We start from the raw sequence: 52765 nt of genomic DNA on the forward strand, positions 1-52765 counted from the left end.
GCAAAACACATCACGCGCCCCACCGAGAGCAAACCACATTATATGAGGAGGTTACCCCATGTGACTCTACCTTCCCTAGCAACCGGGCCAATTTGGTTGCTTAGGAGACCTGGCTGGAGTCACTCAGCATGCCCTGGATTCGAACTCATGACTCCAGGGGTGGTAGTCAGTGACTTTACTCGCTGAGCTATCCAGGCCCCCTCTTTTTAGCACTTTTAACAGTTTTTCTTCTCACTTTAGGTGGTGGGTCATAAGAAGGGTCTGGATGTGATGGAGCGTGCAGACCCTCTATTTCTGCTCATGGGTTTGCCCACCATCCCTGTCATGCTGGTACTGGGAAAAATGATTCGCTGGGAGGATTACATGGTGCGGCTCTGGCAGCGACACTCCTCCAAGCTCCAGGTCCTCGGTGGGCTTGTCCCTGGTATGTAGATAAGAGGGTTGAACCTAATCTTTTAAGAGAAATCTATTGAACATAATGGATTTCATTGCATACACAGTTGGGTGCTTTTTCAACTCTGAGTACTTGTAGCACTGTGGAGTATAGAAAGTAAACTTGCACACTCTCAATATTTTATTTTATTTGTCTACTAACAATCTCTTAACAGTGTATGTTCATGCATCACATGAAATTTATGTAAAAAATTTATATAAATAAAAAAATCTTCATTTGTGTGCTGGAAGTGACAGTGATGGAATTTTTATTTTTTATAAAATGGCCAACTCTTTTGTATAAGGCTAATTCTATAGCTAACATTTTATGTATACTAAAAACATACAATTAAATCTTATTTTCATACTTTTTGCATACTTTGGCAAAATTACAGCTGTATTAGAAATAATGACCAATATAAATATTCTGCTCACAAGTGACATTCACCTTGTAAACATCATTTGTCTCATATTTCATCTCAAGCATGCTCTTCACTGACACATTTGTCGACATGGTTAACAAGTACACGAACTTTAGAAAACTTTATTTGGGGCCAAATTGTTTAATGAGGTGGAAATCACGCCACAGCTGTGAGATGTAATTTTTTACATTATTTTCACATAATAAATATTGAAATTATTTAGATGATCATAGTTTTAAACATTTAATATTTTGTTTTTTTATAATGGACTTTTATAGTTTAATAATGAAAGTCTGGGACAAGGCTAAAAACAGTAAAATCTATACATAAAAGGCATTTGAAAAGTACCGAAAATAAATTAAGGCTTGGTAAAAAAAATTTTTTTTTAATTAAATTAAATTCAGTTTTCATGAGAACTTCATATAACAAAAAGTTGAAATCTGATCATTTTTAATTAAAATTAACCCCTGGGACATGAAATTGCCAAAAGGTTGAAAAAACACCCAGTTATTATAACCCTGTATGTAATATTACTTAAAATGTAAATAGTATATCGTAACACCTCTATTACCCATGTAGTTAATATAACCTCTATATGAACATTTTATGTACTGTACATTTGGTAATAAACTAGTTGATCTTGGGCACCGTGTTTGTTAAAACATTTCAGGTTGACTGACATGTTGTTCCCTTTATGAGTCATACAGTAAACATGTATTAAAGGGATAGTTCACCCAAAAATGAAAATTCTCTAATCATTTACTTTCCCTTATGCCATCCCAGATGTGTTTGACTTTCTGTCTTCTGCTGAACACATGCAAAGATTTTTAGAAGAATATTTCAGCTCTGTAGGTCCTCACAATGCAGTTCAACAGGGTCCAGAACTTTGAAGCTCCTAAAAGCACATAAAGGCAGTATAAAAGTAATCCATAAGACTCTGGTGGTTAAATCTATGTCTACAGAAGCAATATGATAAGTGTGGATGAGAACAGAATATATAAGTCTTTTTTACTATAAATTCTCCTCCCTGCCCAGTAGGTGGCGATATGCACAAAGAATATGAATCGGCAAGGAGAGACTTGCGCTTAGAAGGGCTGTTTGAAAGTGAAATTTGATAGTAAAAAAATGACTTAAATATTGATCTCTTTCTCACCCACACTTATATCACTTCTGAAGATATGGATTTAACCACTGGAGTCTAATGGATTACTTCTATGCTGCCTTTATGAGCTTTTTGAGCTTCAAAGTTTTGTACCCTGTTGACTTGCATTGTGAGGATCTACAGAGCTGAGATATTCTTCCAAAAATCTTCGTTTGTGTTCAGCAGAAGAAAGAAAGTCATACACATCTGGGATGACATGAGGGTGAGTAAATGATAGGAGAATTTTCATTTTTGGGTGAACTATAATAACAGTAATAAGCTTCACTTCTAAAGCAGCTTTAACACAGTTAGTGTATAGCATCGCTCAAAGTGTCTTATGTGTTTTTTGCAGGAATGGGCCGTCCTCTGCCCCGGGCCCCAGCAGAGGGCGGTTATGGAGGAGACCATCTCTCCGTGTCTCGCACCCTGTGTGGTGCTCTTGTCTTCCCCTCTATAGCCAACCTGGTGGGTCGTCTCCTGTTCCGCAGAGTCACTTCCAACCTTCAGCGCACCATTCTGGTGAGTCAAGGTAGCTGTGCATCTACCATGCAATCTGGTGTTACGTTAGCCTAACCGGGTTTTCCTTTTTTAGGGTGGCATTGCCTTCGTGGTGATCAAGGGAGTGTTGAAAGTGTATTTCAAACAGCAACAGTACCTCATCCAGGCCAACAGACACATACTGAATTACCCTGAACCAGAGGCAAGAGCAGAGGGCGTTATTGAGGATGGCAATGAAGACAGTGGCAATGAATGAACACAATGCACTTGGGGCAGTCTCAACAAATGCACTATAGTATTGGATTCTCTATTGGTTCAGAATAAAAGTACATAATTACAGATGTTTTAAAGATTGAATCATTATTTTGTTTCACATGGCCCTAGTTGAGTATTTTTTTTTAAACACAGACCAGGAATTCACTTTGCTACATATTCTTTATTTAATTCAAGGATGGCTCAGAAATGTTCTCATCTGTGAGAAACTTGTCAGTGGTTGGGGTGTAAAAGTGCCTGTAGTAGCAAAATGAACCATTAGATGGCGCCAAATGTAGAGCTATAAACACTGCACTGTGCTCTATGTCTCTTGTGAGAAAAAAAAAAATCACATTTTAATTTAGATTGCTATTTAGACATAGGCCTGTACCAGCAAAGTAATCTTGCAAAGTTATTTTGCGAGTCAATTGAATTATTCTATATGAAGGTAACTCTCACTGTATCTTTAAAGGCAATGACAAATAAAAGACAATAAACTCAAAAACTCTTAAGACTTTGATCATGAATTTGACTATGTAATTGTACTATATTAAGGAGTTTCATGGGGGAATCTCACAAATCCTTTTAAGAACATGTCCAGGTGACATTTCACAGCAAAGCATTAAAGCACAACAACAAACTATCATGAAATGTGAAATATTTGACCATTTTAATAGCTTGTAATAATATAAATGTCAAAACGTAAATAATTAGCACTTCACACATTGGAAAAGTTTGTAAGAACGCCAGTAAATTTGTTTATGCATAGTGAATGATGACCAAAAAATTGGAAGCTTACAATTCCAGTGGTTTAATCCATGTCTTCTGAAGCGATCTAATCAGTTTTGGGTGAGAACAGACCAAAATATGAACTCCTTTTTCATTGTACATCTTGCCATTGCAGTCTCTAGACATGATCGTGATTTCAAGCTTGATTAAACGTCCAAGTGATTCACGCATGCACATAGCGCTAGGTGGCGCTAGGAAGTGTAATTCAGCTTGAAATCATGATCGCCAAGGAGACTGCTGATGTCAAGATTTATAGTAAAAAAGAAGTTACATTTTGGTCTGTTCTCAGCCCAAACTGATTGGATCTCTTCAGAAGACATGGATTAAATCACTGGAGGTTTATGAATTATTTTTATGTTGGCTTTATATTCTTTTTTGAGCTTCAAAGTTTTGGTACCCATAACTTGCGTTGTATGGACCTACAGAGCTGAGATAGTCTTCTAAAAATCTTCATTTGTGTTCTGCAGAAGACTGAAAGTCACACACATCCGGGATGGCATGAGGGTGAGTATGATGAGAGAATTTTCTTTTTTGGGTGAACAATTCTATTAATGTGTATTCTGTACATGACCTTAAATGTTGTCAGCTTATTAAGGATAATTGGTTTAAGATCTTGCATGTAAACATGCTCAATGCAAAAAAATCTGAATGATCCTATATACAGTATATATTGTACAGTGTATATAAACTGTATATAGATGTATTTTATATATTATTTATTTGATTTTAGAAATGGCCATCATTTAACATTATGACATCAGAGAGCGATAGAGACAGTTTTGATCTCATGTGTATTAAAAGAAACAAGTCTCTAAAAAGCAGGCAAATGATTAGTTGATCTTAAAAAGAACTGTTAGTTATCTAGTAGTAAGGGGAGAGGTGACAGGCAGAATTTTTCCACCTCCCCAGCCACAACGTTTGACAGAGCCCCTCATTACTCTGTGTGCACTTCAGAACGCCATTTGAAGGAATGGCAAAGAAAAAGCAGAGGAGAGACACCCCATAAATGAACTGGCCTGATCTGATCTTTTATTTCAAGAAGGGGGAAAAAAACGGTATGATTTATGCAAAAGTTTGCAGATGGTACACCGCTGGCTGAGAGAGAGAGAAGACAGCAGAGAGAGTGCAATCGGCTCACCCAAGATGACTTCATTTGGGTTTAAAAATACACCTCCGCTCACACAGCCGTAGAACTGGAACACTGCTGAACTTAATTTACACACAGGGTTTAAAATAGTCCCTTGGGATTGTTGCCACCCCCTTTTAAGCATCTCTGGCAAATATAACTATGGCAGACAGGCTTTGTTGAAGCCGCCAGACATATAGTGGTACATAATAATGTTTGTGAAAAGGCTATGTTGACAGATTGTCAAGGAACTTGTAAATCCCCCCATGAATCTGTTGCATTTGAAACTAGTAGCACTTACCAGCCGTATAGCCTATGTAAGATGCAACACAAAGATGCAAAATGGTAAATACATTCAATTAAAGGGATAGTTCACCCAAAAATGAAAATTCTGTCATTGTTTACTCATCCTCTCGTTGTTCCAAACCTGTGTCACTTTTTTCATGGAACACAATAGGAAATGTATAAGGCAGAATTTTAGCCATGGTTGCCATTCACTTCCATTGTATCTCTTTCCCATAAAAAGAAAGTGAATGCATACTGAGGCTAAGTAACATTTTGTATATCACTACATTGGAGAAAGAAAGTTATATGGGTTTGAAACAACATGAGGGTGAGTAAATGATGACAGAATTCAAATGTCTGGGTGAACTAACACAAGTATTTAAAATTAGTGTTTCAACTTATTATAAAATGCTTTCCCACACTTTTTCATTTTTCAAGGCATTTTGACCATATGTGAATCGAAGGATGCAGTTACATATAAATGGTATCCTAGATTAATGTCACAGTCTCGAAGCAGAAGTTCACCAACCCATTTTATTTTGAACATTTTTCTCTGTGATCTTTCTTGATACAGAAATGAAAAGAAATGAACTCTGAAATATTATGATACTGGAAACTAATGAATAAAGGAACACAAAAAGCAACACTCCATTTGCAAGAATATCATAAAATCATTATTTAATTTCCAGTAGCAACGTAAAAAGTTAAATGGGCAATTCTGTTATATATATAATGACCCTATTGGTCTTATGTCTCAATAAGTGAAAAATTGCAATCATAAATGGGAGATGTAGATGTTATTATTTTAAGAGCATGGCAGTAAAATTTTAGTTCAGCATGTCCATGGAAGCATCTCAGCTAAGAGCAAGAGAAAAAAGTGCATTATCTAACAATGGCTCATTATAACGCATAAGTGGGTCATTCCAAATATGCAGTATATTTTGAACCGTGTAAAAAAAAAAAAAAAAAAAAAAAAAAACATTTAAAAGTTGATATGCTTGTGTTGTAATTTAAAGCATTTCTATTTAAAAAAAAAAAAAAAGTATACCAGACCTTTAGAAATATGCTCTGGTCAAGCTCAGGCCTTTACACTTGATTAATTATAACTTGATTATCTATTATTATTATTAAAAGATAAAGTTAGCAAAATGAGGGATTGAGAGTTAGCCTGCATGACGGTGTCAACTTGAAGTTAAATTGTCTCTTTCTTTTTTTTTACCATCTTTTTAAATTATTTTCAAGCAGGATGGAAGGTTTTAGAGTGCCATGAACCAACTAACACAAACATCACAGAATTCATGAAATCCATTGCTAATACAGATGTTTTTTGCTGTTGTTTTCCCACCAAACATTATGTAACTTCCTGTGGGATGATGTAATTGAGAAACTGGCTTTTGATAGATAACAGGATATGACAAAAGAGGGTCAAAAGTGATTTTGAGGACAAAGTCAAAAACAATAAATTAATTGCCAATAAAAACTAATTAATTGCCAATTTATTTTAATTATTATTATTATTAGAGAAAGGGAAAACTGGGGGGGGTGGGGGGACTTGAAATGTTTCTTAAAGGAATAGTTCACCCAAAAATGAACATTTTGCCATTCCAAACCTGTATGACTTTCTTCTGTAGAAAAATATATTGTTATCAATATACTGAACGTGAATGGATTTTGTGGCTGTCAAGCTCCAAAATTACATAAAAGCTTCATAAAATTATAATTAAAGTAACCCATACGACTAGCACTTAATTATAAATCAAAGTAGTTAATTTCTTTATAATTCACCCTTATGACTTAATCGTAATAAAAGAAAACAGCTAATATAATTTCCATCTTTAAAATTATCTAAATATTTTATCCAATTGGCCTATATTAAGACATAAGATGGGAACATTACTGTATATTGCATAGTAGGAATGACCTTTGACTTCAAACATCAGAGGGTCTGAAAATGTGCTGCGTTTGCAAGTAAATGTGAGGCTAATGATTGCAGGAAGACTATAAGGGAATTTCTGTCATATCAAGCAGTACACATCAAAGCTGCTTGGCTTCTTTAGATGGCGTTGGAAATAAATGTTCCGCAAGAGGGGCTCGTTTCCTATTAGAGCATTGCAGATAATCCATGCTGGCGAGCCAAAAAACAGCAATGATGAGAATTATAAATAAGAAGCGAGATTCAAATCGCAATCCCCCTGGACAAACGATGATTATCTGCTTCTATAATCTCAAAGCTGTCTGTTGATGGTATGTCCCCTGAGGATTCTGCCTACACGAAAATGTACCGAACCAGCATCTTCAAACACTTCACTTTCGAGTATTGTTAGTGACGCATCAGAAATCAATTGCAATTTAAAAGAAGTGCATTTTATCGAGACTGAGAAAACAAGGTTAGCTAAAATCAGAGGGGAGAGAGCAAAGCTTTTATCTGTGTGCTACATGTTTCATCTTCTCTAATGAGAAATCGGCGCCGCAATAAAAGAGCGGGAACAGCCAGGCAACAAGTGAAGTGACCCGAGATTAGTAACCTCTCGAGAAGCTGGTCTACTTGACCTGAACACCTTTCACAGAAGAGTGGCTGTGATTTTATCAAATGAAAGTCACGGAGAGCACTTGAGTGTGGCACAATTTGGCAAAATGTCATAAATATGTAGAACTCAGTGAAACAAGACCTGAAAATAAAGTGTTGGATAGGAGGCTAGGTAAAATGTGATGCCTGTCTGTATAGAACTGTTCAGGTTGTAGTCCAAAATCTGGGAAGAGAATTACCATTTTCGAGCCATGGGTTCCCTCAAGAATTTAGTAAAATAAGATCTGTGGTAAACATTACTTGAAGATACTTGGACATTTTGTTCCACAACATTTGTTGCTAACAAGTTGCTAGATAAGAACTACTATGGTTTTCCTTTTTGCCAGGCATGTTCACTCACAAGCTTGTGGTATTTTTACAGTAGCTTGTTAGCAACATACATTTTTCCAAACATGGCGGCTTCAAAATTCACGTTTGAGGTATGACTGTGTGTAATTTATGTTGCAGGACAAAACAAAACCTTATTATAAAAACCCAATGGAAATTCCACCGGGAACGCTTGGTGAATTAGCCTTCCGGGTTTGTCTACGAATTGACATGATGGCTGTATCGATTTGAAATTCTGTCTGTTGATTGGTTGGTCTGTGAAATAAAAGTTGTACCTTTTCGTAAGACCAAAGTCGCACAATATCTTACCATTTTCCATCTCGTTATGAGTTGGTCTACTAAGGGATTCCCATACATTTTGACCAATACATTTACTAAACTTTTACGCAATTATTCCAGTGGGTTAATATTTCAAAGTTTTCTATGCCTGTGGGAACCCTATAAAACATTTTAACTTCAGTATATGTGTTGAGAGTGCTATTGTGTTATGTTTTTCCAAACCACAAGGCAGGCAAATAGCCTCTCAGGCAATTAAGGAATTTGTTTCCAAAGCGACAAACTTGACTAAACTGACTAGTGCCTTGACGAACATCAAAAGGATGATGCCTTAGGTGGAGACAGCTGCACAACTCTTTCAGTAAATGTGCACTAAGTGGCTCATACATTGTGATTACAGACACCTGTTGTATATGCAAATGGATTCATCCTCAGTAATGAGTGCAATGTAATTACCAGTAATGCTGCAGCAGAACAACAGAAGATAAGCGTAACAAACAAGTGACAGAGAACTGCATGGATGTCATGTTTCCAAATTTATTTGCGCTTTCGAAACAACCATTTATAAGGCAACAATACTGTAAACACCAAATAGAACAAATTAGAAGTTTTAATTTGCTTGATCAGCCTTCATATAAACATGATCAAGAAAATATTTTAAACTAAACTAGCATTGGCACAGTCATGTTTCTATCACAATAGAGCACAACATTCTGGTTCTGGAAGTAAAAATCCCATTAATTTTCTCCATAGACTAATTGATCAAGCAAAGTTCAGCATTGTTCAAAATGCATGGGAAAATCCTTCTAGAACAAAGATGGCTGAAAAAGTGACCTGGCGCTGTTGTCCTCTATTAAAGATGGGAGTGTTGCTAAGCTAACACCAATGCTCAAACGTCAAAAATGTTTTCCAACATTATAGAGGCACAATTCAAAGTTAAAATGCAGCTTAAGCAGTCCCATCAAAGCAACACAATAAATAGTAACAGTTACAATTCGCTGAATAAACAACAACGGCAACAATTTAAAAAACAAAACAGCGGTATCAGACATAAACTAAAGATATACTTTGGTGAAGGTTTTGAACATAACTGCTACATTGATTTTAACAAAGAACACACATTGCAGATGAAAAGAACTTTCATTATAACGACAGCTTCCTGCTTGATTGCGGCGCTGGATCCGTTTAATGTTTTGAAGCATTTGCCACAGTCATTGGAGACACTTATGTGCAATGATGATTAAGTCTCATTAATAATTTGTTTCATAATGCAACAGCTTGAAAGTGTTAGTGTCAGAGGAATAATCACATTCTTAATGAAATATTCATCCCTTTGTCGTACATCAAGATGCCTGACTATCCTACATATGTCCAGAGTTGTCGTAAACAAAATGTCGCGCAGTGTTCTTGTAGGATCATGAATTGACTTGAACCCCAAAACACTGAAACAGTGGGTAGAGGTTGTTTTTAGATCTCATGGGTATGAACTGATGCAGGAACCCATATAGCAATTCCACATCTCCATGGAAACAGTGCCAGCTCATCCTCAAACCCTCCCCTCTAATCTCTCATTCTATTCTCCTTCCTGCCCTCTCTCTTTAGCAGTGAGCGCACTGTTCTGATCTGATCAAGGAGCCACGTTGCATGGAGGAAACCTTGGTGACATCGGTGGCAACCGTTGAGAGCGGGAAGCTCTCGTAAGTCTCTGGTACCCCCCAGCCACAATGGCAGCGTTGAAGCGTCGCATTCAGTTCCTTCTGGAAGTTAGTGTTGAGAAAGCCGTACACCACCGGGTTGACACAGGTGGAGGCCATAGCTGTCAGATGGCATGCAGAGAATATGACATCGTGCTGGCAAGAAGGAAGGGCTTGGTGGTACCAGTCAAAAATGGTGTTGAAGAGGTTGAGCGGCAGCCAGCATAGCGCAAAAGCGACCACAATCACTATCAACATGGCGTTGATGCGTTGAGCGCCTCGTGTTTTCCTTTGTCGTGCTTCGATGGCTTGTTCCACCATGTCTCGCCGTCTGTGCAGACGCAGAAATATGCGCAGGTAGCAGAGTAGAATGAGCAGCAGGGGTAGGCAGTACTGGAAAAGCAAAAGCGAGGTGGTGTAGGCCAATCGGTTGCGTTCTGACGGCCAGAGCTCCATGCAGATGACGTGGTCACTGAACGGGTTGAAGGGCAGGCTGAGATTCTGGAACGGTGCATTGGTAAGGATGTTAAAGGAGAGGAAGGGTAGGGAAATGAAGCAGGCCACCATCCAAGTGACCGCTACAGCCAGATATGAATGCCCAGCAGCTGGGGTCCAACCAGTTGGGTGGATGATCAATTGATGCCGCTCCAAAGCGATGAGAACCAACGAGAAGATGGAAACCGTCACGGACATGCACTGCACGAACGGTGTGACCTTACACAACGTCTCACCCAAGATCCAGCGGTCCATCAACGTGTAAATAACTGTGACAGGGAGGCACACCACACACATGAGGATATCCGAGCAGGAGAGGTTGGCGATAAGGATGTTGGTGACGTTCCTCACCTCCTTCTGTCTGGATATGATGAAGACCAAACAGGTGTTGCCCACTAAGCCAATAGCTATGACAGTGCTATAAGCCACTATCAGAAGTGTTGTGCCGCTCACAGAAGGAGGGCATATATTGGACTCCACCCATGTCGTCTGGCCCAACTCAGCTGAACTGTTGCTGATGTTGTCAGGCGTAGGTGACGAAGAGACATCCATAAGTGCTGGAGTTGATTGAAGAGCAGTTAGAGACACCAATGGCGTTGTTTACAAAAGTGGCTCTTCAAACAGGTGAAGAAATTCGACTCATTGTTTAGGTTTTGGCACTTATTCACAGACGGCCAGTTAGTTGTTTGACCTAGGGGAAAAGGACCACGTAAAGACTGTTAGCTGGCATTAAAATGGACAATATGTTGAGAGGGATTTAATAGGGAGGTAATGGATTTAACTCTGGGAGAGGTTAAGCTCCTTCAATCCAACAGCTGTTTCAAATATGAGAACAGAAACACGTTTAAAGAGAAAAAAATGGTGTATATCTCTTTTTAGAGTTTTTTGCGCAATAATTTTATAAACCAACCAATTAGTTCATGCACATGTCGCTGCAAACACATGATTTGTTCTGCTCTAATAACTGCATGGACTCGACTAATACTCTTTGCAAAAAGTCCCACGGGATGTTGACAGGTCATTCTGTCTGTTAAGCTGACAGATAGAGAATTCTCCACAGAATTCACTCTTTATCCCTTTTTATCTCTAAGTTCTCTTATCTTTGGCATGTGGCTTTCAAGTCATGAAGCAATGAAAAAAATTATTCATATCGCAATAAACTGCCAATGTAAATTTATTAACACAATTTTATACAGTATTGATAGGCTTATCATGTTTGAACGACAGTCAGTCTGTAAGGTTGTACAGAGAGACAGATAGACAGACATATAGATAGATAGACAGATAGATAGATAGATAGATAGATAGATAGATAGATAGATAGATAATTTTACAAATTACAAACATCAGATTTAAAGAATCGTTAAATTCCTTACAATTCCTATCCCAGTCAATTTATCGCTCCATATACTTGAATAAGCTTTACATTTCGCCCTTGGGCAATCGAAAAGTTTACTTGCCTCCTGTAATGCATACAGATTGGTAATTGCATTGAACATTTTTCTCCTGCAACCTCTTGGCTTATGTACTGTATTCCTCGCACCAGGCCACGCTGAGTCTCTGGATTGAGTAAATGTCTTAATAAAGCCACTCTTAATATACTCTCTCTCCTCCAAACCAACTGTCTGGAGTTTCACACCAGCTTATTACGTCATTCATCTCACATGGAGTGGCAAACTGATTCAGGAAATGCCTTAGTGAGATTATATACTCCAAAGTTTCAAGCCTTCATGGCTCTAAAGAGTATAATTTATCACACTTAATTTTTTCAGAAGGCACACTACAAAGTATATTTGCATTTTCTGCAGGAAATAGCTGTGCTTGAAATTAACCAAATTGTAATTGGAAAAGGTGTTAACACAAATACTGACATGGAGTGGGAGAGAGAGACTGAATTAAACTCCCTAAAATTGGTTCACTTTTATTAATAAACCAACATGATCACATGGAATATCAACGTGTTGCTTCCGAAAGTTCCATGTACCCTGAAATCAACCCCATATAGTGACATCCCCCATCAGACATTTTTGCATGAATTCAAATGTGAACAGATTTCGTGTTGTGCTAGCAGCCTCCAAAACAAGGGTTCTGGTCCCATGAGAACCAGGAAGTAATCGTGTTCACATAAATAATGGTAAGCTTACTTTGGAAGTAGCATTTTCGCTGACAGATAGGTTTAGGTTTGGAGTTTGGTTTAAGGGTACAGTTAATAAAATATGCATCCTGTTGATTGTATTACATTATTTACAACTAAAAATACAACTTGCTTTTGGCGCCACCCTATGGACATTTCACCCGGAGACTGGAGCTCACAAATGCCCATATGATTAACAACAATGAAGCTTCAGCAACTGGGGGCAGTATTTCAAATTTCGGTAAGCACATACTGATGCTGATACTGTTGCCGATTTGTCAATATTTTTGATCTGTTTGATTTTTGGTCAGTATGTTTGGTTTGATATATATGTATATCTGCAAAAAGTTTATTTGTCTGATTTAGGAGGACACAAGTAAATACAACAGATGGCATCAAAGCTCATTGACAGGGACTAAAAGCCACAAAACTCTAATTCTGATTTCATGGGGTTTGAAGTGTCTAAATTTAGACGTTTTCAAAATATAAACTTAAGAACAAACAAATATACACAGCAGCACACCATAGGCTGGAATTATCTTCAAAACAAAGTTGAAATGGTCTATTAATGCAATTGGAGCAGAACTGCAGAAAATTGTGCAGAAGATGGCAGAAAAAGATGCTTGCCTTACAAGCACTGTAATTAAAGACAATCTAAGGATATTCTCAGATTGAGGTCAGATATGAGAATATCTGATATCTGTTATTCTCTGACATAAGTGCCCTTTACCATAGTATACAAAGTATCATATTACCACAGCATTGGCTTGCTCTCTATCAGATATATAATGGCATAAAATGGCATATATCACAGGCAAATGCACTAGAAATTGAGGTTTCTGTGTGTGAAGAGTGACTCAAGATTTTAAGGGAGTGTGTGAAATTACATAAGGCCGTACTAAATTAATCATCTAATTTTCATATTACACAGACAAGCCTGAGTGACATGCTTTCATAACTGCTCGCAGAGACTCTGCAAATGATACTGCAAATCAAAAGCTCATTGTCGTTTGAGATATGAAGAATTAAGGAAATGAACGAAATCAAAAAGATAAAAATGAAGGAAGACGAGGTGCAAAGAAATGACTGAATGTATCTATAAGCTGGGAATGGAGAAAGTATTTTAACAATAAAAAAAATAAAATAATGCGCATTACCTTACATTAAAAAAGCTTATGTAAAACTAACCTCAAAGATAGCCAGGTTCTGAGTCCATCCACAGAGTCAGATCCAATAGATTGAAAAAACAAAACAGTGCTCATTCTATTCTCCAGTGCATAATACATACAGTCATATTATCATTTCTGACCACGCTCCTCTTACTTTCTTGCTAAATTTAAAATAAAGGCTTAGCTAGACTCTGTCTGATAGGGCTGAAGCCCCGGATCTTTTGTTAATAGCCCTGAATGTTTTTTTGTGATGAGAAAAAAGAAGAAAAAAGTAAGGCTTAATGTTAGTTACATTGGGGTACAAAAGCAACAAGGCAGGCTTCAATTCTTGCTCCAAATGTAAATTAATTCCGATCAGTGAGCCCAAATTGCATTAATTGACAGTTCGCACTTTGACTTTTACCTGCTGTTCGTGCTCAAGTTCATCAGACGAAACGTTACAAATGCCTCGTGTGGGAGCTTTCTATTTTCTCTTCACAGGGGTGCAGCTTTTCTGTATCAGAGGCACTGAGGTTTTATTATGCAAGCCTTATTTCTAAATATATCATCTATAAGCCTAATTTCTAATCTTCATTTGTTTTTAACAATCCACACACCAAGCAGATTTTAATGCATGTGACAGTCATCTTGTTCGGTTATTCGGGTTTAGTCGGGAGTCGGTACGAGGGAGTAAAAATGTTTATTGCAATGGAATTTCCTCAAACGCAACATAAATAGCAGGACAGTGAGCTATAAGCCTAAATAGCACAATACATATAGGTCTTAAAATGATAAAATCTCACAATAAAGTCAAACAAAAATGACTGCCTGTACTGTATATGCGCTCTGCCCGTGCTGGTTCACATTTCCATGTCATCAGAATAAAAACGAGCTTTATTGCCAAGTGTTCTCACATACGCAAGGAATTTTTTTTTTTTTTTGGTGATAGGAGAAACAAGTGCACACAGATCATTAGACATATTCTAACTCCACGCACATGACATAGTCGTTTAACAAGTGCTGAAACTTAGCTTTTTTAAAAACAAACTGGAATCATGTTTAATAGACTAACAGTCATGAAACCCAAAGCAGGTGTTTCGAGATGCGTTTATAAAATTGTAAGTTATTTTTAACTTTATTCTGTGATCCCACAATGGCGTTCTATTGCCACGTTAAATAAAAAATAAAAAAAATGTAAAAAAATTATAAAGATTTCAATAATAAAGTCGTTTAATTTTGTGAATAAAGTAAAAATTATGAGAATAAATTTGTAGCATTATTATATTAAAGTCGTAATAGTTTAAGAATAAAGTCGTAACATTATGATATTAAATTTCGTATGAGAACAAAGTCAAAATTATTCGAATAAAGTCATAGCATTTTGAGATTATAGTCATTATATTTTGAGAATAAAGTAAAAATTATTAGAATAAAGTTTTAGCATTGTGAGAATAAAGTAGTATATTGTGTGAAAAAATAAAATCTCAATATTAGGCTAAACAGAGCATCATCACAACGACAGAACGGACGCCGAGCCAGCAGCTTCATTAATGCAAGAGATGGATGTAGAGGACGTAGTTAAATCATACTTTAAGATAGGATTTTGCAATAAAGAAATCCTTGGCACAGTTATTAGTATATAGGAAATTGTATTTATTCAGGAGAAAGAACCAGAGAAAGAACAGATTCCCACTGTGCGTTGTTATTGGGTTTTCCTCTCTAAACAATAAAGTAACTGAGGGGATGTTATCTTGATATGGACTTAAATAATTCACAGCAGTTCCAATTATTTTTCGCTTCACTTGAGAGAGACCCTATATCTCGCGCCTCCCTTGACAGTCGCCCACATGTTGAAAACTCCTGTACTAATGCACACCTCATTCATGAACAGAGAGCTTGCAAAAACTTCCCACAAATTCAGCTCAGTTGCATTGCCAAGTTCTCTCCATGGTTAGTGATGTTGTATGTAACGACTCAGACGCTCCACTTTGTTGTTGTCCACCACATCACATTGCTGTTACTTTCCTTTCAATTTATTCTCCAAATATTATGACTTTAATCTCATAATGCTTCAACTTTCTTCTCATTATTTTTACTTTATTCTCAAAATATTATGATAAATGACAATTGCAAATTTAAATGGTTACATGATTTTGATTTTATTGTTAGCATTAATTTCTGCACAATGAACAATGAGCAAACACGCTGTAATTCTTACTTTTATCCTCCATAATTTAAATTAAAACTTGTTTTATCTGTTTATTGTTTGCCTGACATTTGCTTATATAAAGTTCTGAACCGGTGTCAGTGTTATGCTTAATATAATTATTTGACAGGTAGGGTGGTCATTTTTTAAGTCATGGAAGGAAGGATTATTCTTATTTTTATATTATAACATGGCCTGTGGGCTAAGCCCACTTTTCAATGACCCGGTATTTTGCACTAATCTTGAGACCCAAACCAAAATATTTTTTTAGATGAATGATAATCCTGAAACCTCCTCAAATCTACTATGGGATACTCTTAAGGCATATCTGAGGGGCCACATAATTTCATTTGAAGCACATGTGCACTGGAAGCTTCTGTCACCAAGACAAATTCCTTGTATGTGTAAGCATACTTGGCAATAAAGCTCATTCTGATTTTGATCTGATAAAAATAAAATGAAGAGGAAAGAGATGCGTGATTTAGAAAAACAGATTGAATTGTTGGACAAATAAAATGCCACACACCCTTCTATGGATACATACAAACAAATATTGGCCATAAAATATAAATGAAATAAAATTATCTCTTCTAATAGAATTATTTTTGAGCTTAAAACAGCAATTTTTTTCACTCTGTGAGAAGCCTCACAAACTGTTCGAGATAGCTACATAAATTAGATAGTGACCAGACTATACATAGTATTAAAGATAAAAATAGAATTCTCTTATTCAATCCGGAAGACATTAATAATAGATTTTATGAGTTTTATAAGGTTTTATATATGTCCAGAACTACTGCAGACTCAGGGCCCATGGATGAGTCCTTACAGAAATGCTGTTTACCCCATTTGGATCAGAAGGACTTGGAGTCTCTGAATATGTATTTGTCTGTAGAGGAAATTAAAGCAGTGATTAGTACCCTAAAGAATGGTAAGGCCCCCGGTCCCGATGGCTTTACGGCTGAATTTCTATAAGCATATGTCCAGTGTTGTTTCCCCATGCCTACATAGTGTGTTTACCCACTCACTGGAAACAGGATTGCTACCAGAGACTATGTATGAAGCGGTTATCACGGTTATACCAAAGAAGGGGCCAATTTCTCTTCAAAATTTTGATGTTAAAATTGAGCAAAAACGCTCGCCACTGAACTAAACCAGATCATTGGCAGGCTGATCCATCCAGATCAGACTGGGTTTATCCCTAATAGAAATTATTTTTCTAATGTGTGACGTTTACTTAATATTATGCACTCTTCCCACTTTCCAGATGACGACCTGGTCATCGCCTCCTTGGATGCTGATCAGGTCGAATGGAACCATCTCTTCGCTGTACTTAAAAAGATGGACTTTGGAGAACACTTTTTGTCCTGGATTAAAATACTGTATAAAGAAGCCATGGCATGTCTTCTTACAAATCATAACCTGTCTGAAAAATTTCCACTCTGTAGAGGTACACAGCAGGGCTGTCCTTTAAGCCCATTGATGTTTGCTTTAGTCACTGAACCCCTGACTGAGACTTTTCAGGCAGACCCTGTGATATGTGGCTACGATATGGACAGAACGTGCAATAGAATTTCTCTTTATGCGGATGATATTCTGCTGTACATTCGAAAACCTGAAATCAGTATTCCTTGCATTCTAGATTTGGTAGCCACTTTTGCCACCTTTTCTGGATACAGAATAAATTGGACGAAAAGCGAACTTATGCCTATTAGACTTCGAGACCCGAAGGTTTTAGAAGAGCTACATTTAAGGTGTTTGTTATCTGGGTATTCAGATAACTAGAAAATTTAGTGATCTTTTTAAGGCCAATTTCCCACCACTTATTTAAAAAATACAGTCAAATATTCATTATTGGCAAACATCGCCACTCTCCATAGTTGGGAGAATAAATCCTATAAAAATGATATGTCTACCTCAGCTACTTTACTTGTTCCAAAATATTCCTGTATTTATTCCAAAATCCTTTTTCGGGCAGCTTGATTCTATGATAGGCACATTTCTTTGGAACAAAAAAACAACATAGGATTAAGAAATCTCATCTGTAAACCAAATACAGAAGGAGGTTTTGGCCTTCCCCACTTTATCTTCTATTATTGGGCAGCAGATATGCGCATGTTGACTAGATATGGAAAAAGAAGAATGCTCGTATGCACTTGGGACATTATTTTTAGCGTCCTCTGTTTTGAACAAATCGGACTATGGTGAAAATGTCATTATACATTCATCAATCTGTATCTGGAAGCAATTATGCAGACATTTGAAATTGCCTACTCCTTTTTTCTGATGCCTGTTACTGGAAACCCAGACATTTCCCCTTCTGTCATCGATACTTCTTCCAAAATTTGGGAAAATCTGGGCATCTTAAAGATTAAAGATCTTTATATAAAAAAGATTTTCGCATCATTTGATGATTTGGTAATGAAATTTAAGCCTCCTAGGACCCACTTTTTTAAGTACCTTCAAATTCGAGATTATATGCGTAAAATAAACGAACTCTCAATATCACAGGATACTCACCCCTTTATAAGATTCTTATGCTTCCCCCACATACAGAACATTTTATTTCCCTTATATAGTACAGTGCATTACAGAGGTGCAGCCCATGTTACTCTTGTTAAAATAAAGGAAGCATGGGAAAGAGATGTGGGTAGTGTCATTACAGATGAACAGTGGAAATGGGCACTGGAGCACATCACAACTGTCCTATAAATGCCAGACACCGCTCCTCAGTGAAATTGCATAGTGTATACCCACAGGTCTCTCCTAGATGTGTGACGTGTTTATCAGAAGATGGAACATTAATTCACAGCTATGTGTTTTGCCCAAAAATACAGACTTATTGGGAGAGTGTCTTTTTTGTCATTACTCAAATTCTTGATTACTCCTTAAAGCCAGAGGTTTTACTGATATTATTTGGTATATCTGATTCTGTGAGTAGACTACCTCGACCAATGCAGCGCTTCATACATTACTGTCTAATTATTGCAAAAAACAACAGTTTCCCACTCATGATGTCGTTTACACAGACAACGATTACACATTTCAACAACCATACCTGCACTTGTGTGATTCTGGTCAGATTCAAGAAATTATAGCTCTCTCTCTCTCTCTCTCTGTTTGGAACGGACTCTCTCTTGACCTTCCATAACAGGACAATGACGTGTAATACAGCAGCTGAAAAATAGTGTTAAGGAGGCAGGTTTATGGTCGAGAAGCATCTATGATATGGGGAAAGAGAGCCTGGAACTGCATGGTATAGGAGATTTACATTAGTGCTGAGGCACACTGTGGAGTTTCCATAAATGTGAGTCTCCCTATCGGATGGTGGAGGGGTCATTCCCTACATAGGGATCGTAATCGAGGTCACAGCCCTGTAATATCTCAAAGTGGCTCGAGGCAGGGTGGTTCAAATGCATCTGGGCAGGCCAACTACACAGAGAAAAGTCAATTTATTGGAAAATCAAGCTTGTAGAACAGCTGCTGTATGGCTCCAGTAGAGTCTATTATATTTGGGAGGGCATGAAAATAGCAGGAAATAAAGTATTGAGCTATGTGAAAATGAAAACATTAGAATTCCTTAAAGGAATAGTTACCACCAAAATAAGAATTCTTTCATCATTTACTTGCCCAAATTGTCGTGACTTTCATTGTTCTGTAGACCACAAACAGGGATGTTGAGCTGGATGTTCACACTGCTGTTGTTCAATAAATGAAAGTGAATGGTGACCATGCACCGTCAAACTCCAAAAATGACAAAAAGCACCATATAATATAGTCCACTGTGCCATACAACTCATGTGCTATATTTCAAGCCATATATTAGCTTCATGTGAGGGAAAGACCAAAATGTAAGTCATTATTCATGGAAAATCTTTCCCTCTACTATAACTCTTAGCATCATAATCTTTATGGTGATTTTTGTATTTTCTGGAGTTTGACTGCCTCTGGTCACGGTTTCCTTTCATTGTATGGAAAAGAGCAGCACCAGGGCCAATGATGTGACATTCATTTTTTGTCCAGATCTATTAAATGATTTAAATATATATATATATATATATATATATATATATAAAATGAAGTTCACACAAAACAGTTACTTGAACACACCTCTTCACAGTTTAACATGTTTTTAACTTCTAAGTTCAAAGTCAATTCGATGTTTTTCTTCAGGGGCATTAAGTCAAAAATGTTATGTGGTTTAACCATCCAGAGAAAAAAAAATCAAAGACTCATTAAAAGCTGAAATTCTTGAATAAAGTAATATTGGCAAAAGTAGTGGAGAATAATCTTTTCTTAATATTTCTTTAAAAAATAAGCAGTGAAACAAACTGATTTTATCAAAATTTGATTATTATTTGAATAACTTTTGTCCACCAAATCAAAGTCACTTGGTGTCACTAACATAGGTTGCCATTTTGTTGTTTATGTTAACAAAAACGTAAAACAGAGAGGACCCTGTTAGACTCTCATGACTGTTTGTGGAAAATAAAAATCTCGATTGATTTATTTAATTTTTCATTTTTATTAAAAGGCACATTTTGTTCAGGTCGTATGGAGTAACCCTGAGAAAACTTGTATGATATTTATGATATTTGTAAAATATATTTTTACCTCTAAAAATGTGTTTGAAAATGTTTTTAAAATCAATGATTAAGTTGTGTACACTCTCATGTAGGCCTATTCATGGTGCAAGAAAAGAACTTTAATACTTTTTACTTGATGGTTACACCACATTACATTTTTGAAGTCATTAAATCGTTGTCGTTATAATTATTATTATTTTCAATGCTATAAATGTTTTTCAGTCAAATTGGACACAAAGATTACATGTACGTTTTAAACTAGATATTTAAAAAACATCTGTTCAAATTAAAAAAAAACAAATTATGACTGAAGTTTTATTTTATTATTCTTTACATTTTGGGATGTATTTTAGCTGTGTATCTTTTGTCAAAGGGATGCTTTAAACCCAAAGCTTGAAGCACATTCCTAAACTCGTAGCAACAAGCATAACCTTTCTGAGCATTCTCAAAATGACAGATATTGGGCCATGGGGCTGTAGTTGAATCTCAAACTTCACCGCTGTCCTCTGTTTAACTGCCTTGGGACGTCCTTTAAAAAATTTCACAGTGTCACCTTGCTCTTTGGGAGACGGGTGTTGAAAATCTATGTACCAGGGGACAGCTTAAACAAGTGTCGTAAAAAAATAAAAATAAAAAATAGTGCTTTTCTAGACATGTCATCTTCATCCGACTGATAAAGTTTGACAATCCATCAAATTGTATTACATCCATCTAGTAACGTTAGATGTATTCATCAGTACCATTTAAGGTCTGCAAGGCTTCCTCTCACAGGCTAATGCCGTTTCACATCAGACAGACATATGTATGAACTCTGCCCATTTAGAAATCCCCCAACGCAGCACATGTAAAGGCCTTTATTTTTAACCTTGAGTCTCCTCCGCAGAAAAATATGAAAGGGATATGCACGATCAAAGATCTACAATTTATAAAAAGACATCTTACAATGTATACCACAGTGGTTCACAACTGGTTTTTCTGCAGATTTTATATTGATGCTCAGTTTTTACACTGCACATCAAGTGGCGACCCAACCAAACACTGTAGTCTGTCAAAATTGTTTATTGAACCATATATAAAATAGTCTGGGTCAAATATATATACTGTATATATACACTACCGTTCAAAAGATTAGGGTCACTTACTCATTCTAATTTTTTTTTTTTCATATTTTAGAATAATAGTAAAGTCATCACAACTATGGAATAATAGAAATGGAAATATGGGAATTATGTTGTGACAAAAAATCCAAAATAAATTAAAACTATGTTATATTTAAGCATCTTCAAAGTGGCCACACTTTGCCTAGATTTTGCAGATATGTACTCTTGGCATTTTCTCAACCAACTTCTTGAGGAATCACCCTGGGATGCTTTTTAAACAGTATTGAAGTAGTTCCCATCTATATGCTGGGCACTTAGTGGCTGCTTTTCTTAATTATTCGGTCCAAGTCATCAATTTCAAAAACTTTATTTTTTTAAATACAATTTTTCTTTTGTAATGAAATAAATTAATATGTTGGCACAATTATATTTTTATCTACAAAACTAATTTCAAACATTTAAGCATATGCCTTCAGATCAAAAGGTTTTTAATATCATAAGAAACATTTCAGGCAAGTGACCCCAAACGGTAGTGTATCTATCTATCTATCTATAGATCGATATACTGTATATATATACTGGTGGCCAAAATTTTGAATAATGTACAGATTTTGCTCTTATGGAAAGAAATTGGTACTTTTATTCACCAAAGTGGCATTCAACTGATCACAATGTATAGTCAGGACATTAATAACGTGAAAAATTACTATTACAATTTAAAAAAAAAAAAATTTCAGAATTTCTTAAACTACTTCAAAGAGTTCTCATCAAAAATCCTCCATGTGCAGCAATGACAGCTTTGCAGATCCTTGGCATTCTAGCTGTCAGTTTGTCCAGATACTCAGGTGACATTTCACCCCACACTTCCTGTAGCACTTGCCATAGATGTGGCTGTCTTCTTGGGCACTTCTCACGCACCTTACTGTCTAGCTGATCCCACAAAAGCTCAATGGGGTTAAGATCCATAACACTCTTTTCCAATCATCTGTTGTCCAATGTCTGTGTTTCTTTGCCCACTCTAACCTTTTCTTTTTGTTTTTCTGTTTCAAAAGTGGCTTTTTCTTTGCAATTCTTCCCATAAGGCCTGCACCCCTGAGTCTTCTCTTTACTGTTGTACATGAAACTGGTGTTGAGCAGGTAGAATTCAATGAAGCTGTCAGCTGAGGACATGTGAGGCGTCTATTTCTCAAACTAGAGACTCTGATGTACTTATCCTCTTGTTTATTTGTACATCTGACCTTCTACATCTCTTTCTGTCCTTGTTAGAGACAGCTGTCCTTTGTCTTTGAAGACTGTAGTGTACACCTTTGTATGAAATCTTTAGTTTTTTGGCAATTCAAGCATTGTATAGCCTTCATTCCTCAAAACAATGATTGACTGACAAGTTTCTAGAGAAAGCTGTTTCTTTTTTGCCATTTTTGACCTAATATTGACCTTAAGACATGCCAGTCTATTGCATACTGTGACAACTCAAAAACAAACACAAAGATAATGTTAAGCTTCATTTAATGAACCAAATAGCTTTCAGCAGTGTTTAATATAATGGCAAGTGATTTTCTAGTACCAAATGAGCAATTTAGCATGATTACTCAAGGATAAGGTGTTGGAGTGATGGCTGCTGGAAATGGGGCCTGTCTAGATTTGATCAAAAATGACTTTTTTCAAATAGTGATTGTGCTGTTTATTACATCAGTAATGTCCTGACTATACTTTGTGATCAGTTGAATGCCACTTTGGTGAATTAAAGTATCAATGTCCTTCCGAAACAGCAAAATATGTACATTATTCCAAACTTTTGGCTGCCAGTGTATATGTGTGTGTGCATATATATATATGTATATATATATATATGAAAGTTGATATGTTTATTTTCCTATTCTAACAATGCACAATTATATATTTCATTTTTATTAGTTTTATCATTGTTTTTTCCCTGCTCTCGCGACATCAGAACAGACCTGCCACCCAAAACCACTGGATATTTTACGCCTCCATTTTAATCTTAACTACAACTAAAATTGTCTGACCATCTGTATATTTTATTTTTGACATTGTTTTGATCATACTTCGATCTGTGCAGATTTTTATTTGAAAACAGATTAAAATAATGTTCACCGGCATGCTGTCTTAACTATTCTTGCATTCTATTCATCTAACTTCTGTCAAATGCTGTTCATATGGTGCATTGCTCATTTAAAATAACATGTTAGATTACCTTGAGCAGAACAGTCGTGTTAGTTGAGTAAAGCTCCTTGAACTCAGTATCAGATAATGTGAGGGTAGGTGCAAAGACTGAAAACTAATCTTCGGCGACATATTGCCAGATTACAGCTGTTCCACACTATATCTTGATTGAAGGGTCTTTTTCAATGGTATATTCCCAAAGGTGATACAGCCTTAGAGAAAGTTTACAGGAAATAGGTAATCGCCTATTTTTAAGAGAAAAGAGGCACCATCATCGCTGACAATGGAACACTTCAAACTGAGTTTCTTTACACCTGTCAATCAAACTGACCAGGAGGGAGACACCACAACAAAGACTCAACAAGGACAGAATCTCTATATAAAAATCCTATTTAGTCTACATACAGTGCAATAATATGCCTCATGATCACACAGCAGTTATTCTTAAAGGAATAGTTTACCCAGATATGAAAATTCTGTCATTATTTACCCATGATAAAACTTTCTGTTTTTGAAGAATATCCTGGGCACTTATTTTTGCAAGTGAATGGATCAATTGTGAAGGAATCATTCAGACAGGTTTTGTGAACTGGATCATTTGATTCATTAAAAAGATCTGTATCAAAAAACAAACATTGTTACACTCTCATGAATTCACAATGGAGATCTTGGGCTGATTTTAAGACTTTCAGTAAATAAAGAATTAATTTTTTAACTGTTCGAGTTAATCATTAATCGTTAATCAAATTTCAAACTGTTTGGGTAAATCATTAATCTTACAGTTCAATCAATATTCTTTCGTTTTAAACATTGCCCACCAACATCTACTCAGTTCACTCAAATAATACATGACTTGTATTACACACAGATAACTAATATTTGCATTATATTCATGCTGTATAGCCTGAGGGGAACTGGCTCCCCCAGTGAGCCTGGTTTCCCCCAATTGTTTTTTTCTCCATTAACTAACATCTTATGGAGTTTTGGGATCCTTGCCACAGTTGCCTTTGGCTTGCTCGCCCTTACAAAAATCGAGAGTTCACTGCAAATTTGCCGCAAACTTGAGGCAAATTTGCCACTGATCATTTTGACATGCAAACGAGCTTTGCGGCAAATTATCCATTGTTACCAAAGGTTTGCTGCAGGTTCACCACTACTGCTGAAGAGCTGCAAACTTCTGGCAAACATTTGCGGCGAATCACAAGCTCTTTTGCATGTGAAAATAATGAGTGGCAAATTTGCTGCAAATTACAAATCATTTTTAAAGCATGATTTTCAATCACGTTTTTCATTTAAACTGCTCACTGAGGACATTATGACATTACAGACGTTACAGCATCCTTTTCTGTTAGTGCATAATTTTCTGTAAAGTTGCTTTGAAACGTGTGTTGTGAAAAGTGCTATACAAATAAAACTCACTTGACTGTTAATCAGACAACTGCTACTGTATGGCTTTAGAAGACTTGGAATATAGCACACACGTCATATGCAGACAGATTTTATGATAATGCTTTTATGTCATTTTTGAAGCTTGAAAGTTAAGTTGCTATTCATTGTAAATACATGGAAAAGAGCAAACAGTACATTCTTCAGATCATCTCCTTTTATGTTCCACGGAAGAAAGAAAGTCATGCAGGTTTGCAATGACATTATGGTGAGTAAATGAGACAAGGTGAACTACTCCTAAAATCTGTGTTTCTTTGCATACTAACACAGCAAGTAGACAAATATATCTAGTGTTGACAAGAAGAACAGATTCTTATCTAAAGATTAGGCTACACACTAAGTTGTTCAGGGCTAATATATTTAATGCATATAGAAAGTTGAGAGAATCCCTGGTTGTTTATAATAATTTTACAAGTGATCATTTTTTCTAACAACTACTTAAATGAACACTACTTAGTTCAATTGTATCCATCACCTTCAGCTGACATTTTCATCCTGCGCTGTCAGTTTGATCATTCACTCAAGTCTCAAATTTCAACACAAAGTAAAAGGTGAACTGCCTCTCACCTCCTTTCAGTTATAATTTCCATTTACAGTTAACAACATTTCACATTATGCTCTCCAAATTGACATTCATTATGCTTGGATACTTCAGCAAATTGCTTTTGAGCATGGGCATACACACAGTCTCCTGTTTTCAATGATTCTCTCTTAAGCAGAACATTGAGTGAGCAGTCTAATTAAAGGAATGTTCCAGGTTCAATACAAGCTCAAATGACAGCATCTGTGGCATAATGTTGATTACAATATATATATATATTTTGACTCATCCTTAATTCATATGTAAAAAAAAAAAAAAAAAAAAAAAGGTATGAGTTTCAATTACTGTAAAATTCCTTTAAATATGGGAGACTGGGGCTAGTTGTCGCACTTTTTACTCCGGTAAGGTTTATAGCTACATACCCTAAAGTGTTGGTTACAAATAAAAAACCAACAACCACTGAACATTTTCACCATTACTGCATACTCACAGGAAAACACGTGTTGACTTTTTGTGTCAACTTGCCCCAATAGTGGAGTATGTTATCAACGAACATGGGGTAAGTTGTCACAATAGAACCTGCCATTAAACCAGTGGCATAGGTTTCATGTGAGTCACAAAACAAAAATGGAAAGGTAGCATACAAAAATATCCAAACATTGTTTTGGCCAACAAAACTGTAAAAAATGTAATAGATTTATGACGTGACAACTTGCCCCAATAAAAATGGGACATACCCCGACCTGACTTTCATGAAAAATATCCATAACACATTAAAACCTTTCAGTAAATATCTGCCTTCATAATAGTTAATCATTGCCTTAATGCTATGGTTCTCAACATGGGGGGCGCGGAGAGATCGGAAGGGGGGCGCAAATTGTTTAAGAAAAAAACAGAGACAGGGCATCATTTGGGTACTCGGTGTATTTTATTGCTTTTCAAGTAGAATGTACATAAATGAAAAAAAAAATAAATAAATAAATAAATAATAAAAAAGCCCTGCATTTAAAATCTGCATTTTATTTTTGATGGGGAGAGGCGGAGCTTAGCCTGCCATTTATCTAGCTGTCAGTGCAGACATGTTTCAGAACGTCAGCCGAATGGATGCCATATTGGTAAGAAGTTTATGGATAAGTTCATCACACGTGCCAAAAGGAGTTGTGGCGACGATGTGTCGTCAGCACCAACCCCTAAGAAGTGTAAAACACGAAAGTATGACATTAGCTGTCTTTTGTTTGGCTTTAAGGTGGCTGGGACACATGCTGAACCACTGCCCCAATGTGTCATATGCGCAGATTTGCTGGAAAATGATAGCATGAAGCCATGCAAATTGAAGGGCCATTTAGAAACCAAACACCTGGCACTCAAAGACAAACCCTTAGATTTTTTCAAATTAAAGTTATCTTGCCTTGCACAGCAGAAACGCAACATCAGCAAACACACATCAGTGTCTAACAGGTGTCTAGAAGCGTCAAAGCAAATGCCTGAGTCTCTGGAGTCAGTTTTAAAGCAGACAGTGCAAATGGTCAATTTCATTAAAGCACGGCCATTAAATACACGCTTGTTTTCCTTGCTTTGTCAGGAAATGGGAGCCAAACATGAGCAGCTCCTATTTCACACTGAGGTTCACTGGCTCTCCAGAGGTCGGGTTTTACATTGCCTCTACGAATTGCGTTCAGAGGTGAAGACGTTTCTTGTTGATGCAATGTCAAACCTTGCGCGGTACCTGGACGACCCCCTGTGCTTAGTGCAGTTGTCATACCTGGTAGACATTTTCGACAGGTTGAATTTGTTGAACACATCGATGCAAGGGAGAGATGCCAACATCAATTGCTTCTTTCAGACAAAGTCAGTGCATTCGTTGGCAAATTGGATCTTTGGCGTGATCGGCTGATTAATAAAAATGTTGACATGTTTCCCAACTTTGCTGACTGTGTGCAAGAGACAGGGATAAATGTCTCTCCTTTGATTAACACAGTCGCTCAACATGTTGAAGGACTGAAACAACAATTCGGCCGTTATTTCAGTGAGGATTTCAGTTCATTTGCTTAGCTCAGAGACCCCTTCAGTTGCACAGGAAAAGACCTTTCAGTTGACATGGAGGAGCAGATGACATCAGGCTTGCGCTGTCCAACATTGAACCGCGAATTGCGCTTCTTTGCTTCTTTTTTCTTTGTAAAAAGAAGCAAGCACAGGTGTCCCACTGATTGATTTAACAATGTCATGGCTTCCCAATTCGCATAATTCGTATGCAAATGTTTTTAGAATGCAAGACGAATGGAATGCAGCATGTTTTACATGTAAATAAACATTATTATTATTATTATTATTATTATTATTATTATTACAACCTAGAGTTCTCTTGTTCAAATTATAGTGTTCAGAAACATTTTTGATCATTTAAGCACATGTTCCATACCTGTCTGTTATATAGTTTTATAAAAGTTATTAAAAAAATCATAAAAGTTATGAAAAGTAAAAATTATAAAAACACAAAAGTTAAAAAATCTATCTATCTATCAAAAACAGATTATAGATTAGGTTTTATATATAGATAGATTTTATATAGAATAGATAATCATTATACCTGGTCTCCTCCTATATTTGGGGGTGGGGGGTGGTGCCACATGATAGGAGGCTTGGGGTGCTTTAGTTCCAAAAGGTTGAGAACCTCCGCCTTAATGTATGCCAATGTGTTTCATTATGTTTGCTTGTTTATCCAAGAGCTATAGCAAAAATATGACTTTGGAGGATAGAATTAACAAAAAAAAAAAAAAAAAATTCTAATTTATGAGGGTGTTGAACTAGGCGTTTGAAACCAATATACAACCACTGCTAAAGAAAACACATCTGCACAATCATATACAGCCCTTTTTACAATTCTCACGTGTGACAACTAGCCCCAATCTCCCCTACATTTTACCATTTAGTGTTTGTTATTCATAACATGAGAAAATCAGTTGCATATCTATTCGATACAGAAATGCAAGGAAGAAATTCCATCAGATGATTTGAAACTATATTTATTTCAAGCGATAAATCTGCTTAGCTGTTCACAAAACACAAATAAAACAATGGTTGTGTTATAAATAAATATCTATAACACGATATTTTCACGATTGCACTCGAGCTTACCAGTTAAGATGTGTTTGCTCCAGCGCTGATGCCGACAGTGCTGTGGAGAGCCCGAACTCGACTGTGAATGACGGAAGAGGAGGAGGATGAAACTCTTGGTACGGGGCTTAAAGAAAAAAGCGAGCGATTCAACTCGATTGGTTGTTGTATTAGCTCTCCCTGCTTTTATGAATTCAGGCTGACAGCGAATAAGCTCGATCGCACACTGATTGCAAGGAAAGCTTAATTAATTAGATGTACTTGCTGTAATGTCACGGGTGTGCTTATGAATTATTTATTGGAAATGGACGTCTACACATCAGTAGCTTCTATCTGTACGCTGTAAAATGTGGTAACCTGCAATTGTTACCATATGGAGCTATTTCTGTCTGATCTAACCCTTAAAATTAGTTTTGTTGGTGTAGCATTATGTATTCGGGTTGATTCAGTGATGTCAAAGGAATATTCTAAATTAAACTGCAACGCTGCAATCCCCCAAATGTTCAAGCCAAATCTATGCCCTTGATGGAGTTGTGCCACAATTCGGCGCGCACAAAATTATATTTTGATTGCACAAAAAATGATATTTTGAGCACGCAAAAAGGTATTTGGCACGCAGAGTGGGTATGAGGAGAAAGCAAAATGTAAGAATTCTGAGCAAATTCACATTCAAATTAACTTTATTCAAGCGCAAAATTGATTTCCGTTTGCTCAAAATGAATTTATCTTTGCAAGAAGATACATTGCTTTACAAAACTGAGTTCAAGCGCGTGTGTGCTCAAAATATCATCTTGCGCATGCAGAACATTTTTAGTACTCTCAAAATATCTTGCGCGTGCAAAATAACTTTTTGTGCGCTCAAAATTTAATCTTGCACGCGCAGAACATTTCTGTGCACTCAAAATATAATTTTGCGCATGCAAGAAAATAATTTCGATTAAAAAAAAAAAAGGGAAAAAAAAGAGAGGCAAAAATCGATGTTACACTGTGGCACTTACAATGGAAGTGAATGGGGCCAATTCTGGAGGGTTTATATATGCTAAGCTTATAATTTTATAAAAAGTTTATCATTTTAATATTTAAAGGTGCATTCAGTAATTTGGGGCTAATTTATAAAGTTTTACACATTAACAAATGAATTGTGTTTTTGTGAAGAGTGATCTGAATGGTGAATACCTCACATGAGATGAAGACTGTACTCATAATAGTTTTCTATAAAAAGTGTTTTATTATACATGTCTGTCGCCATGTTGAAATCACATGACCCGCTGTGTTTCACTAAACGTGGAAGAAGAGAATCCTCGTGCTCATTGGCTGCCGCCTATGTAGATACGCTTGGTTATGCATAGAGCAGTGTTGTTTGGTGATGCAAAGAGCAAAAAGAATACAATGGAACATATTTATTATCTTGCTTTAGAAGCAGAGACAACAGGAGATTCAGTAGCTGTACTGCCAAATAAGCGAAAAAGGTCGGAAGCAAGACGACAGAAAGACTGGTATGACATCGGTATGGCATGCAAAAGGTGGAAAGATTTGATGATGGAGAAAAACATGAGTAGTGATGTCGATGTTGCTTCTTTTTTGTTGGACAGGTAAGACATTATTAATTGTTTAGACCACTCTCTAAAATAGTATCAGTGGAATTTACAGAAAACTCATACAAGTTTCCCTCACACTTTTTAAAATGACGTGTGTAGTCAAGATGTTAGTAATGGATAGTTTTCAGCTGTGTTTACTAGGGGTGTAATAGTACATGTCCCGAATCCTCACGGTACTGACGTCACGGTTCGTTGCATGCAGTCAGACGAAGAATACGTCTGAGTCAGTCACAGGCGAGCCACTCCAATCCAGAAGGGGGCGCGCGCGGTAATGTAACACTGTTTGCTAACCGCCACAAAGGGAAAAAGAGCAGAAGAAGAGACCATCTATGCACCAACCCAAAACAAGAATGGCTTCTCCTAATAATAAAGTTTTTTTTTTCATTATTCTATTTATTTTGTACTTTTATTACACAACAGATGCTTTTCAGTTTTGTAGCTGATTGTGACCAAATACCTTTTGTTTTTTGTAAACCCTACAAAAAAATATGTCCTATGCAAGAGTGCATTCTGTTTACTGCTTAGTGCTTTATGAACTAAAGGAGGCTGTACTGTACCAACTACCTCAGGGGGTACTAAATGCCGCTAGGTGGAACAAACTGTACTTTGCACTACTGTCTGTTCAAAATAAATGAAAAGAAAACTAGCATTTGGGATTTGTTGCTTTTCCTGTTGTACTGAACTCGTATCGAACCGTGACCCCAAAGCTGAGGTACATACCGAACCGTGACGTTTACCAATGCAACTGGAAAGCAACATGTAATTTTATTTTCTTTGTTATCACAGCGATAGTAAGGGGGGCCCATCTACCTCCATCTCAATGAAACTGCATACGTCTTCATTTGTTTAGTGCGAAGTAGCTTGGCACAGCAATTGTTGTGGATTTTGTGTAAACCATGACTTTGGTTGCTTGGAAACATAAAAAGTTTGTCAAACACAGTATTCATGGACATGCTAAATTTGATCTTCAAAAACAATTCTAATCTTTCCTTTACCTTGACATTCTGTATCGCTAGATAATGAGGTTCATTTTACACTAAGCAGTTCTCTAATAATGGTAATAACTGTCTTTGGAAATAATATGAAACGTAGACAGTCTCCAAAGATTATTGATATGAGGGACAATTATAATATGTCCTTAACAGTAGAAGCATGTTCGCTTGATTTCTGACGTTTGTTTTTAGGTAAAGCAATTATATTTTATTAGTAATAAATAACTTTATAAATGACCTCAAACTCGACATTTTCCAGATGCAAATGAGCTGCAGGGGGCAGCAGATACAATCATGCTGATCCACGTCGAAAGATGGCAGTACAGTGACTAACACTGCTGTCATATCTATATTTAAAGTACACGAAGAAGACCAATGCTAATGCTAACTAGAGAACTACTGAATGCAATGTATTATTTGAACCGTAAAATTGTTTAAATCAGTTTTTGTTTTGGTCATTTTAGGGTTCACGCCATTACATCTTCAAGGGAACGAAGTTATTAGATATAACTTTACACAGAAGAGGTCAGTAAGCGATTTTACCACACTAAATTCATATTGTTTTCGTCTTGTGGCTATACGTTTAAAACAGTGAGTATTTTCACGTTTACGGTTTGGCCCCATTCACTTCCATTGTGCAACATTATCAACTAGGAAGTCGGCATGTTGTTTCCAAGAGTTCCAATACCCTAGTATCGGCCATATTAAGCTGACTCACTGACAAATGGCATCTCCTGTCAGACATTTTTGCATCAGCTCCAATGTGTTAATCTTCTCCTGTGGCATGACCGAAAGCATGTTGCATTAGCAGCGCGGGAGACTCGGGTTCATATCCCATGTTGAAAACAAGAAGTAATTGCGTTCGCACAATCAGTGACAAGCACAATTCGGAGGTTGCATTTTTCCCTCTAACATTACATTTTTATTCCATTAAATTTAGGTTTGGGGTTTGGGTTGGGAGGTTCAGTTGATAAAATATGCATTCCTCTTCACTGTATTGCAGCCTGTACAGCTGAAAACAACTCGCTTCACAACTCATTTTTGGCACCCCTATGTGGACATCACAACTGGATAATTGAGCTCTTAAGTGTTCATAAGTGCCCATACACCCAACAACACTTACCGCTTTGGCCAATGGGGGCAGTGTTTTGAATTACGGTTAGCACAGATTGTAGCTAAAGAAAAGTCAACTTACTGTTTCCGATTTCACTTTGAAATCAGTCTGTGTTGTAAGTGCCTCACTGTAACCCAGATTTAGCTGGAGGGACGAGCTTGCTTGAAAACCTGATTGTTTTCTCAATGGACTTTTTATAAAGTGCTAGTCATTCTTTTGCTTGGTATTTCTCCAGCAGATTTCTGCCTGGTAGGCTATATACTCCAAAGATTATTCAGTTAAGCAACTGTACTAAGCAGACAAGGTTATTACCTTTTCTGACATTTTGTTCCTGGACACAATTAAGGGTCGAAATTATTTCCGAAGGCTCCATCTGAACATGACAGTATGAAATAAGAACAAATGAAATCTAAGAAATCGGCACTGGAGTATTGTTAAGAACTGGTAATCACATCAATTTGTGTGAATAATTTGTTTTCAGGTCTTGGAAAAAAGATTGCAGATGGAAGATAATAGGAGCAGAGCATCCAAGACAATAAAAGGGAGCAGCAGAAGAAACTGTCATTACAAATAACCCTCTTTCTTCTCAGAAAAAATAGAAAAAGAAACCACAGTCTACTGTGTATAACCGAATGTTTGATTAGATGTGTGCAGGGAGTTTGAGTCACTTTGGTGACAGGTGCATTGCAGTCAGATGGCTAGACCTTGACCTTGTGTATACCAAGTATGGATAATATAAAACTCATGTAGTTGCCTACAATAATTTACTGCCCGGGGTTTTGTTATTTTTGGCAAATTTGTCATGTAAATCACATCTTTTACAAGAAGCCTTGCAGGGGGATGCTGTAAAATGTTTTCATTTCTGATCATTTATTCGATTTTTGATGTCGAAGGAACTGAGTTCATTCTGTTGAAATGTAAATTCTGTTCTCAGAACCACTTCCAGAGTTATTTTAGGAGCTAAAGTCGATTTCAAGTGCAGAACTTAGTTAAGCGATCTACTTAAGTGACAATATTTTGAGTTATTCTGCTAAATATCTAGGTGTTAATAAATTGGTCAATGTCATGTTGTTTGTTTTTTTCTTGTTTAAAAGGATATATTTAGAGATGGCATTTGCAAACAAAATAGCAAATCTAAGGTTCTGTCAAATTAACAGTGACATTATAAATCATGGAGATAAAATAGGTTGGTCAACATTTATCAATTTCCTTTGGAAAATTGTTATGTGATAATGTAGAAGTGTGGCAATATTTTTTAGCCCACTTCTGTGTTCTGCCCATTTCCGAGTCTTAAGTTTAAAAAGCTTTAAAGTACCAGTCTTGGGGAAATCCCTGGAAAATCTCTCCCAAGCCCTGGTGGAATGAGCTCACTAAGTCTCTGATGTCACGCAGTGCTTTTTTCATAATTTTAGCGATTATCCCTTGAAGATAAAACCAGAGAACTGAAAATCTGTACATTCAGAACACTAGTCAAAAGGGAGCATCTGTTTTATTGATGTTAAAAGCACTATCTCTGTTTTAGCAGTTATAGTCCTTCTTTTTTCTTTCCACTGCATGTAACACCTGAAATTTTTATGATGTTTTTGTTTCATTCATGCTGAATAAACAGAGTAAGGTTTGTTACTTTCAAGGTAATACTCTCCATTGTGAGTGATTTATTATTGTTTTTCGATATGCTACATGTGTACAGTAAAAAGCAAGAGAAAACAGGACATGTAAGCAAAGCCTCTTAAAAAATTTATAAATGTGACATTTGCAGCTCTCTCTAGGGACTTCCACTTAAAATGAATTTTGAAGAATGAATCTTTAAGCTTCTTATAAGTGTCTTGATCATGGTCAAAAATTGCCTGTACAAATACGAAATCATAATCACTTGTTCCAAAATCACTTTGGCTTCAATGCATAGGCTTTGGAAGGACTACCAGATTTAATGATTACTAAATGTCTACCATTCTATACAGCACTGTGGCAGCAGTGGAGTCATTCAGGTTCCTGGGCACTACCATCTCACAGGACCGGAAGTGGGAGACCCACATTGACTCCACTGTGAAAAAGGCCCAGCAGAGGTTGTACTTTGCCAGTTGAGGAAGTTCAACCTGCCACAGGTGCTGCTGATACAGTTCTACTCAACAGTCATTGAGTCTGTCCTCTGCACTTCAGTAACAGTCTGGTTTGGTGCAGCTACGAAACCGTTTATCAGAAGACTACAAAGGATAGTTCATACTGCTGAGAGGATTATTGGTTGCCCCCTGCCCTCCCTTCAAGAACTGTACACTTCCAGAGTGAGGAAAAAGGCTGGAAAAATCACTCTGGACCCACTCACCCTGCCCACTACTTTTTTGAACTGTTGCCTTCTGGCAGGTGCTACAGAGCACTGAGCACCAGAACCGTCAGGCACAGGAACAGTTTTTTCCCTCAGGCTATCCATCTCATGAACAGTTAAAACTGCCCCATTGAGCAATAATTAATGTGCAGTACACAGCTTAGTCTATTTATATTTATCCAACACATCCTACATCTTCTGCCATTACATTCCCTTGCTTCTGTATATAACAGATTTGTATTTGTATATTGTATATACGTGTATATATATATATACAGTCCTATTGTGTATTGCCATACATTATTTATTTTCTATTCACTTTTATTTTTATTCTATATTTTTATTATTATGCCTGTCTTGTTGTTGTATTGTTTGTGCACTGGAAGCTTCAGTCACCAAGACAAATTCCTTGTATGTGTAAGCATACTTGGCAATAAAGCTGATTCTGATTCTGAAATGTTCAGTAGTCTGGTATGTGGAGCCATAATATGGGATGACATTTCTCTGGAGTGTCCCTATATGTCACCTAGCATACTATTGTTACCCAATGATAACTGCAGAGTGTCTCTGACATTTGCATAAGCATCCCTGAATGCATCTCCATTACTTTTATCCAATATGCCACTTTTGTTCACCTGTTTGCACTACATGTGATTTGTACGTTTAGGTAGATAGGTCTATCTGTCTGTCTGTCTAAATAACTAAAAGATAAATAAATACATAAAATAATAAAGTAAGTTTCTTTGCTTTTGTGGCAATTGCCTCTAGTAAAACTACTGTAATAGCATGTGGTTTGAACATTTCCCTACTATTTCTTTCATCAAATGGAGTTTTTCTTTCTTTAATTTTGTTATTTTTTTACAATACCTTTTTCTAGCAATATTTTCGCCAAATTTCAAGTTGTCCAATCAATTTATATCAGACCCTATCTGCCATTTCTGGAATGGGCAGTTATAAAGAAATCTCTGCTCACAATGCACTGACAGTAGGTGCCTGGGCCGCAGTCGCCCTGAGGGTAAAGAGGGCTACAGAGCATTTCACTTCGCTGAAATTCTCTGGGTTTTATCTCCCTTTGAAATCATGCCGGTCTTTACCGAAATCCCCTCAGCAGACCAGATGTGCCTGAATAGGCTCTCCTCAAAAACAGTTTGTTATAAAAAGACCCAGGTGCCATGAGAGAGAGAGAGAGATAGGCTTTGAGTCTGCACTAGAAAATCCTTGTATGCTTCATATTGGGATGATTCAACCAGGGTGCAAGTCAAATACCAGCCAATGTCACAATCGAGCTGTCAAGACCAGTGTGAAAAGATGAAGGAAAGAAATGAAGAATGCACAGCAATAAAGACTGAAACAATGTGATGTGCAATGACAATGTGCTTTCAAAACTACATTTGCTCAATATAGACTTTTACATTGCATGAACAAAATGTGAGTGGTGCTTACCTGTGCAAAACTCCCCCACAATGCAAGGGTGTTGTGGATGGTTGCCAAAGTGTTGTTATGCAGTCGCTAGGATGTTCTGGGTGGTTGATTACTGCCCCAAGCCAAAAGAGCCCATCCTCAAGTTTCTATGATATTCTGGTTTCTAGAGATGGCTTGGGTCCTTAAATTTTTTGCCCATTGTATGGTCTACCAGACAGAAATCGTAAGTCTGATGGCTTTCAAAAGTAATAGTACACCTCTCCTCAACAAGCCTCATGATTTGAGGTCTCATTCATGTCTGTAGCACAAATGGTGTGGGTTTAGTAATGAGCCAAATTTTAATACTTAGGGTTAGAGGTTTGTCCAAATCCCTAAGTGTAAGTATGAGTAATAGTAAAAGTGATAGTCTGAAAACACCATAATATACATAAGTGGAGATTCAATGAAGAAGTCCATTCTCAATGCCACCCTTTTGTTTAGGTTTTGAAATATCAAGTGGCAGGTATCAGGCTGTGAGTGAGGTTCATGTCCATTTTGTGGAAACCGATCATAAGTGATGGGGTCACCCGGGTTAATTAATCTTCCACGAATGGATCAAGTCAATGTGAGGTTTTACAGCTACATCAAGATCTATATGATCCCCCAGCATTCGCCATAATAGCTTTAAATGGGCTTTCAAAGCAGAAATGGTGAATAGAGGTTTTTGAGTGGATTTTTGACAAGCACAACTGGGGTCTGGACTTCAGGCAGATTGGTTGCTATGGAGACTGTGCCCCTGCAGCACATTAATGGTGGGCACCGTTGCACAGATAAGCACAGTGCTAATCATAGCCCATTGTCCTGAGATGTGCTGTGTGCTGTGCGTACCCCTGTGCGATGAACCACGCCTGCCAAATGTCTCTGGCTGCTTTCCGTGGGTTCATTGAAATTTTTCCTTTCCACCCGTTCTGCAGTTGTTTTCTTGGCCCCACTGAGAAATGCAGAACAGAAGTCGAAAATTGAAAAAGCAGAGATGACTTGTGCATAGCAAGGACATTGAGAGCCCCTTTTGGCCCCAAAACAGTAATACTCTTTAATTATTCATAACTTGTTGAAGTGTAACCTGTTTTTAAAAGGATAGATTTAAAACTGGTAGATATGTTTTTAGGGCCGGTTTTTGAAAGAAACATCAACCATGAGTTATCCACACAAGGGGAGATTGGGGCCAGTGGTTGCAATTTTTACTCCAGTGAACATTTCTTAGGGAAAAGGTTGATTTGATACAAAAATATCTATATCAATTGTTTGGCCAACAGAAATTGACTAATTAATGATTTATTTTAACACAACTGTCCCAATAAGACTGTGATAACCTGCCCCATCCAGATATTTATGAAAAAATACCCCTGCTTGTCCTGACAACACAGTTCAATTAAAATAAAAGCAAAAATAGCGGTTATAGTAAGCACTTAAGCCTGGTTTATACTTTGGAAGAAGCCAAACTTTTTTCTCCTGGACGAGCTAAAGCACCCTAGGCGAACGAAGCCGCCGTTTATACTACGCGCGACATCGTTTTAAAATAAGTTAGTTTAGGGTGATGTCACGTGTTTAATGTACTGTTCTAGCCACAAGTCAACAATGCATATTTTTCTCTCTGTGGACCGCTGCTTTTAGCGCTGTGCCGCTTCTTTCTTTTATTAAAGAGCACCTATTATGGTTTTTCAAATATTACCTTTCATGTAGTGTGTTATATAGCTGTTTATGAATGTAAAAAAGTCTGCAAAGTTTCAAAAATCAAAGTGCACGACAAATGGATTTACTGACTCCCAAAAGACACCTGTACTAACCTATGTAATTTGGTAACAAAAAATCCCGCCTCTGGTCTTCATTGGGTGCTCGCGAACAGCTTTGACCCGTCCCTCAAACACTACACTAAGCAGTAGACCAATCACAACAGACTGGGATATCTGACCAATCAGAGCAGTGTAGGCTCTCTGAAAGGAGGAGTTTAGAATGAATCCTTTAGAACGGATCATTGAACGAGTCGTTTTTGACACTGGGAAAAAAGGATGCATGTAAATCCATTGTATGAGACCTTTAAAGTGCACCTATTATGGTTTTTAAACGTGCCTAATTTTGTTTTAAAGGTCTCATACAATAGATTTACATGTATCCAAGGTTGACTAGATATGGTCTTCACTATATGCTCAGGAAACGTCTATTACATGAATTCTCTGCGAGACTGTACACCTGTTGTTAGAATGGATCTAGATAGCACTGTTATATAACATCACCGTCATCTGATTGTATGCGCTTGCTCAGATCACAAAAAAGGACCTTGTTCACACAGTTGTGAAAAGCCAGATATGCCTCACGCTTCCTCTCCAGTGAAACAGATGCATTTTCGCTGTGTTTGTGCCAATTTCATTCAATACTTTACTCTAATGCCATTTGGAGACTCATTAAAGGCAGTCTTGGATAATAACTCACAGACCGAAGCACGATAACAAGTCAAGGGGAATCTTTAAATTCATACCAAGAGAAGGGAAGGGCATTAAATACGTACATCCACAAAAAATTTATATAATTTCATCTTCCACTGAGTAATGCTCTGTAATCTATTACAACATACTTCAACCGCTCGGAGCTTCTGGCTTTTCCAGTCATCTTGCGGGAGCATGTACGGTGCCCTGTGGAATACAGAGCGGCATAATTCAATCATTTTTGTGTGATGTGATGGGCAGACCACTACGTAGGGGAAAATCGTCCTCATATATCTCATTACTTCTTTTAAAGCTTCCATTGTGGGGTCGCAATCAATGTGGAACTCCACTCATTGAGGAAATGCTCCATGGACGGGCGCATTATGTAGATGGCAGCCCTAAAAGGATAAACAGAAGAATAGTTCATTTAAAACCATGGTAAAAAATATGATCCATTCAGACATTCTCAAAAACTATTTTGCATAGCTTCAATATAGGTTGCACATTGAAAGGATGGATTAAAGGAATACACTGAAAACCCTAATAAGTTGACTCTGCTCAACTGATTGAGTAAACTCGTTCCCTCAGTTGAATTCTATAATAGGGTCTCCAAACAAGTGCAATTAAGAATGCATTAAGCTAATGCAAGTAGACTTAACTCAGATTTGCTATTTAAATGTTGTTTCAACTTCATAATTTTATATGAATGGACTCAAATTCAGGTCATACAATAACACATCTTAAATAATGAAGATTATAACTGATTCTAGATCAGTCATTATATAAACTTATTTCTCCACAAATATGCATAGAAACCTGTACTCAAGTTGTGCATGCACATAGATAACTAAGATAATGTTTACAGGGTCCAGCTTGACCAAAGGGGACACAGATAACCTGGTGATATCACACGAAACAACTATTTCCAATAAAACAACATAAATAATACTACAAAAGACCTAAAACTTCTTTAAATACACCTATAAGTTCCCTTTGACCAAGGAAACATATTTGAATAATTAAAACGCAAGGCATTGTGGGTATTCCCCACAGCCTTAATTTTGTACTCAATAGTTTGAATTATTAACGCTTAAATCTTAATTATATGGATTTTCAAGAAAAATATGTTCAAGGAACTTTTAAGTTAAGAAAACTTGATTTTTCCAGTAATAACAACATTAGGGTTTACAGTGTTGTTTACCCAAAAATGAAAGTTCTGTCATCATTTACTCATCCCTATGTCCAAAACCTGTATGCTAATTTTTTTGTGGAACACAAAAGTTGAACTCTTTGAAGAATCTTTACTCAGTTCTCACTACAGATACACATACTTAGATGTTGCATTAGCAGCTGATATGTCGGTGCATCCACCATATTGGAAAGGTCGAGAGTCAGCCGCAAACACATAAAAGTAAACTGATGGATGTGGTCTACAACAGTCTGGAGTAAATTTTCACAAGATTTGATTTGCTATAAACATCTGAGAATATTGTAGATGATAAATAAATTCCAAATTAAACACAGTTTTGGTCAAATGCTCTAATGTTGATCATCAGATCACTGAATACACAGATATATCAAGGCAAACATATTTAACATTAGTACCCAGGCAGTCAATTTATTACATGATGAACTGTTTCCACACAAAATCAGCTTATGCTAGACATCTCATCCACTGACGATGGCACCGCGGTTAATGTATCCGAACTAATTGAATGCGGTATAGTACTATCTACATAATGTATGTACAGTATATCTATGGTTCATGCCAATCCAATGGCAGTTCTCAGTTACCAGGGGCTGTCAAGCTCCAGAAAGGACAGAAAAAACACTATAAAAGTAGTTTGAATGACTAGTGCACTATACTGTAAGTCTTTTGAGGCTGCATTAAAGCTTTGTGTGAGAAACAGACTTTGTTGTTTGATGTCATTGTTCACTGATAATCTTCACTGCCTCCAATGCTCATGTTTTTGCCCATTTCAGCAACCACAACTGATGCCTAAACAACAATTGTTGTAGCATGTGCAGAAACTGAACGCCGTTTTTTTAATCTGAAAGTGAACACTAATGAGATCTCTGAGCTTTGGCTGAGGGCAAAATTAGAAGTAAATAATAACTTAGCTTTTAGTCTGTTCCTTGCACAAAGCTAGTATAATGTAATAGTGACAAATTATGCAACATTTTACCCTGAAATAGATCAATGGAATCCTTTCATACACAGTTGTTGTGAGCAAGGGTTTGAACCTCATTTAAACTCTGCAAATATAAGTGTGAGCAAGCTCTGGAAGAGACTAGCAAGCCAGAAACCATGTGCGGTGCACAACATTTCTTTTAAATGCCACAGCAGGGTTAGATTCCAGGAGGGATGGTGGGGAGGCAACCCCTCAAATGTCTCTATGCTGCATTTTCCTCGCTTTCACAGTTTGTCTCAGCAAGTCTAGGCAATTATGTGCAAGTTGCACATAACGTCTCCCTCGCTTTTTTTTTTTTTTTTTTTGGTGTCAGGAAAATGAAAGGAAAAAAATAATAAACAAATGACCCACCAAGGACATCTTTTACGTTAATGTGCGAGAGATTTTAAAAATTCACTTGAAGATGCATGTCGATTTTAATGACTTTCAAATGATAAGCAATATGATGTGTGCTTGCAATGTCTAATGAATGATTAACAGAGGCACAGTAAACAGGAGAGAGGCTGGAAAGGCAGCATGGAAATTCATGTCTATGAATACGATAATAAACATTAGGCAATCAAGACTAAAATGTCAATTAACAGCAGCCACTTTGCTCAGCCTTTCTATAAGATAAAATGTCAGCCTTGTACTTGTAATCAGTAATGAGCAATCTGGGGTTTAAATGCATTAATAATTAATATTAATGAAGACAATACATCATTATCAATTGCAATTGTCAATATTTTCTAGCTTCAGCTGTTGATTAAAAAATAGAAACTATGTTGTACACTCTAGATATTTATAGTCTATATAGACTATAAAAACTATATAAAAAATCCTTATTTTATCACACATTAAGCAGTTAATTTAATGGAAAATTTTGTATGTTAGATATTTAAAATACGAAGAAAGGTTTTGGTAAATATATGACAAAGTAATTTCACACAATCTTGCCTTTGTGTTTTTCTTAAGAACTTCTAATTGTGAATCTATCAAACAAATGACCCCTTGTGGACATAAGGAGAAATGACAAATCCTGAAATAAACAGCTGAACTAGATTCAAATAGTTAGAAAGGTCATTAATAATAAAAATAAAAACTCACCCTCATGCCATTCCAGATGTGTATGACTTTCTATCTTCAGCAGAACACAAATATTTTTAGAAGAATATCTCAGCTCTGTAGGTGCTCACAATCCAAGTGAATGGCGGCCAGATCCAAATGTCCAAATATCACATAAAGTCATCATAAAAGTAATCCATATGACTCCAGTGGTTAAATCAATGTCTTCTAATGCGATCTAATCGTTTTTGGGTGAGACCAGACCAAAATGTAATTCTGTTTTCATTATAAATCTTGACAGCAATCTCCTTGGCGATTGTGATTTCAAGCTCGATTACACTTCCTATAGCGCCATCTAGCGCTCTGCATATGCATCACGCACTAGGAAGTGTAATCGAGCTTGAAATCATGATCGTGCCTAGACGTACATTGAAAAATAAGAAAATCTTTATTTTGGTCTTTTCTCACCCAGAACCGATTGGATAGCTTCAGGAGACACTGATTAAACCACTCGAGTTATTAAGATTACTTTTATAATATCTTTCTGTGATACTTGGTCCTTCAGAGTTCTGGCCACAATACACGTGCATTGAGGACCAACAGAGCTGAGATATTCTTCTAAAAATCTTGTGTCCTGCAGAAGAAAAAAAAGTCAGACACATCTGGGATGGCATGAGGGTGAGTAAAAAAATAGAACTTTCATTTTTGGGTGAACTATCCATTTAATGCATTAGCTATCATAAAACAAAAAACAGTGATTTCCTATATAATTTATTAATGTTGGTGAATGTTAACTCATCAAAATACTATACTTTTTATGTTAGTTTGTAATGCCATAACTAATGTCAATGTATACAACTTTTAATGTAAAATATATTAGTATGTAGAGAAATTAACATTTACCAGATTAAAATATGCTGTAAGAGCATTTTTCGTTGTTACAGAATGTTAACTATTGTGTTAACCAATTCAACCTTACTGTAGTTTTACTTAAAATTCTTTTATACATCACCACATGAAAAGTCTCTACAGAGTCCACTTTATGAATGCGTCACCTTAGCAGCCCAAACTAATATATAATAATAATGTAAGGAAACCAAATAAGAGTACAAGAGCCAAAATCAGATAAGCATGTTTATTAGGTGTAACTGGACTAAGTGCAAAATGTACACTCCAATAATTTACGTAAACTGTTATTTTTAGGAATTGTTCAAATATTGTGTCCCACAGCAGGAGGACAGATTGTTTACATCTCCTGTACTTCTTTACAAAAAGACAAATGTGAATGAGATCACAATGTCTCTGGAATTCTGATATGTGAGGCAGCGGACTCAGTGAGGCAGCTCATGAGCAACCAGCTTGTAATGAGCTCCGCATGAGGGACAGCGCTGGGGTTCACCTTCATGCAGCCAGAACCACACCACAGCTGTGTTGTCTTCCTCACCTAGCAGAAACACAATAATTTGCTTCAACACAACATTCAAGAAGAACTGACATGAAATGCATATGTCTGAAAAACAATCAAGAGCATTTCAGATCTAAGCTTACAGACACAGCCGACGATTCTTTTGTTGGTGACAGAAGGTACAAGGTGGGGGTCTGACTTTGACCCGGCATACTCCTTGGGCTTCAGCATATTGTATGGGTCCTGGGAGAGGGAAGAATATAATATCGGTCAGTTTCGACAAGCCTACTTGTTTAAAAAGATATTTAAGACATATGACCTATATGACCTATAGACATATAACATGAGCATAAGAACATATGAACATAAGATCTAAGGAATCATAACATAAGATCTAAGGAATAGTTAAACAGTTATTCATTTATTATTAGGGATGCACGATATATCAGCTGCCATACTGATTTATTCATTAAATAAATATTAATTCATTTAATTATCGTTATCGGTCCGATAAGAAAATTCGCAGATATATTAAAGCCGATAAATTATGGCTAAATCCCTCTGGTTGAACCATTTCAGGCACGCACTACTCACAAGGGTTTTGATTGGTTCCCAACTGCATGGCATGACGTGACACGTCAGCACACAGCAGACTTTGCTTCAGCTAGAAGACTTAGAAGATTCTGGATCTGAGTAAACACTCAAATTTTTATTTAGCTTCCTTTCTGCAGTTGAAGTTGTTTTAAAATAAAAGCAGTTATCCACTGCACACGTTTCATTTTTTTTTTATTGCTCTGGACGTGGCAACTTTAAGTGAGCCTTTTGTTTTTGTAATCAGGCACAAAAATTGCAGATTTAGATCCAGATTTAGGTTTATCTGCAAATATCAGTTATTGGTATCGGCCAAGATTTTCATATCGTTGCATCCATAGGTATTAATATATTTGTTGTAGCTTACAAAACTGAAAACATTTATCCTATAATGGACAGCATGCATTAAAGGGATATCTGTTCATTGGACATTTCAATAGGAATTTCAATTCAACTTTACTGTCTGTGACTAGATATAAGATTACTTAAAAGGAACAGTAAACTCAAAAATGAAAATTCTCTCATTATTTACTCACCCTCGTGCCAACCCATATATGTATGACTTTCTTTCTCCTGCAGAACACACAAAGATTTGTTTGAAGCTCCAGAAAGCACATAAAGGCAGCATAAAAGTAATCCATAAAACCCTAGTGGTTAAATCCATGATTTCTGAATCGAGCCAATCAGTTTAGGGTGAGAAACAGACCAAAATATAACTCATTTTCACTATCAGTTTTGACAACAACAGTCTCCTTGTTGATCATGATTTCAAGAACATGGGTCAAGCACTAGGAAGTGTAATCAAGCTTCAAACCATGATTGTGTCATGACTGCAATGGCAAGATGTACAGTGAAAAAGGAGTTATATTTTGGACTGTTCTCATGCAAAACCGATTAGATTGCTTCAGAAGACATTGATTAAACCACTGGAACTGTATGGATTACCTTAATGCTGCCTTTGTGTGCTTTTTGGAGATTCAAAGTTTTGGTTACCCTTCACTTGCATTGTATAAACAAAGAGCTGAAATATCCTTCTAAAAATCTTAATTTGTGTTCTAAATAAAAAAAGTCATACACATCTGGGATGGTAAATAAGCGAATTTTCATTTTTAGGTAAAGCATTCCTTCTGATGGACCTTTCACAAGGACAGTTGAATTAGACGATAATATGCATAAGACTTATTGTAAACTTGAATGTTGATATTTTGTAGAAACAGGGCAAAAAGAAGTAATAGGGACACATGTGAGTGTAATGTATCATAATATGTTAGAAGTAGGGCTGCAAATAACGATTATTTTGATAATAGATTAATCTTCCATTATTTTTCAATTAACCGATTAATTGGATAAACCAGAAATTTTTATTTCCTGTATTTTATTAAAAAAAAAAAAAAAATATTATAAAGGGCATGAGTATTTGGTTCGATTTACGGAACTGATTTCTACTACACACGATTCTATACGCTCACAAAACTTTGAACAAAGCCCGAATCATGAAAGTTATGTTTGAATTTATTATTATTATAATTACTTTCAGGACATTTGCAAAACAGTTCCTTTACTTGTAAAGCTTAACAAAAAGTACTATTCATTAAAGAGTCAAATGATCCATCGGGGATGGAGTGGGACAAAAAAAAAAAAAAAAAAAAAAAAAAAAATCAGCCCAGCAGAGGGCAAAATGACACCAGAATAAAAAAATTATTTATTTTTTGGGATTTTTTTCCCCGTTTTCTCCCAGTTTGGAATGCCCAATTCCCAAAGTGCTTTTTAAGTCCTCGTGGTCGCGTAGTGATTCGCCTCAATCCGGGTGGCAGAGGACGAATCCCAGCTGCCTCTGTGTCTGAGACCGTCAACCCACGCATCTGATCACGTGGCTTGTTGAGCGCGTTGCCACGGAGATATAGCGCGTGTGGAGGCTTCACGCCATCCACCGCGGCATCCACGCTCAACTCACCACGCCCCACCGAGAACGAACCACATTATAGCGACCACGAGGAGGTTACCCCATGTGACTCTACCCTCCCTAGCAACCGGGCCAATTTGGTTGCGACTTAGGAGGTCTTAGGAGACCTGGCTGGAGTCACTCAGCACACCCTGGGATTCGAACTAGTGAACTCCAGGGCTGGTAGCCAGCGTCTTTACCACTGAGCTACCCAGGCCCCACCAGAATAAAAATATTAATATTTCTGCCAGCTGAAAAAGACATAATTATGTTACTGATTACATACATTTTAAGTGTTTAAAATTCATAATGTAAGAATTAAAAAAGTATAGTCACTCATTACATGTTTCTAAAAAAAAACAAAAACTTTTAAATGGTAGTGTATGCTTATCCAGTGCCAAAGTATAAATTTACTGGTGAAACTAGGCATTACATTTGGCATTTTCAGGACTATCAAATATCAGGACCCTTTGCATTATTATATTCAGCATACAGTTTATATTGCACAATCATCAGATTCACTCTTGCGCTGAAAAGTCTCATCCTAGACTTTTTTGTCTAGACATCCTAAACTCATTGTATTACATGCGCTTACACAATGAGAAGAAACCTAAAACACTTTAAAAGCCGGCACACTTGGACTTCTGAGACATTGTGACAGCCATGAAAGCTGCATAATTGATTACACTGAAACTGAAATCGCGGTATGATTTTGCACGAGTTTAATCCCGGAATATTCATTAAAGCATGACAACGTTTTTGCAAATCAAAATTTATGTGCTGTATAACAATAGGTTTGATCGACGTGGAAAGTTTAATGGAGACTCGCTTGTGATAAAGACAAATGGTTTTGCGAAATGGAAATACACACATGGTTTTGAATTCATAACATGTATGCATTAAAAAAAACATAGAAAATATTATGTGCTGGAGAGAAACAAGTCTTTAGCAAATGAAATAGCACAAGCCCTCTTTTAACGCACCTGATGCAGCAACCGCTCCACTATAAACTGTATGCTTATTATGATCTTCTTTGAAGTGATTATAAAAGTACTCTCGTGCGACGGGCATCTTGGGTCATGTTTTTGTCCACTTCAACTTGTCTTTTTTCAAACAAGTTATCATGCAAAACATTTTTCACTGGGCTGTAAAGTGACGTCACTGATGGAGCTTCTCCGTGCTCGCCACAAATATCAAATTAATCGATAATGGAATTCGTTGTCGATGATTTTCGTTATCAATAATAATCAATTTTATTGATTAGTTGTTACAGCCCTAGTTAGAAGTTCATAAATGTTGAGTGGTAATGGTTTAAAAGGGCATTTTCTTTGTGCACCTACAATGGCTTATATAACAACCCTTAACAGTGTCCACTAGAGTAGACAGATGTGTGACACTCTCAAAATGCATTTAAAAATTGTGAATGATAGTGATAGAAAATAGTGAAGATGACGCCGCAGATGGCAGCCTCAATGTGGAGCTCTCTAATTCTTTTGTTGTTTCTGTTTGTTTGTCCTGTGCTTAGTAATTTTTTTCCAATCAGTTTTACCAGGGACGAACTGCTGAACATTCAGCATCACACACCAGACAATCTTTTCCCGGTTTTGGACTATTTGGACATTTTGCTAGACATTTTAGTCAGAAGCGCAGCTGTGTTAAGCGCGCTATGAGACACAGGCGAGGGAAGCGAGCCAGCATGCTGATCAAGCTCCGACAGCGTGGCTTTCGAACAGCGCTGCCGAGTATTCATCTAGGGAATCTCCGCTCTCTTCCTAACAAAACGGACGAACTACATCTCCTCACCTGTACAAACAAGGACTATTCAAACTCTGCAGCCTTGTGCTTCACAGAAACCTGGCTGAGTGAAGCAATTCGGGACAGCGCGTTACATCTGCCGGGCTTTCAGCTGTTCAGAGCGGATCGCATTGCGGAGTTAACGGGGAAAACGAGAGGCGGTGGAACATGCTTTTACATCAATGAAAGTTGGTGTACAGATGTAACAATGTTAAAGAAGATGTGCTGTCCTAATTTGGAAGAGCCCTTTATCAATTGTAAGCCTTTCTCCTCGCCGCGGGAGTTTTCCTCGTTTATTCTGGTGAGTGTTTATATTCCTCCACATGCGTGCGTGAATGCATTGCTGCAACAGCTGGCTGATCAGATCACAGACATGGAACAACAATACCCAGACTCACTTATTATTCTGGGAGATTTTAATAAAGCTAACCTCACACATGAACTGCCAAAATACAGACAGCACATTACATGCCCCACCAGAGACATAAATACATTGGATCATTGCTACACAACAATAAAGGATGCAATTTGCTGTCCCTAGAGCAGCTTTGGGACTCTCTGATCACTGTCTGGTTCATCTTCCAATCTACAGGCAGAACCTAAAATCAGCTAAACCTGTAGTAAAGACTTTAAAGAGATGTACCAATGAAGCAGAGCTGGAACTACAAGCCTGCTTTGACTGCACTGATTGGAGTGTATTTGAGGCTGCAGACACCAATCTGGACGAGCTCACAGATATTGTGACATCATATATCAGTTTCAGTAAGGATATGTGCATTCCTACTAAGCCTTATTTAACATACAACAATGACAAACCATGGTTCACAGCAAAACTCCGGCAGCTTCATCAGACCAAAGATGATGCTTACAGACCTTGGGATAAAATCCTGTACAATCAGGCCAGAAACACACTGAATAAGGAAATCAGAGTGGCTAAAAGCTAATCTGATAAGCTGAAAAACAAGTTTTCAGCTAATGACCCTGCATCAGTGTGGAGAGGCCTAAAAGACTTTACCAACTTCAAAACACCATCACCCAACACTGCAGGGAACCAACAACTGGCTGACGACTTGAATGTGTTTTACTGTCGACTTCTCACACCCCACATCCACTCTGACCTTCACTTCACAAAAACATTAACACCCCCTGCAACCCCCCTCCTCCTACTCAACCTGCATTTAAGATCTATGAAGAGGAGGTTTGCCGTGTCTTCTGGAAACAAAAGACAAGGAAAGCACAGGGCCCAGACGGTGTTTTACCCACTCATCTAAAATCCTGTGTGGACCAGCTGGCCCCCATCTTCACACAGATCTTCAATAGATCACTGGAGCATTGTGAAGTTCCCTGCTGCTTCAAATGCTCCACCATCATTCCTGTCCCAAAGAAACCCAAAATCACAGGACTTAATGACTACAGACCCATCAATCTGACGTCTGTGGTCATGAAGTCATTTGAGAGACTGGTGTTGGCCCACCTGAAGGACATCACTGGACCCTTTCTAGATCCCCTTCAATTTGTGTATCAAGCAAACAGGTCTGTGGATGCAGTCAACATGGGATTGCATCATATCCTGCAACATCTGGACAGACCAGGGACATATGGCAGGATCCTTTTTGTGGACTTCAGTTCAGCTTTCAACACCATCATCCCAGCTATACTCCAGAATAAATTACACCAACCCTCGGTTCCCACGTCTGTCTGTCAGTGGATCACCAGCTTTCTAATGGACAGGCAGCAGCTAGTGAGACAGGGGAAATTCACTTCCAGCACATGTACGATCAGCACTGGTGCTCCCCAGGGATGTGTGCTCTCCCCACTACTCTTCTCCCTGTATACTAAAGTTGTGCTGATAGTTGATGATCTCAGAGATCGACGATGGTCAGAGTGATCGCCAATAGCGGATGACTTTGACGATGTCAAGATGATATTTGGCTCGTTTTCCCATTAATGTATTAAATTATTATTATGCTATTATTATCATCAAATTAATATTACAACACGTGCTTGAAGAAACACACTTTATTATATTATTATAACAGATGACAGAAAAGCCGTCTATGCGCATGTATGACACGCTGTTCGTTGAGGCGTGCAGTCTCGTGGAACACGCATGTAAAAGGTTCTGACTTTTTCTGTCTTCCGATTGTTTTTTTTTTTTGCAAGAACAGTTTGAGTGCTGCAAATGACCTCAGACATCTCAGCTCAGGAGGTGCTTTGAGTTCAGTTCGCTTTATTTCCACAGAGCAGTTCATTGTGACAACTCTGCATGCATCAACTATGCATCTGTGATTAAAACATGAATACAAAATAATACATAAAATAATTTCCAAAGAGATGTTGCCCTTCACAACAAGGCTGACGATAGGATGATCTGATTATGGAGAAGATCGCCCAACCCTATTGTATACCAATGACTGCACCACCAAGGACCCCTCTGTCAAGCTCCTGAAGTTTGCAGACGACACCACTGTCATCGGCCTCATCCAAGATGACGATGAGTCCCTATACAGAAGGGAGGTTGAATGGCTGGCTCACTGGTGCAGTCAAAACAACCAGGAACTCAACACGTTCAAAACAGTGGAGATGATAGTGGACTTTAGGAGAAACACCCCAACATTGACCCCGCTCACCATTCTAAACAGCACCGTGACAGCAGTGGAGTCATTCAGGTTCCAGGGCACTACCATTCACAGGACCTGAAGTGGGAGACCCACATTGACTCCATTGTGAAAAAGGCCCAGCAAAGGTTGTACTTCCTTCGCCAGCTGAGGAAGTTCAACTTGCCACAGGCGCTGCTGATACAGTTCTACTCAGCAGTCATTGAGTCTGTCCTCTGCACTTCAATAACTGTCTGGTTTGGTTCCGCTACGAAATCGGACATCAGAAGACAAAGGACAGTTTGGACTGTTGAGAGGATTATTGGTTGCCCCCTGCCCTCCCTTCAAGAACTTTACACTTCCAGAATGAGGAAAATGGCTGGAAAAATCACTCTGGACCCCACTTACCCAGTCCACTACCTTTTTGAACAGTCTATTTATATTTATCCAACATACCCTACCTCTTCTGCCATACATTCCCTTGCATCTGTATATAACAGATTTGTATTTGTACATACGTGTGTGTGTGTGTGTGTGTATGTATATATATATATATATATATATATATATATATATATATATATAATCTTATTGTGTATTTCTATATATATTTATATTTTCTATTAGCTTTTTATTTTTTATTCTATTTTTTTTTTATTATCTCTGTCTTGTTGTTGTATTGTTTGTGCACTGAAAGCTTCAGTCACCAAGACAAATTCCTTGTATGTGTAAGCATACTTGGCAATAAAGCTCATTCTGATTCTGATATAGTAACTATTTGTTTTGCCAAAAACAAACAAACACTTATTTTTCTTAGTGATAAAATAATTATCGCACAAGAGAGCCAATATCAATGTAAAGAGGCTTGTACTGTGAACTTTTGTCTAATTTGATTTACTTGACAGCTTTCTGAAAGTGCGTAAGAGATCATAATACATACGGAGCCTGTTTTCAGGGCATGCATAATCTTCTTCTCAAGTCCAGTGGCCTGCTCCTCATCAGTGGGAATACCTGCCAGATAAAACGTCAAATTACAATTTATTCCGCTCCTGAAATCCACAGTCCATTTATTTTTGTTTGTTTGACTGTGTATGCTAAAAGACAATCTAACATATGTATGACTTCTCTCTAAAACTACTCCACAAAATATCAACAATACACGTTAAAACAACAAGCCAACTTAATTTCTTAAAATATTTGCAGATAAATCATAACTGAACACATGTTTTCCCGTTTAAACTGCCCGTGAAGTTACAACATCGACCTCCGCGGAAGGCATCACGTCCTTGGCACGCGTTCAAACTGCCTCTCCAATGATGCTGCGGCCATTCTCGCGCAATAAAAACACTGGGATGAAAGACTGACCTCCGGCGGCCATCCCTCTGCTCAGAGCGGCCACGGGAGATGCCCGGCAGGTCGTCGCGGCCCGTACGGCAGATCTCAGCAGTAACCTTGCGGCCATGTCTTCTTCCTCTTCCCCCAAAACTAGCAGAATCAATCTGATGACGTCGACGAGGCAGTTATGTAAGCATCGCGGCGCGTGAGTTTGACGTCACGACCCTATGCATTCCATACATTGAGGTGTAGGTCGCAGACCCTCACAATAGAACAAAAATGTACCATTGTAACCGTTGTTTGCACCAATATACCATAGTTAAATAATATTACATAATGACAGTTTTTTTTAATAAAAGTGAATGCTAATACATTTTATTTATAATACAATGGCATTGTCTTAGTTTTGGACATGTATCATGGAAATACCAATGTAATACCTTGGAATATGTAACAATTATGGTGCATGAATATAGTATTCATTAGTACCATGATAAACATCAACCATGTTATTTCTATCTGATACCATCATGGTACCGCCACAGTACATTTTAGTAAGGGTTTTTAGCACTGGTATTTTGTAATTAGTTACCATGATAAATGTTTGTGAAGGAAGATTATGTTAAAGAAATAATTCACCCAAAAATAAAATTCTTTGATCATTTACACTCATTTACTCATACACTCAGGCCATCCCAGATGTGTTTGACTTTCTTCTGCTGAACACAAACAAAGATTTTTAGAAGAATATCTCCGCTCTGTAGGTCCACACAAAATAAGTCAATGGTGATCAAAACTTTGAAGCTCCAAAAAGCACATAAAGGAAACAGAAGTAATCCATATTACTCCAGTGGTTAAATCCATGTCTTCAGAAGCGATATGATAAGTGTGTGAGAAACAGAATATTTAAGTCCTTTTTTTCCTATAAATTCTCCTCCCTGCCCAGTAGGTGACGATATGCAAAAAGAGTATAATTACCAATAATAAAAGAAGAACTTTTTGGAGAGAAGAGAGCACTTATAAGAGGGAGATTTATAGTAAAAAAAAAATAAAAATAAAAAAAAGGACTTAAATTGATCTGTTTCTCACCACACCTATCATCGCTTCTGGAGATATGGATAATTAACCACTGGAGATGTATGGATTACTTTTATGCTGCCTGTCTGTGCTT

The 52765-nt window shown here is 37.2% G+C and overlaps 3 protein-coding genes and 1 long non-coding RNA gene across 5 annotated transcripts in view; 2 read left to right on the forward strand and 2 right to left on the reverse strand.

Moving 5' to 3' along the window:
• The window catches only part of LOC127432933 (E3 ubiquitin-protein ligase MARCHF5), a 6757-nt gene extending 3605 nt beyond the window's left edge, over window positions 1–3152 (forward strand). The window contains exons 5-7 of the mRNA XM_051684461.1: window positions 241–424; window positions 2348–2514; window positions 2588–3152. Coding sequence (XP_051540421.1) covers window positions 241–424; window positions 2348–2514; window positions 2588–2749 — 513 coding nt within the window. The 3' untranslated portion in view covers window positions 2750–3152. The remainder of the gene's footprint in view (window positions 1–240; window positions 425–2347; window positions 2515–2587) is intronic.
• Window positions 3153–8547: 5395 nt separating this feature from the next.
• On the reverse strand, window positions 8548–28871 carry LOC127432682 (neuropeptide Y receptor type 6-like). 2 transcript variants are annotated; one of them, XM_051684038.1, is made up of 3 exons: window positions 28805–28861; window positions 18871–18989; window positions 8548–11015 (listed from the first exon to the last, which is right to left on the reverse strand). In XM_051684038.1, the coding sequence occupies exon 3, from the start codon at window positions 10874–10876 to the stop codon at window positions 9734–9736; it is 1143 nt and encodes a 380-aa protein (XP_051539998.1). In that variant the 5' UTR covers window positions 10877–11015; window positions 18871–18989; window positions 28805–28861; the 3' UTR covers window positions 8548–9733. The 2 variants fall into 2 exon arrangements, with proteins under 2 accessions (XP_051539998.1, XP_051539999.1); XM_051684039.1 differs by lacking the exon at window positions 18871–18989 and having other exon boundaries at window positions 28805–28871.
• A 1451-nt stretch (window positions 28872–30322) lies between these two features.
• Window positions 30323–33097, forward strand: LOC127432683 (uncharacterized). The gene is made up of 3 exons (XR_007895783.1): window positions 30323–30375; window positions 31838–31898; window positions 32969–33097. It is a non-coding gene; the product is annotated as an uncharacterized LOC127432683 (long non-coding RNA).
• Window positions 33098–43051: 9954 nt separating this feature from the next.
• Window positions 43052–51772, reverse strand: LOC127432920 (cytochrome c oxidase subunit 5B, mitochondrial-like). The gene is made up of 4 exons (XM_051684444.1): window positions 51625–51772; window positions 51200–51270; window positions 43479–43578; window positions 43052–43374 (listed from the first exon to the last, which is right to left on the reverse strand). The coding sequence occupies exons 1-4, from the start codon at window positions 51719–51721 to the stop codon at window positions 43262–43264; spliced, it is 381 nt and encodes a 126-aa protein (XP_051540404.1). The 5' UTR covers window positions 51722–51772; the 3' UTR covers window positions 43052–43261.
• Between the last annotated feature and the right edge of the window lie 993 nt (window positions 51773–52765).

The sequence above is a fragment of the Myxocyprinus asiaticus genome, chromosome 42 (genome assembly GCF_019703515.2).
Source record: "Myxocyprinus asiaticus isolate MX2 ecotype Aquarium Trade chromosome 42, UBuf_Myxa_2, whole genome shotgun sequence".
NCBI lineage: Eukaryota > Metazoa > Chordata > Actinopteri > Cypriniformes > Catostomidae > Myxocyprinus > Myxocyprinus asiaticus.

What these genes read in the sequence shown, in the direction of transcription:
- LOC127432682 (XM_051684039.1), bottom strand. Translation starts at nt 10,876, where the DNA reads ATGGATGTCTCTTCGTCACCTACGCCTGACAACATCAGCAACAGTTCA.
- LOC127432920 (XM_051684444.1), bottom strand. Translation starts at nt 51,721, where the DNA reads ATGGCCGCAAGGTTACTGCTGAGATCTGCCGTACGGGCCGCGACGACC. An exon ending in CAGAGGGATGGCCGCCGGAG is followed by an intron (nt 51,271 to 51,624) that starts GTCAGTCTTTCA and finishes TTTATCTGGCAG; the next exon opens with GTATTCCCACTGATGAGGAG. An exon ending in AAGAATCGTCGGCTGTGTCT is followed by an intron (nt 43,375 to 43,478) that starts GTAAGCTTAGAT and finishes TGTTTCTGCTAG; the next exon opens with GTGAGGAAGACAACACAGCT.